This window comes from Pseudonaja textilis, chromosome 2 (genome assembly GCF_049901715.1).
Source record: "Pseudonaja textilis isolate UNSWEBS1 chromosome 2, rPseTex1.2, whole genome shotgun sequence".
In the NCBI taxonomy this organism is placed as follows: Eukaryota; Metazoa; Chordata; class Lepidosauria; order Squamata; family Elapidae; genus Pseudonaja; species Pseudonaja textilis.
The window spans coordinates 144,043,547-144,115,635 of NC_141991.1; the positions used below are offsets into that span (position 1 = coordinate 144,043,547).

General features: G+C 39.9%; 3 protein-coding genes across 11 annotated transcripts in view; all 3 read right to left on the reverse strand.

Moving 5' to 3' along the window:
• The window catches only part of WAS (WASP actin nucleation promoting factor), a 20,122-nt gene extending 19,152 nt beyond the window's left edge, over positions 1-970 (reverse strand). Inside the window, exon 1 of one of the 2 annotated variants that reach the window (XM_026711584.2) lies at positions 711-970. In XM_026711584.2, coding sequence (XP_026567369.2) covers positions 711-824 — 114 coding nt within the window. In that variant the 5' untranslated portion in view covers positions 825-970. The remainder of the gene's footprint in view (positions 1-710) is intronic. The other variant, XM_087925636.1, reaches the window with a different exon arrangement.
• A 5,465-nt stretch (positions 971-6,435) lies between these two features.
• Positions 6,436-45,212, reverse strand: SLC38A5 (solute carrier family 38 member 5). 7 transcript variants are annotated; one of them, XM_087925638.1, is made up of 18 exons: positions 45,089-45,212; positions 39,023-39,115; positions 34,549-34,714; positions 29,307-29,495; positions 25,472-25,556; positions 24,148-24,263; positions 23,773-23,846; positions 23,088-23,180; positions 22,714-22,795; positions 19,832-19,914; positions 18,683-18,741; positions 18,092-18,208; positions 17,212-17,291; positions 15,547-15,647; positions 13,475-13,599; positions 12,364-12,508; positions 11,489-11,592; positions 6,436-11,054 (listed from the first exon to the last, which is right to left on the reverse strand). In XM_087925638.1, the coding sequence occupies exons 4-18, from the start codon at positions 29,396-29,398 to the stop codon at positions 10,950-10,952; spliced, it is 1,461 nt and encodes a 486-aa protein (XP_087781764.1). In that variant the 5' UTR covers positions 29,399-29,495; positions 34,549-34,714; positions 39,023-39,115; positions 45,089-45,212; the 3' UTR covers positions 6,436-10,949. The 7 variants fall into 7 exon arrangements, with proteins under 7 accessions (XP_087781764.1, XP_087781766.1, XP_026567087.1 ...); XM_087925640.1 differs by lacking the exon at positions 45,089-45,212 and adding an exon at positions 44,288-44,389; XM_026711302.2 differs by lacking the exon at positions 39,023-39,115.
• Positions 45,213-58,893: 13,681 nt separating this feature from the next.
• TBC1D25 (TBC1 domain family member 25) overlaps positions 58,894-72,089 on the reverse strand; it is a 15,638-nt gene continuing 2,442 nt past the window's right edge. For both annotated transcript variants that reach the window (XM_087925644.1, XM_026711301.2), the window contains exons 2-6: positions 71,700-71,809; positions 69,329-69,483; positions 68,463-68,587; positions 67,520-67,708; positions 58,894-67,285 (exon numbers count right to left, since the gene is read on the reverse strand). In XM_087925644.1, coding sequence (XP_087781770.1) covers positions 65,918-67,285; positions 67,520-67,708; positions 68,463-68,587; positions 69,329-69,431 — 1,785 coding nt within the window. In that variant the 5' untranslated portion in view covers positions 69,432-69,483; positions 71,700-71,809 and the 3' untranslated portion in view covers positions 58,894-65,917. The remainder of the gene's footprint in view (positions 67,286-67,519; positions 67,709-68,462; positions 68,588-69,328; positions 69,484-71,699; positions 71,810-72,089) is intronic.

Here is a 72,089-nt window from a genome sequence, read left to right on the forward strand (position 1 = left end):
CAGTGTGTCAGTTAACTGGCCAGAGCTTTTTGCTAGGCCTTTTGAGGAAGTGGTTTTCTCTCCCCACTTCCTGCCTTGAGGCAGCATGTGGCTCTTCGCAAAGCAAGCTGTTGTTTTCGGCATTTAAAAAAAAAAAACCTCCACTTGCTTCTGCATGGACGTTCGGGGAGATTTAAAAAACAAAGAGAAAATTTCCCAAAGGTTCCACAATCTGTATTAAAAGTGTTGTCAGCTAATTTGACTGAGGCAATTGTTATTTCTACTGATTGAAAGACCATAATGTAAATATTCAGACTGATTAACACACTGAAATATGTAATGAGCAGGAATTGACTTTTAGGAGACGTGCTTACTGGAATTCTGTAAATGCCACGATGGCTGTAAGGCAAATCTATCTATACACTAAGCCAACCCAATCCAATCTATATCAACTCCAAATCTGTAATGATCCTGCTAATGCTGCTAATTTTCTAGCACATTCTTATTTATCCATTGAGCAACTTTATAGGAGGAAGATAATGCTGAAAATCAGACACGGTTTCACCTATAGGCTCTTTAACGTCCAAGTGATTTTTCATCCTACTCCATCAATGAAATTCTAGCATATAATCACCCCGTTTCCCAGATATAAGCTCCTCCCTCTACCCCATTCACAGAATATTCTACATTCTGCCATGATCTTTCCTCCCTTGAATAATAACAGGAATTACCGTGCATTTCCTGCCCAAAAGTTCGAATACTTGGTGGTTTTCAAGATCCTCAAGGAGGCAGGAAGGCACATTTTCCTGCGGCGCTCGGCCTTCAGGCTTGGTTCTTCCACTCATCTCAGCCCTTGTCAGGTTGTGAAGTGAACTTCCGTGTTGTAAAGGCTTCTTTGAACAGGAAGCTAACAAACCACCAGAATCACCCAGAGATAGATGGCTTCTCTATCTTTTTTCGAAGACCCGGCAACCCCGGAGGCTGAGAGAAACTGATGTACAAAGAGAAGCCAGAGCAGATTAGGTGGGTGCAGGATTTGGAAAATGCCCATATCTCTAAGAAACAAAAGTATTTGGTCCACAAAAATGCCCGTACTATCCTTAAAAAGCACAGATTGCTCAGACACTAATTCTATAGTTTTTCAAAGTATTTATGTCCCATAAATATAAATGCTGTGATTTTTATTTAGGGGCAAACATACCTAATACTCCTTCCTATTTTCCTCATAACAACAATAATCCTGTGAGATAGGTTGGGCTGCATGAGACTGACTAGCCCAAAGTCACCCAGATAGCTTTCATGCCTAAGGCAAGACTAGAACTCAGTCTCCTAGTTTTTAGCTGGTGCCTTCACTACTAGACCAATGTGACTGAATAGTAATCTAAGCAAAAGAATTATGAAATCATATTCAGTTCCTCATACTTTGGGGGATAGGAAATGGGTGAGGTCATAAAACTGTCCAGAAAAGTATACACATATATTTTGTGAAATACATCCCTATGATTTCTCAATATTTATTTGAATTTAAGAGAAGATTGCTCTCAGGGGCAAAACTGCTGGATCTTTGCACTTCTCAATGTCTAATAATAATAGGGGAGATGTGGTTGAGGGAGAGAAAATGCATGGAAAAGAAGAGTGCATGCATGATTGACTAAATGGATATGGATTGCAAAGTATATGAAAGAAGAAACTTCATTTATTTATTAATCGTCTTTATTTATTAACCGGCACATCTTCATATAATGGAATACTAGCAGTTGAGAAATAAGAATGCTTCTCCATTCTCTGTAGAACCTTCAGAACCAAGACTTTAACCTTTAAGCTTCTTTCTCATTGTTTCTAGCCAAGTGGATATGCTTCGAAACCATTTTTTTAAACAATGCTTTTTGGAACTCATCTGCACATAAAGATGATGCTAGAATTTGGTGCTATGTATCATGCAATCTCATCACCATCATCAATCAACAATAAACACAGTGTCTCAAAGGTTCTTTTTCAAAAAAGAAAATTAAATGAACTATGATTTTCATTGAGGAAGAGGTTTCGCTTCTCATCCAAGAAGTTTATTCAATTCTGACTGGATGGTGGCGGAGGGAGGAATAGAAGGATTATATCAGGGGTGGGATTCTACCAGTTTGCACCTATTCGTTAGAACCGGTTGCTAACATTCTAAGCAGTTCGGAGAACCGATTGTTAGAAGAAATTACTGGCCTAATCCTGTAAGGAAGGCAGGAAGGAAACATTGTGGTGTTGCTTACAGAAACTGCCTCTCCATTAACCCTTATTACATTCTTGGCAGGAGTAGACTTCCTGTCTCTGGAACTTCTCTGGAGTTTTTTTCCCCTCTTTTGCTGGTACTTTGCTTGTGCGGAGTGACCATTCAAAGTTACAAGGGCACTGAAAAAAGTGACTTATGACCATTTTTCACACTTATGACTGTTGCAGCATCCCCACAGTCATGAAAGCCGGGCGAGGAGATGTGTGCCTCAATGTGAGTGATATTGAGTTGGCCACACCCAGCCAATAAAATGACCACCAAGCGATGTCCACCCAGTCACATGACCACCAAGCCACGGCCACCACCTAAGCCACGCCCACAGAACCGGTTGCTTAAAAAAATTGAACCCCACCCCTGGGTTATATATTCCTTTTTAGTCATCTTGTCATTAGCACTCTCTCTGAGAGCAGTTGAGGCCACGGGGGTTTACCTGTGTCCTCAGGGCCACCTGAATCAGAGTGCAAATTGTTGTGGGATCTTCTTGGAACTGTCAAAAGGGCTGTATTGTAAAAAGGAGATAGTTGGTATCGTATTCCTCCCCCTCCATTGAGAGAGGGCTGTTCAGTTGAATAGATACAAGACAAGAACCACCTGTTGCCGCCATTAAAATCTTACCTACATCCTCAAGGTGTACAGTCTTCTACACTATGATCAAATTTGAGGAAGAAGCAAATTAGCTTTTTCCTCACTGATTCAGCTCTCTATCTGGGTAGCTTGGTGGGGGCATGAAATAACTCAAGATAGTCATGCCACAACTATCTTTACTATTTTTGGTCAATTTCTGATTTCAAGATAAAATTAGCTCTTATAATGTTTAACTTTTGTTTATATTTTTTCCAACTGAATGTCACTTTTAAGAAAATAGTATGTCTTTTTTCATTTTATTTGAACATCTTATGTGATGTTTACATTTTGTACATTCTCAATATATTCCTTCTTTTTAATTCTTTTCTTACGGTAGGAATTTTCTTTTAAAAATATAAATTATAAATAACTTTACATTATATTACCAGTTCTACTGCCTGTGTACAGACTGAGGATTGCTCCCTTTTGACCATTCAACAAAATTTTACTGAAAAAAGAAATCATCTAGTGCCCAAATGAAATTTCCCTGCTTCTATGAAAGTGACAATTGGCTACTGTGCTGTCCCACTCACTCACATACACCGTAATGGTGGATTAGTGGGTTTATTAATATTTCCCAGCAGTTCCCTTCACCAAAATCCAAAACTATCCCAATTAAGACCAGCCAAAAGCAGACCAATGCTAGTCCACAGAGCAATGGCCAATGAGTCTACAAGGCACTTGAAGGTTTCCCAAACAGGATAAATCCACCAGGCAAAGTTAAATCCACAACCCAAGAGGGTTCATGAGGCAAGAAAAGTTCAGAGTTCACAAGGCACAATCCAAGGTCAAGGCAGTGTCATATCCAAAGCAAGGTAGGAATCACCACGACCAGGAAACATACAGCTTGGAAATGAATACATAGCAATTGTTGATGCACTCCCGGCCTCCTGCAGTGACATCATTCTTACCTCAAAATGTCCAGGGTTAATGAAGGGACAGGAATAAACACTTTTCTTAAAAAAAAAAAACTTTATTGAATTTTTATTACATTAAAAACATAAAAAAAATATCACTCAATAACAGGTGTTTGTGGTGCTTATCATATAACAATCATTTGTGCAATATTTACAGGTATTAATTTGTGCATAATTATATTCTTATTCTATCTATATTAGGAATAAACACTTTTCAATGATCCAGGCTTTCCTGACCACTCTTTACCGGATACTCAAGTAGTTAGCAGCCAGCATCAGTTTTCCCAATCTTTCTCATCGCGTCATATCTAAAGAAGTCAGAAATTCCCAACTTCTTTTTATTGGACGTACTCGTATTTTTGGTACTTTACCTGATGGAGTTTTATATCTGCTGCTAAAGCTAAAAAACTCTAAAGGTTTTTTAAGATATAGAAATAGGTTTTTAATTCTGTTTCCAGTGATGTGAGGCCTGCGGCAACTAATCGTTATCACAGAAGAGAGGCGTAAACTTTTTAAATAAATAACTGAAGAGGGACTGGATGAAGAATAGAATAACAGGAAGACTTCCAGACAGAACATGAGAACCAGTTGTAGAGCCCCCAAAATCTTATCGAAGTCTTCAGGGTGAGTGGTCTTTTACGGTATGATCAAATTGGGGGAAGACATAAACTGGCCCGGACTGGGTTCAGAGAGAAGCTGAGGAAGAAGGGAGAGAGCTGGTGGTAATCATTCAGGTGTCCTACAGAGTCAGACTTCAGGATGGGCACATTCGAGTGGAAACCTTGAATAATGGAAAAAGTACCGTAAATGCCTGAAGATCTACTACTCTCTCCCAGTTTCCAGACCACAGTCCTGGTTTTCCATACAGGATTCCTTCCTGGTATATTGAAATTCTAAATGCAAATAACACTGGATAAGTATATTATTAGGGCTGATCAGGAGATGAATGACTAATGGCCTTCCTTCTTTCTATGTGTGCCTCATAGACGAAGTAGAACAGTTGTGCATTCAGTTGACTGAGGGGCAGCCATTTCCACTTGGACTCAGCCAGCCTTTGTCCAAGGAATGTTTTCCAGCCATAATTACATAATGATAACAGGAAAAGGCCTTCTGTCAACAAGTCACCTGAAGATCTCTCCCCCAGATGGCACTGAAAAGAAAGTGTGTCAGTCCAGGATCCCCACCTTTACCAAAAGGCCCAGTGGGACAACAGGGCGCAATGGTCAATGTAGTTATGTCTTGGGTTCAGATTCAGCAATGTGCTCTAAAGCATCTAAAGGAAAAGGTAAAAGGAAAACCACCTTCACTGAAAACCTCCAGCCCAAAAATGCAAAACAAGCTTGGTCAGAGAATCATGGATGCAAGCCACCTCGTCTGCAAAAGGATCTTAGAATCTGGGATAAGGGAGGAGGGGAGTGAGGAAGAGAGGAATCAACTCTTTCCATGGGATGAGCCTGGGAATCATCGTAAGGGATACCACTCTCCTTAAGATTCTCACACTGAAGTTTCAACCGTGTTTTCTTGCAGACTCCGTGATTCTAAGTATGGTGTATCATCACCATCATCTAATGCAGTATTCCCCAACCTTTCTAGCACTAGGGATAGGTTTGGAAGAAAAATTGTCTTTCGCAGACCAGAGTGCGGGTGGGGGAATGGTTTTGCACATGATGTAGATGAAGCTTCTCTCACTCACCGGCCACTTGTGCAGCCCAGTTCCCATTTGTGTAGCCTTGGAAGTTGGAGACACCTGAGCAGCAAGAAAAAGAGGCAGGCGTGAAAAGAAGTGTATGCGGGGACATAATTGTCCACAGACCTAATAGAATTGATTCCAGACTTTCTCAGGAATTGGATGTTTTGTGTATTGTAGGGAGTATGAAGAAATCCTTCAGGAGAGCTGGGTGGAACCTGTCTGAGGGCTTCACAACATTAGGATTGAAATTTTAGTTTAAAAATTGTATGCCAATGTAGCAAATCTCCAAGATAATCAAGTAAGGACATTAGGTAAAGTAGGACAGAAATACGGTTACAAAGATAGAACTAAAATAATTCCTGGGAAAAGTATTTCATCTTGGACTTTTTTTTTTCTGTTCTCTAAAATAACAATTCCAGTGACACATAATACCGAGTGGTGTCACAGTTAATAAAAGGAGACTTTCCAGATTAAACTATTAATGGCACCAAAGATGGCTTTGTTGTTAATCACAACAAACCAAATGAGACCTGTGCTGAACTTGGCAGTGATGTGGAATATGTCAAGAACACAAAATCCAGAAGATACAACTGAATTTGAGTCTCTCCTTTTTAAAACATTTCTATAGTTATTGCTCATTTAGTGACTCATTTAACAATCATTCACAACTATGATGATGAAAAATCCTCACGTTTACGACACTTCCAAGTTTGTGAAGCAAAGGAAAGCTATAGTAAGATCACAAGCACAACTATGATTTCTCAAGCAACCATTTTGCTTAAGAACTGAATTGCTGAGTCCCATTAGGGTTGCTAAACAAGGATTACTTATAGCAGGTATCTCAATAGAAAGGATTATGTTTTCTCATAAATGAGCAAAACCATCATGTCCAAGTCGGGTAAGGAAGTTTATTTTAAATAATTAAAAAAAAAACTGAATACACAGTACAAGGTCAACAGTTCTTTATTGAATACCAAAATTATACAAATACTGTGTCCTTGCATCAAGTTCACATTTTGAATGTGTTCCCTCCTCCCTTAAATCTGGATCCCATTATTATTCCAAGCAGAAAGCCAGCCCCATTTAATGAAAATATAAAGAAGTAAAAAAGCTGAGGCCATCCAGATCCTAGTGGAGTAGAAGTGTTGCAGTGAGATACATATTCCATTTGGATAAGAAATGGTGTGGATTTACACAGGTCAGCGGAGAGCCAAACTCTCCCAGAAAGTATCAGGTTTCCAAACCAGGAGCTCAATTGTGAATGCTGCTATTCAGATATTCCACCTTGCATTCCCACTGCTTTGAATTACTGGGGTAGGAAGAAAAGGCTGCAGTTGCTAAGCCACCATTCCCCCACTAGCAAACGCCTACTAGAATTATCCAACCATTATTGTTCCCTAACAGGCCTTCCATCACTGTAGTTTGGTGTTGCTATAAGCATGCTTCAAGTCATTAGTGAGGACATGACCTCAGTTTCTCATCAGATGCTTACAAGCATGCATATAGTGCAAGCAGCTGGCTGCAAAAAAGTTTGAAATTCCAATAGCTCAATAGCTGCACTGAAGAGGGAGTGTCAGCAACTATTCTTTTCTCGTGAATTTCTCTTTTACATGCTATTAGGACCTGTTTTGCATCTGACCACCTTATAGTCAGCTTGTGAATTCAAAGTTAGTAAGCCAAGAAGAGCAAAAAGCCCAGGCATTTACCCATTAAATGGGAGCAGCATAACAATCAGTGGCATTGGTTTTGAGGAAGCATAGGTGGATCATGTTGTGTGAAGTTGTTCCTCCTCCAAATCTAATAAATTATGAGCAGCAATAGGACGATCAGGTTCAGCAAAGGACATCCCTCTTTATGCAAAACTTTGAGTGTTGCATTCTATGTTGTACAAGCCACTATCTACTTCAGAATTCTTCTACCTTCCTTTGCCCTGTGTTCAGAAACAGATTTTGACATTGTGCTTATTCTAAAGATGAAGTCTATTCCACAACTGGGAAGGACTAATGAAATACCAGTCCAAGTAATGAATCTGTTTAGCATTTCAAAGTTCAATGTATATTACCAGATATGTAGCAGAAAATAAATGTACCAAATATGGGGCTTACTTTGTAATACCCCATGAAAATTCAGTAGAATATTCTGGTCATTATCATAAGATTTGCATATATTAGAAAGTATGACCTAACAAAGTATGACAATTTCCTCCAGAATCTCACCTTCTCAATAGAAAGAAAATATTGAATCCCTAACAGTTTTTTTAAAAGTAGAGATAAATAAAAAGAAGCAGCAAATAAAAGCTTTAAAAAAATCTGAAGAATAAATGTAGATAATGCAGAACTGATTACATAAACTAGAGATAGGGTAGTCAGAGGAACCCTTCCATTCTCTTTCATTTTCAAAATCACACTGAGGTATTTATGGTATAATAGAGTCAAGATTAAGGGTCTTGTGCAGATGGCAGATCAAATTTGTTTTCTGCTTCAGAGGCTATGACCCAAGCCAAAGGTTCAGATTACAAGATAATTTCTATAAAAAGAGAAGCATTCCTGAGAGTTCTGACAATGGAACAAACTCTCTTAAATCTAACAGGCTTTCTTTCATTACATAGTTTTTATCAGATATGTCATGTAAGTGCATTTAAAAAGATAACCTTTAAGTGTGAGCAAGCAATTAGAAATCAGGCATTGCTACAAGGTATTAACACTTGATGAGATGTACACCTAAAATAAAGAATAATTTCTGATATTTCTGTATAAGGAAAAGCTAAATGAAAAGGGAACAAAACACAGAAAGATACCAAATAACTAGAGATGAAAAAAAAGATGAATAATGAAACAGAGATTGTCTTTGTCAGGCTGGGCTTACAACCTTCCTACCAAAAGATTTAGTTTCCACTCGTTCATTGTTAAGGGACATGCAAAATCGCAATGAAATCCATAATGCAGGGGACGTTTGTTTAATCTTTGGAATTACAGGACTAACGATTCACATGAAAGTATCAACTTTCAACTTGAAAGCTTTTTAAAACTTTCAAAAGTTTTGACTATGATACCTTTTAATGTGACTAATTCAATGACACAAAAAGATGAATTACACATTAGCGTCTCAAAATACAAAAATAAAGTGGCATATTCTGCTGGAATAGCAGTATTTTGTTTTGTTAAACTATCTTTACATGTAAGTGCTATTTTGGTGGGAAGGAGGGAGAGAGAGAATATTTTTAAAAATTCTGAAAAGTGCAATGTAAAAGATTCATGTCAGTTACTATGAAGATATGAGTAGAAATACAGACACATATTACTTGTTAAATTCCTTAATAGTTTCATTGCACATAACAAAACTACACCTGTTCAGGCAGATGAAAGATGATCCATGATTAGCAAAACTAACCCACCAATGTTCTCTCACTTCCACTTCAGTATCTCTAAACTGAAAAAAGCTGTAATTACAAGGGAAAAATACTGGAGATTTAAGACATCATGTTGGGGAAAAATAAATCTGGTGTGTCAGTTCCAAAGGGGAAAAATATCTAAGAATGCCTTGCTGGCTTGTATATCGCTTTAATTGGTCACTGAATTAATTTTGTCAGTTAACTCATTTTCACATATACAGTGAGCCCTAAACTAACTAGGTGGGTTTATGCAACATAGTAAAACCACAAAAAACTAGTCATGTACAGCATTTTATGCAAATTCAGCCATCAGATTTATAATTGGCCTGGTTAAGTATGTTGTGCAAATACAGGTAGTGCTCAGCTTACAACAGTTCACTTAGTGAACATTTGAAGTTAAAACAGCACTGAACAAAGAGCCTTATGACCATTTTTCACACTTAAGAAAGCTGCGGCTACCCCATGATCACATGATCTACATTTGGATACTTGACAACTGACTTACATTTATCATTGTTGCAGTGTGCCAGGGTCATGTGATCATCTTTTGCAATGTTCTGTACAAGCACTCAATGTGGAAACCAGATTCACTTAACCATTGTGCTAGTAATTTAACAACTGCAGTGATTCACTGAACAAATGTGGCAAGAAAGGTCATAAAATGGGGCAAAACTAACTTAGCAACATAAATTTGGGGCTCAGTTGTGGTTGTAAATTGAGGACTACCTGTACAGCCTCCTCTCTGTTAGTATATTTTTTTCCTAGTGTCATTTCAACAATTTTCAATCAAGGCTCTTATCATTTTGCTTTCTCAGCACCATTTGAAGTTAACCGAGCCAGTAAGAGCAGATTCACATTCAGATGCTTCAGAAATGGAATCCTAAACTCGGATGCAGCACTTAGAAATTTAATCCCTGGGGTCTAGGGAGATGCACCAATGGGAAACCACCAGATGGTGTTGTAGTGTATGTAGAATTAACTTTTCTGGATAGCCTCAGGGGGAAAAAAAAACGTAGCATCATTCAGAGACAGGAGACAGCAAACAACATTCTTCCACAATTTGAGGCTGTTGCATTCCCCTCCCACTAGCAAGCGGCCCTTAAGTCTCCTGCTGTACCGACATGAGCCATTCTGCTCTGCCTCCTTAGGTGGGAGATTTCCAGGATTCCAGGGTCCTTAGTTCTCCTTCCTCCCTTGATTCCCAGACCTCATCTATGTCAGAAAAACCTGGAATCATGGCATGGATCAAATAGGCATTAGGATGGCTATGTTATTGATATTCTTTGGTCTGGTAGCCAGGTTGAAATTAAATAAGAGCAAATAAATTAGATTGTCCGTTGCTTTGATCGCACCATCCAGGCATGGCATTTCCTTCGCTGTCAGTTGGTTTCATTGCTGCGGTCTTAAGTGACATCAGGCAGGAGACTGAATGGCATCAGACACTATGCCTCCATAGCAACCATCCCCCACCCTCTTTCATTTTGGATAACAAGGATAAGGAGTCACAACTGTTGAGACATCAAGGCACCATTTGGTACAGTGACAAATTAGGACAAACCAGCCTGAAATTCCTTCCATTAACAGTGGAGGTGAAGGAGGAAGAGGAGAATGGTGGTGGTGGGGGGAGCCAAAGTAAGCCTTGTTGAGAAGCAACACGATAATCCTGGGCAAAGAAGACCCAAACCAAACCCCACGTGGTTTTGCTAAGACATGCAATTGTTGGGGATGGCACAATGTCGCCAGGGAGAACCAAAAAAGTGAAGGCCAGAAAAATAATGCTGCTACCATAGGAGCCAGCAAATGAAGGGAGCTTATTCAGAGGCTCTGATTTAGAGGCCTAGATCTTAGAAGGACTGTAGCGAAGGCCCGGAGATGTTCTAAATTATTCTGCATTGTCATAGCACCAAGGGGGTGGGGGCTTCCAACACTTCTCCAAAGTGATGGACAGGTAATTATGGTGTCTCCAGGATGCGTGAGGATAAAACAGCAAAAGGCATCGCTGTTTCTCTGGCACTGAATGGTCTCCCTAGTTAGAACCACCTGGTCTCTTGGGGTCAGGAGTGGGCTTCGCTAGTGATTCACTCCAGAGCTCTTCCCTGTGGTTACCCAGTCAACGATGATAAAAGTGAGGCTCATCACCATGAAAATGAAACCAAGGGCAGCAAAACAGGCAGCCTGTGAAGGGAGAAAGAGATTCATGAACCACAATTCCTCATAACAATCTTCTCTTTTTTTTCACAGAATTTTCAGGAGGGAACAAGAGGACCGCCCCCCAGCCCTCAGCAACCCAAACAAAATCTCTAAGAAAACATGCCTTAACCTATCTGTCCAGCAATTTCCCAATCACCTTGGGTTCAACAGCCTTAGCTTCCAAAACGCTTCTCCACAAACATTGTTTCACAGTAATTCTGGGTGCAAAAATACCACCTCATCTTGTTGCAGTGATTATAAAGATTGAGAAAAATCAAAGGAGCCTGGACAGAAAGCCACATTCCCTAATAAGCTCCAACCCTTTTGCACTGAGCCTTTAAGGAAGCCTTTGCCCAATTCTCTAGAAGAACTCCCATGTTGCACAGCCCCCTGCCCAACTGCTTGCCAATAGCCAATACCTGGATTTTGGGTCTTGATCGTAGTGGTTCTTTTTCATTGGGGATAATTCGGATGTAGAAAATGCTAGGAAGGATGAAGATGAGACTGGGGGCTGATGTGGCTCCTGAGGAAAAATGTACCCAGATGTTATGAATAACCACCCAGCATTTACACCGCGACAGCTTCCCTCCCAGCCCTAATACCAGATTGGCTCAGATACACCCAATACATATCTTTCCCTAGTTTTATGGGATTTGGCAAATTTTCCCCTTTCCCTCCTTCTCCAGGAGAATTTGGGATTATTGTTTTGGGAGACTGCAGGTAGCTCCTTGGGGCAAGGAAGACAACCAAGAAACAATGGTCCACAATGGAGAGGAGAAAGCAAAGATCATTCTTCTTCACTACCCAATTCACCCTTGGAACTTTCATAAAATAAAAATAGAAATCATAAATTAAAATGGAATCGAACTGTAAATCAAATAAATTGAATCAGAAATGGAAAGATCTGATGCACGGATCTATTTCTTGGCTGGAAATAAAATAAAGGCCTAGTTAGAACTACAAAAGGCTCAATCATTGTTTTATATGTACACAGTTTAAAGGCATGTTGTCTTTTCTGTCAGTTTGAACCAAAAGTTCAGAGTTTCCTCCCTGCTGATCTCTTATAAAAGCGAGATAGTTTGTTGGTAGCAGTTCTGCGCCACCTTGTGGTCTGAATGAATTCTTATTTTACTTCTCTATCTATTGATAGATACTTTTTCCTATTGAACTGATTGCAGTTACTGGGTCCCTAGAACAACAGAAGAACAGATTTGGAAGGGACCTTGGAGATCATCTAGTCCAACCGCCCACCAAATTTAAATCTCACCTAGGTAGAAAAGTGTCCCATACTTACCAATGACTCCAAAAATATCCTTGATGTTTGGCACAAAAATGACAAGGAGGTTGACAATGAAAAGCAGGCAGAAGGCAATGACGACGTGACGGATCCAACTGAAATCTTTCTTGGGGAATAGCAACTGCTGGATGGCTCTGCGGATCTAGGAATACAGGGTGGCTTTAGCAAAGAGGTTTATGTAGAGAGATACCTGCTTTACGTAAGGGCATATAAATAATTGTCTAGTTAGAGATTGAAGCATACTATTCAGTTCACACAACATCCTTTATTCGTGATTAATTGAATCATAGTTTACTCAATTACAGGTAATCCTCATTTAGTGACTACAGTTGGGATTGGAAAATCAGTCATTAAACGAAGTGGTTTCTAATTGAAACTGACTATGCTTAGGATCTTACTTCAGCAAAGTTATTTTTTCATTCGGTGGTAATTACAAACAGTTGTTGTACGAGGGAGTCACTAAGCAAGGACTATCAATATTAATTTTCTGTGCTTGACTACAAATCAGATAACTTGAGTTCACAGGCTAGGCTAAAATGTGGTTTCTTAGTTGGTGGTGCAGTTTGTTATCTGAAAACATTCCTGCTTAACCGCTTTTCTAAACTTATGGCACTTCAGAGGAAGCATAGTTAAGTTGGTGAAGTTTCATTACTTCTTCTCCATTCACATTTCTTATTGCAGATAACAAATTAGCCTATTTTGCAATCATTATGGAAATATTTTACATGAAGTTGCTTGTATCATTCTAAGAAACTGCAATGGTTGTTTGCTTTTTACTATTCGTCTTTCTGCCTTTTGGCGACTTATGTCTCAGAGTAAGAGGAAAGGCCGTTAATTACAATAAGAGTACAATGCAGAAATAGGATGAAAATGGAGCAGGAGAAAACATGGCAAGAATATTTATAGTATTGTGCCCCACAAATTTAGGCATAATACACCTTAATATAAAGGTACATGCCAAGTTCTTTCCATGGACCCATTCCCATTATGAGTGGCTTAAATTTGCCAACTCCAAACTTGACCCAGAAAAGAGAGCAATCACACAGGCCTAGGATTAAGGAGGGGTGATGGTAAATTATTAAGCTACAATGGGAGAGAAAGATCTTACCGGGAACAGAACCACTGGCACAGTGAGGGTCACCGCTAGGAGTACAGCCAATCGCACACAAAGGATAAGCTTGTCTAGAGGGTCAACTCTGATGTAGGTATGCAACATCTCTGCTTCAACATTTCCTGGCAAAAAAACAGAAGGAAGGCACTTAGATATCAGAAAGGTGGAGGCTGTAGAACAGAAGTGGAAACCTTGTGGCCTCAAAGCTACAAATGTTCCCTTAATTTCTTTTGGAGGGGTGTCTACGGAATCCCCTTTGGATCAGGCTACTGAAAGTTCCTTCTCCCATTCTTTTGAGGTGAGGAACAGAACAAAATTTTCATGTCAACTCTGAAGTATGTAGTCACAGCACAACAAATAAGCAGAGAAAGAAATTCTCCAAATTCAGTCTTGCTGACATATGAAATGCAACCCCGTTCTCTTTGTGGCCATCTGCCCCAGCCTCCATATTACTTATGACCATTAAAAGGCAGCTCTCTTTTTTAAGATTTTGAAAAAAAGAAAAGGGAACAAAACTCCCAGTCTTTAACTGTCTTGTAATTTTTATATATAACCCTGGTATTTAAGAGAATATTTTCAGACACTAGACCTTCCAGATGAGGCTCTGGAATTATGGAATCTTTACAAGAATTGCAAACACAACTTCCACCATAGCTCTTGCACTGTAGCTCTTCTCTGATCTTTTATTTCTTCACTAAGATCATGTAGTTGTTACCCTTTGCAAATCAATGCAAGCTTGGCCTGTTTCAGGGATTTCACTGTATTAAAGAGATATTGATAAAATGTATAAATGGTTTAGAATTTCAATTGCCTTAATATATGGTAGCTGTATATGGACTTCCCCCTACTTGTTCTTCATTTATGCTTAAAAACATGTTTAAAATCCAAATGTCCTGTTTTAAATTGATGTTCTTTGTTGTATTAATTCCCCAGAGACGAAGTGTTTTAAATGTAAATTTTCTTGGTACAAGCTTTAAAAAACACAACTACTGCTCTTGTTACACAAGGTTCAGAAGTGTGTATTTTTAGTTGGAGAACACTTCACTGAATGCTCAAGAACATCTCACTGCAAAGTCTGTGAGATGTGGATGCGAATGATTTGCAGTATCTTTCTTGTCTTCCTTTAAAAGGACTATATATTTTTCATTGGTAAAATAACAAATGGTTCAAATAGAAACATCCTCTGTGTGTCCTCCAGCCTGTGTGCTGCCTTTAGTCCAAAGATGGAACTGCATGGGAAACAATCAGAACAAGAAATGTCTTAGAAACAGGCTAGAAGCAGGTCATGTTGCCACTGGATCTGACAGCTATGATGTATACACATTCTTAAGAGGGTATTTTTATCCTATTGCTTGCATGTGTTTTTTTCAAAAACCCATGGCATATACACTCCTCTTATTTTAGCTTTTGCACAGAAAAAGAAGATGCCAATTGAGGTGGCCATAACATACAAAACTATTTTGCTTATCCAATATAAAAAGAAGCATTCACATCTCTACAGGGGTGTGACTTCTGAAAATAGACTTCTGAAATGTTCCTCTTCTTTCCAAGTATGTTCCTATTGGGGAAGAGTAGTCCATTAAGGATAGCTGTTCTAAAATACCCGGCTCAACCAATCCAAATGGGAATTCATTTCTTCTCTCAAATGTGATGAGAATGAGCACTGTGAAGCCAGCTGAGAAATATCTCCCATCCCTGGAGAAGGGAGAAGATCCATTTACAATATTTTTGCTTCTTAAAGAAAGGTGAAGCACAAAGGTAGCAGATATTTTTTCCTTCCATGATTTCCATGGAAATTTTAAGAAATCCCCTGTTTTATTATAGGTTTTAATCAGAAGAGATATTAATTATATATTATTGATTTATGCTTATGCTTTGCCTCTATTATTTCTAGACTGTCTTCTGAATATATAAAAGGAAGGACTACAATCAAAAACATGTAACGATTAAGCATCATACCTCTTGTAGCCATGGAGGTCAACCAAAGAGGGAAATTCTTCCTTTCCTGTGTATAAAAGAGAATTAAGTGGCACCCCCAATAGTACTTCCTGAGAGGAACTGTCCCTTACCATAAAAGGTGAGGTAACCAAAGATAGCTGTCAGCAGATACATGGAAAACATGGCCAGGATGGAGACATTGGCTACATTCTGCATTCGACGCTTTGAAGGCCTAAGCAAGACACAAATTTCAGACCTCATTAAAACTTAATTAGGACTCCAATTCCTTAACAGAATGGGATAAGTGAGTTGGTAGACCAAATCAGAAGTTTGGGCTTTTAATCTTTGCTGCTGAAACCTACCAAGTCCTCAAGTGTCTTCCCATGAGGGCCTCCTTCCAAAGAGAGGCCTTGCAGGAACCTAAAAGGCCACGCTACATGTTTCTACTCCATTCCAAAACCTGCATTCTACCTGGTACTATACTGAAATTCAGAAATCTAGATTATTGTTCCAGAATCAAAGATGGTTTACCAGACTGCAAACCATAGGCTTTATTTTCTGCAGGGAACAATGCCTCTTCAGCTTCTTCTAAGCAAGTCCTTCATCTTCTCCCCAACTGTGATGTTTGGCCATCCAAACTGCCTGCTAGAATTGCCCTTCACATCAGTGTTTCAGTGAACACACAACACACAATCTACAAGTCAATTAACAATCCTTCTGCTTGTTCTTGGAATTCAGCCAGGGAGGAAAGGAAGGTCCTAACGACAGCGTTCAATAGCTGTATCTCATCTAGACTTTGCCATGCTTTCTTTTCTGATAGCATTTAAGACTTCACTGTTTGGAAATCCTCCAATAGTTATTGCAGGTTATGTACATTTACCCTGAAAGAGCAGGGGGGAATGGCCTCCATTTTATTACCCTTTCTTTTGCCAGTGCATACTTTGCTGGCCTGTTTCTGATCTGCATTTCACAACCTTGAGCTTGGTCCATCTGGCCATAACTCTGCATTTTTCAGGTCCTGCTGCATCTCTCAGCAACAAACTACATGTGAGGAATGAAGCTGCAGCTTACCTGACAAAGACCACAGTAGTTTTAATTTTATTTTATTTTTTAGTGTAAGAGACTAATTTTGGTAAATGTTATACAAAAACCCCACATTCTGAACAGTTTTGTTTCATTTCGTCAAATGCTAGTGTCCGAGCACAATCAGTCAGGGATCAGGGCTATCTTTCTCAGAGATTCATGACTCTCCCCACAAAGTCATGACTACCCATAAAATGACTGAAACAGAGGTGTGGGACTTTCTGTGATGATGTCAAACTCTGGGTGCGAAAGCATTAGCCCTTAATAACCTCCCAAGCATAAAAAGATGGATTTTGCTCTCCTATGTTTCTTCCATTCTATCTTCCTGTTCTCCCACCATAATTGAAAGGGTCCCAAAGAAAAGTATTTCATTTGAGCTTTTTTCCACATCTGTATTATCCCCACATCTGCTGTATGAATAATTCCCATAATCCCTAACAGAACTGATTAGGGATAACAGACCGTAGATCACAAACCTGGAAGGTATAACACTGGAAAACTAGGAATAGTGTTGAATGCTGCTAACCATGTCTGTTTCTTCTGCATACAGCACTGCCCTTCCCAGTTTTCATTGGGAACAAGACTAAGTGAATCTATTTTTAGCACTTTTTTCTCCACAAAGTTAAATTATTTTGCATGTTGTCCTTCTACTATTCCATATATTCTTTTAGAAAATTCAGAACCTTTCCATTGATGCTGTCAACTTTTCTCACCTGCGCAGCTCGGTGTAAATAGGAAGCACTTCTGGATGGCAAACAAAGGCAAATGCCAAGATGGGGATTGCGTATGCAGTCTAGAAAGAAAAGGAAAAACAGTTCAGTTTTTGTTCTAAGCAGAAGGTCTAAAACTCAGAATTTTTAGATTGCTCTTCCTCGTTCATATATTACAGTTGTTGTGAGTAAATACAGAGAACAGCAGTAGGACTATTTTACTGGAAATCTCATTACTAAAATTAAAAAGCAGGGTGTTTTGTATAAATGTATATTGTAATTTTCACTGAATTATAAATACATTACAGTATATATATTTTACAGGAAAAATGGGAACAAAAAAATTCCAACTTATCAATTGCTTTTCCTACCCCTATCAACTTCACAGTTACTTCCTAATTTGTTATATAAGTACACAACCTGAGATCTCAAAGCTACATGTAATCCTGAAAAATCTGGGTATAGCCTAAAGAGCTTCTCCAAAAGTTACCAAAGAATTTTATACTTGTAGAATATTGTTCCCCTTCTCAAAGAAAATCTGTAATTCTAGGTACAATTACTAGGAATAATCTGGGGATCCTATTGCCCCCCCACCCAAATCCCAGTGACCTTAGTGCTAGATATACTTCAATAAAAGAAAGGGGGGGGGGGGGGAGAAGCAATGTGCTATAAAGATCAAGATGCCCATAAAGACTGAGCTTCAAGTAGGCTTTCAGGCACAAAACGTACTATGTGATTAGAACACAGTAGCAGACAAAAGTCCATTAATTCACTTGCACCAGCAGATTCTGCAGGCCTCATATAGCCAAAACTGCATCTCCCTGCTCCATCAATACTCTTTAACGTGTTCGATTTCACTAGTTTCAGATACTTTCATACTAACCTGAGAATTGAGAGGAAAGGTTTCAGCACTACAGGTATCATGGCTGGATTCCATGGTGCTATTGACCACCACAGTATCATTGAAGGGACAAGGGATCTGGAATTTCTTGTAAATTACCTTTGTGGAAGGAATGGGAAAAGGAGGGTGAGCATCAGGAAGGAGTGGATGAGACAAAGCACCAAAAAAAGCAGCAATTGTACACCTTTTCCAAACCGTGCCTTTTCCAAAGCACCAGAAGGCAAGGCAAGAAACAGTGGATGGAAACTAATCAAGGAGAGAAGCAAGCTGGAATTTTAGGAGAAACTTCACGACAGCGAGGATAATTAAACAGCGGGACACCTTGCCTTCAGAAGTTGTAGGGGCTTCATCACTGGAAGTTTTAAAGAAAAGACTGGGCTGTGATTTGTCTGAAATGGTATAGACTAGTATCTCTTGTTTGAGCAGGGGGTTAGTCTATAAGACCTCCAAGGTCCTTTCCAGCTCTATTCTGACTGAAAACCTCTTAAAAGATTGGAACAATTATTTCCTATTTAAATCTGGCGCTTTTTCTTTCTGGGAGAAGCCAGAGTTTCTGGGAGTTATGTAACTCACCGAGGTGAGAAAGAAACACATGCAGGTGAGTGAGAGTCCACTGGTATAACCAAGATAACCTGTGAAAAGAAGGAAGAGAACAAAGGAATTGCATTGATCTTATATACAGGATTTTGATAAAAAGCCTCTCAAAAGATTTTACAACAAAGAAAGCTAAACATGGAAAAGAAAGCCACCATTAATTAGATATATCTGCTCTTAAAAAATAATACAACTTGGACAGCATCCTTAATTCTAAATTGATGCAATGGCCTTCTGAAATTCAACATCTATACTATATGAAAAATTTGGGAGAAACCGTGTAGAGTTCAGCCTTGGAGGATGTTTAACAATTACATGCAACAAATTCCAATTTAGAAAACAGAAATAACAAAGCAACAAAAAAATTGATATTTTTTAGTATATGTTTATCAATTTGACATATTGGTGTTCAACTTGGGCTTCGTTCAATTTACATTTATTTTTGACATAAAATGTATCATTGATTGGGTGTAGAATAGTTAATCTGATTTTTAGTATTACTTTTACGACAATAGGTGATCAACTAAATTAAAACTGGAACGATTCAATGCCATAGTATCGGATTACTACATTTAGTAGTGTAAATGAGAGATTGGATTAGAGGCTCTTCCCAGAGCTTTTTTAACCCTTATATTCTATGATTGTATTAATTTATTTAATCAAATGATGAAAATGCAAGCACACACAGGTGACAATCTTCTGTCAGCCCAGATGAATTGAATAAATTTAGATGTATCAGATTTGAGCTCACAGTTTAAATTCAATCAAAAATCAAATTTGGAAATTCAATGCAATTGAATTTAGCAATGCACATACTGGGGAGGGGGGAACCCTATGGAATATCGCTTTTCTGCTAATATTCTTCTGTGCCCCAAATAATTCTCTTCAACAGTAGGTTGCAAGATCTGCGTCAATAGAAGATCCTCGTAGGAAGCAATTCCGATTCCCTACAGTTGGGGGTAGCACTGATGTATATCCCTCAACTTATAAGGCTGAAATGACATAATCTTGCCTTGAACTTAAGGTAGAAAACCAGCAGTGACGCAAAAAAGTACATACACATGATCAGACAATATTTATCCAAGCACGCACAAGCAGAACACAGGACAAACACTTTCTGTCACTTACCTAAATGTTTCATCAGAGCCAAGGGCAGGATGACACTAATGCTGACGACAACTATTAAAATTTGCTCATTCATGTACCATTCGCTGAAAATAAAGCACCAAAGTTGGATGAATCCATGAACATTAGTTTACCTCACTCTCTTTTTCTCTCTCATACACAGAGAGTGAACAGTAGCAAAAAAATAAAAGAAGAGCTCCTGTGTGTTTATAGACAGACAGACAGACTGACTGACTGACTCTTGACAGGTGCCATCCTTTTTTTTTATCCTTTTACCTTTTAAAAAATCTTTTTTCATATGGACTGAAAAGCATGGAATACAGTTTTGCATCTGGATACTTGACATTTTCCTTCCCAAATTTAAATCTGTATTTATTTTAATTAGCAAATATAACTAGCCAAATGCTACCTACCCTGTTTTTAAAAAACTCAAAAAAGAACTCTACATATGTTACCTGTTACAGGTAAGACGTAGGTATCAGCCCCACTAAGCCATTATTACCAATGATGACACTTGACTGTCGTCCAGAAGAATCAAGGATAGAGGATTAACTGATAAGAGAGTATTTTTTCTTTTCTCTCATCCAGTTACGTCCAATTCTCAGACTGCTTGGGCAAGTCCCTGTAGTTTTCTTGGCAAGGTTATTCAGAAGTGTTTGCTACTGTCTCCTTCCTAAGGCTGAGAGAAAGTGACCAGTCTAAGGCCACTCAGCTAGTTTTGTGCCTAAGGCAGGACTAGAATTCAGTCTCCGGACTTCTAGCCTGTTGCTCTAACCACTACACCAAATTGACTCTACAAGAGTATATAAAAGACAACAAAAGGCCATTTTTCCCAGCTTAAATAATCACCAAGTACATGAACTTCAAATCCCCAAAATTCTCCAGCCAATGCAGCTGTTGCTAAGAATTTTTACAGCTGAGATCCATGCATTTGCAGGTTAGGAAATGCTTGAGAGGAACTGCTGGGGTAGAAGTAACACTTATTTACTGATGACCACAATTTGTATCTGTTTACAATTAGTCCTCATGGGATTGACCAGAAATCCAGAAGCTATTCAGAAGCATGACAATATGTAAGCAAGTGAGCAGTGAATGACCAAAGTGACTTGAAACTTCTCTTGCACTACGCCATTTCTCTTCTTGTTTTGTTACTTGCAGAGTTGTTGCAGCGGCACCCAACCAAGTATTTTATTACAAGGAAACAAACTCTTCTCTGTTCCTGTAGGTAGGCAGATTCTTCCTCAAACTTTCTTCCATTCTAACCACCCTCTCTTTACTCCAGGGGTCCTCCAGGGCTTGTAATAAATAAATACTCTGCTATTTATAACAAAACTTTTAATGACAAACATTTATGAGATCAGTTAAAGTACTGTAGATTAACATGCAAAGAACTGGAGTGCAATGGTATTGACATAACCTAATTTAAGTTTGAAGGCTACCCTTCAGATCTTTTTCTCTTCCATCTTTACCCCAGTCCATATGAAAAACAGGGATTTTTTTTAAAGACATACAGGTAAAGTTGAAATACGGCTTCACTTCCAAATTTATCTGATTTAAAGCTGGAAAAAAAATGAAGTAGCATCACACATAGCTGTATTTTGACAAGTATAAATCTACTTTAGAAATTCTGTCCACTTTACTGTCTGTGGTAATATGGCAATATTCCAGTTCAACAACTTTTTTTAGTTTAAAATAGTACACACAAAAATGTCATCACTTGTAACGTAGGAATTCTTTTAAACATCTTCCCAACTTTACACAATACATGAACACATATTGTTTAGTAACCTTTTTAAAATAACAAAAAATGCTACTTCTTTGGTCCTTTGACACATAAATGACCTTAGATACAAACTTTTTAAATGGATATTCCCACAATGTAAATCTCCTTTAAATACAATTGCCCCCTTTTCTTCCCAACTTTCAACAACATATTTCTTTCAAGCATGGTTGTCAACTTGTAGGGGAGAAAGACAAATGTTAGTGGATTTTAATACTAACATATGGCCCAGGATGACATCCAATAGCATTTCATCAGAACTTGTGGTAAAATTCTTTTCCACCCCTAAATGGAAACTCAGGGGACAGTTTATGATCCACAAGGGAATAATCTCTGTATCTCCTTTCCCCATCCCATTTCTGAGAGTGGGGGTTTAAGTCTGCAAGCTACAGAGCATTGTGGCTTGGTCCCAAATTCTCTTGATCAGGGGAGGAATGTGAATAAGGCACCAAGCCCCAGAAGATCCATTTATAGAAGGAAAAAATAGCCCAAAAGACCAGCTGCTTCCTTCCATAATACAACTCAGAAACCCCTTAGAACAGCTCTGGAAAAAAAATGGGCTGCGTCAGAGTGAAAAAGGAGGGAAAGAGCCGTGATCCTCATATATATTCCACCTCTAATTTCATTTTAAGTCACAATGGCCATAAGGAAATATCATTAAGAGTTCAAGACAAGTCCTGAAATAATCGTGGATCTGGAGGTCACAAAACTCACTTAACTAGTTCAGATAGTAGAACCATTCATCCAATATGCTAAGCTTGATTAGAATTAATCTTGTTCAGTTTTCCGGTGCCTTGATATATTATGTGAATCCAACCTATTTAGAGAGTTTATGTTCAGTGCATGTTGCAAACACAATAAATGGATCAACTCATTGAACAGGCTAAGCATGTTTGGTGAATAATTAAAACTGTGCTGGACACTGTCAAAATCCAGAAAGTTTTCAACTGGAAATAACCCTAGACTTAGCATGAAGAATGCCCAAGGATAGCAGCAATGCCTAATTAACCACGTAACCTTGAAAAATACCAAAACAATAGAAACTACCTGTAGGTTTCTTTGTCATTCTTGCTGAAGAGCAAGAAGAGCAAGGAGTTTTGCTTACCCATTGTTTGCTGTCAGCCCTAAGAAGGTTTGGATCACAAGTGGCAGTTCAGATTTAACAATGAACAAGTAACTGGACATAGCTGTGAAAAGAGAAAGCTGTCAGGATCTCCTAAATTTCTTTTTTTGGGGAACAGTGAAAACAGTAAGATGGCATGTGATTGCCCACTCTTATCCTCAGGATGAACACTGGATATTGGTCACAAATCGTCATCGACATCAGTTTATAGAAGTCAAGATCACAATGCCCCAGTCCTTTGCTCAGCCTTCTTCCTTGAACTTCATACACACCCCCAACTATCAGAAGCAAATGTATGCAAATATACACCACTTTGTTTCCCCTTTCTGATACAACAGGGAAGTGGGAAACCTTACCTCCTATGTTGTGTATTGAGATTATGACAGCAGCCACCACTTTGCCCCCATGGCCAAAGGCCTTCAATCCCAGCTGTTCATATGCTCTAATTCCTAAATAGGAGAAAGAGAGAAAGGGTTCAGATAGGTTGGTTTATAATTCTAGGGTGATACCACTACCAGTCTATTCATCTTAACCACTGTTCAAAATTATGCTCCTTTCATGCTAGCAGTCAACACGCTCATCAATCCAGTTCCAGTAGGAATTGACACATTCCTCAATGTATTGAGAGTTTTAAAAAAAGCATGCAGCTCCTTGGTAATAATGATGACCTAAGGACAAGTTGTGTTCTTCAGCCACAATCTGACTGTGCAACAAAAAGAGCCATCTTTGAATGCCAGTCCAGCTTCCTGCATGGCCCACTGATCAATTTCAAAACCAAGTTTCAAGGCATCTACAGCCTGCACTAATTCTTGTTAGGTCACAGTCCTTGGAGGACAAGACTTTTAATGATCCAAATTGAGAGAAGGCATAGATTCTAAGAATAGCAAAAACTTCTGAACACCTCTCTGAAATCCCTTAATAAAAGGCACCCCTGTATTGTATTAGTTCTGTTTCTACCCCCAATGAGCAGTATGGCTATGGCCAGGGTCTTACCCTGTGGCGCATAACAAATACTATGGAATCTCCTGAACTGTGACTCACCAACAACTCCCGCACACTTCAGCAGCAGATGAATGGAATAGGAGGAGAGCAAAGCAATGCAGATCAAAAGGATCCTGGAAGAAGGACAACAATGAATGTCAACCCAATGCTTCTTTCACAGAAATGGACCAACTCTGGAATGCCTCTTCTATGGAGACAAAGAGAACTCTTTCCAATCCTCATCTGGACTGAATTCTAGCCCAACCATACTTGAATTCACCAACTCTATCCAATCCCTGCTTGGGAATTAGTTCTTACAATCCATCCAGCAGCAGACCCACAGGTGGAAACTGCGGCTGAATTTCTACTTGCTTCCTCCCCCTTGGATTGTGGATTTTTTTCCCCTGGGTACCAAGCTGTGGGAGTTACACTCACACAAAGAGGGTGATTCCCGTATTCCTCATGGCATAGGCCAGGCCCAGGATGCCACTCCCCATGATGGCGTTGCTCAGATTAAAGACTGACATCCCAAACGAAGTCTTTCCCTCAAACTGCAACCAAGATTTAAGAAAAGAAACAAAAACCGAATTTCAGAAATTGGGTGGAAAATAGCCTTTGGGCCATAGGGAAAACAAAGCACTAATCCTAACAGAAGTACCGGTATAATACATAAGGCTGAAGGGGAAAAATGATACCAATCATTAAATATCCAAGGGTAATCCAGGAAAGAAAGTTGAAGTGGTAGAACACCTGGCCTGCATGAGTGTCCCTATAAAGTTACCAATTATTATACAATGACCAACATATTGCACTGTACCAGTCTGATTCTTACAGTTTTATACATTATGCCATATATTTTTGAATGTCTGCATTTGACTCAGGTCTGTGGGAACATACCAGAATGAAGACACAACAAAAGATGGTTCTCAAAAGAAGAGATGATTCAGTGTGAACAGAAGGAAGCAATGACAGTCAAATGAAAAAGAACCAGGAGATAAGAGAAGTCTATAAAGGTAGGGCTGGTTAAGCCTTGATGGAAATTATAAATATAGGTGGCCATGATATAAATAGATAATAAAACATAATGAGGTAATACTTCTAAAATACCTACATGATAATATAATATGCATGCTAACAAGAAACATCACACATCATGAAGAAGCCTGAGATATTCTGGGAGCCAGATCTTATATCTCAATGCAACAGTTGTGCAATGACATTCACCCCCACCTCCCCATGAAAAAAAAAAAAGACACTTGTACAAGGAAAATTCTTCAATCCTGCTTCATTAGGTCATGCTGTATTGGTAGACATTTGCAAACTGCATTAAGAAATAGCTGAGACATTTGAATTTTGCTTTCAATGGTAAGTAGAGGAATGGGAATAAACAGGAACTGGTTGCTTTCATGAGGGAAGTACTGTCATGCCATCCTACTGCAAGCTCGTCCCTTTTGTACAGAATGTGCATGCAACATCATGTTGCACATATAAGAGATGGGCCCTTGGTGCTTGCTGGACTGATCAGTGCTAACACTAGCACAGTGTTTGACTAGCACTGATGATGTTACCTAGTTTGGGTAATGAAATGTCTACAAGAAAACAACCAAGCTCAGAGAGCACCAAGGACCGCTCATGTCAACCCTGAATTACAATTATTCTCCTTTATTAGTACATGTAAAAGAGTTAATCCCTCTGTCACAATTCTGCACTCCCTGTGGACACAGCTGAGTTGGAGATATTTGATGACATCATCACCTACATCAGTGAATTGGCTAAATTTCTTGCTGGCAGCATTAGGCAAGAAGCCATCTTGTTCCGCTGAAATACGTTCCTCTTCCTCATACCTGAAATGGAAGAAGTAGAAAAGGTCAGTGGAGTCCTATACCAGAACTGCATCTGTTTAGCATCACAAATCAATGGCTCAAGCCAAATATTATACAGGTTATGCTGTGTTCTAATTAAAGTGTCAAGTCAAGATGGAAAAGAAAGGAAATGAAAAGAGAGGAAACAAAGTAGATAAAACCATCATGTGTTATTGTACTTAGCATACGTATTGAACTATTAATGTGATTTACATATTGTCTGGTTGGTCTAATAAATAAATGTGTTAGTTTAAAATTATATATATATATTTGGCAATCTTGACTCTCTTGCCAAATTCTGATGTAACTATACGATGAAGCCAGTGTGTTAATATTAATTAATTAAATTATTACTAAGCCTTTGCTTCAAATATTTGGAGATAATTACTATGTTGGGTTGTAACAACTATCCTGAATTGGGAACAGCTAGACCAGCCTTCCCCAGTCTGGTGCCCTACAGATCTGTTGGACTAATTCGCAAAATCCCTAACAGCCAATGACGTGAGACAGAAAGCACAGTAATCCCAAACCTTTTAGTGATAAGTCTTTCTTACTATTGCTTAATGGCTAGACGGGTGTGTCTGTGTGTGACTGTGAAGGGAGAAGAAACTAACATTATCAATCATTGATTTAAATTATGCCAGACTGGGCAGTCAAAGTTTGAAGCCTAAACTGAACTGCCATTCATACAAGGATATGTCTACCCAAGCCCTCTATAGCCTCCGATATCTCCTAGCATGGTCAGCGGCTGCTGTGGGAATGGACTTGCAGCAAATCCATTTTTCCCAAAATGGTTTCATGTACTGACGGGATATAGATTATGAGCTATGCAAAGAAGCCTCCAGTATGTTCTGTATCAACCAAGACTGTGTCATCCCAGCAGTGAGCTCTGCTTCTCAAAGAAGTCTCAATAGATGAGATAAAAGGTCTATGCAATTCTACAATTAACTTCCACAGGATAGACTTGCTTCCTCTCAAACGGAGGCTCTGCTTAGCCATCATAGCTAGTTTATGAATCTACTCTAAACAGATGTCAGATTATCACCAAGTCTCACAGCAGCATACATTTCCAACAAAAGAGAATATACAGTACGCAGCTCGGGATTGAACTGTGGCGTCCTTGGTGCTCTCTGAGCTTGGTCGCTTGCTTGCAGATAATTCATTACCCAACTAAGTAACATCATCAGTGCTAGTCAGTTGATGTAAAGTAGCTTGCTCTGTCAGCGTTGGTAGGAGTGTAGTCTTCTTCATAGTCCCTTGATTAGGGTATCAATTTCTGCTTGATTGTATCTGGTGTTAATACTTGCATATCTGGGTGTTGGATGCTGGAGAGGATGTGTTCTGGTCTTTTTTTTCCCCTGGTTCTGTGTTCTGATTTTTTGGGGGTTTGTTTTTTAATGACATTTCCATATATCAAACCTGAGATCAGGGTCTGTATGACTACTTACACTTACCATTTAGTTGTCCAGGGGCAAATTTAGAGCATGAAAAATATTTTTTCAAATGTATACCTGCCATTAATTTCTGGACTTAATAAACAACTGAAATGTTGGTACCCTTGTTACTGAAGGTACTGTTGATTATGCAAAATGGTGCTCCCTGAAGCCAGTGCAAAGAAAGAACACGTGAGAGCACCTGATGAAGCTAATGACCTCTAGTAGTATTATCTCTATGGTACATCTTACCGTCTGGGTGGGAACTGGGTGGTTCTAGGTAGTTTAATTGAAAATAAAAAAATAGTCCTGAATTGGAAGCTTGAGAGAACATAGAACTAAGAAATGTGTGTGTTTGTTTGCTGCTGGCAGAGTAGTTTCTAAAATTTTGGAGAAGAGACTGGTGATCTGTGTATTAATTTTGCCACTAGAAATAGTTGCTTCTCAATCTGCATCTTTCTATATTACCTCCAGGGCTTTTTATTACAGAAATATTTTTCCCTATGTGGGGGAACTACTTTGATGTCTCTTTGCCTAACCTGAATTCCTGCTTTTCTGGCTTCAATTCTGCCTGCTCAGTTAATTTCCATCTTTCTCATACGCTGCCCAATTCTGCATGCCCAACCTTCTCTTCTTTATAACTTCCAAACTTAGAATGTATTTCTCTCTTTTTTTTCTGCTCCATTTCTATATCGACCGTACTTGTATTTGTTTTGAAGGCTGCATAAAAGCATATGTACAATTACTATGCAAATTTCTCCTAAAATTTACAATTTACACAAATTTTCCTAATATATAGATATAAATTCCACAAGTATTGGGTTTATTAATTATAATTAATATTTTATGTTGTTTCTTGTTGTTGCCCTTTCATGTGTGAACTGCTCATCTTTCCCTGCAATAATCTTTGTCTTTTGTGCTGTATTTCTAAGCCATGACTCTCTTCTGCAATGTGCAGACGCTGCAGGAATATAAATGTGTTGTGGCTCCGGGCTTGGATTCAGCTCCTGTGATTGATATGAGTTCAAGTGAGGAGGTCATCGCAGAAAAATATGAGCCGGCCTGGCTTAGTGATTGGACTGATAACCAGGATGAGGAGATGGACGTGACAAAGGACGACAGACCTGATGTATTAGAATTGTCAGGACCTTTGACCTCCTCTGGTTCCTTATCTGATCAACAGCCGGGAATGGCTGACAGGGAAGTTTTGAGAGTCTTCTAGTGGAGATGAGAACTTGGAAAATTTGTGGTTAAATGTAAAAAATAGAAGACGGTTGAGAAGGCAAAATCAGCTGGAGCGAATGAGAAGAGCAAGTCAGTAAATTAGCACGTTGCCTCAATGAGTATAAAAGGACACAGCTGGGCTGGTACATTTTGCCAGGAACAAAATGACTATTTGAGTGAGGACGTTACAGCAAGAAGCTCTGAGACTGGAGATTTATTGCCAGGACTGGTTTGCCAGACAGAGTAAAGATTTATGCTGTGGTTTCTGCCAGCCGTTATCTTGTAAGACTTCTTTCCATTTGATTTAATTGTGAAACGGCTGCTTTCTGTTTTGTTCGTTTGAATTTTGAAGGGGAGTCATAACATAAATGCATGCTTCGGTTCACAAAACTTGCAAAGTTGTACATTCGGTTCATTTTCACTAAACAACCACTCATTCAGCAACTAGTTATGAAGGCACGGACTGAGGTCCTCATTATTGCGGGCTGTTGCAGTGTCCCCACAGTCATGTGATGGCAGTTTGGGCTTTTGGCAGCCAGCTCATAATTATGTCACAGCATCCCATGGTTAATTGTGAGCTTCACCGCTGGCTTCTGAAAAGCAAAGTCAAAGGGGAAGCCAACCAGAGGTCATAAATGGTGATCATCTGTCTGTGGGAGACCGCAACCATGCTGGATTCACAGTAACTGGGACTGCCACAGCTGCCACTGTAAGTTGCCACAGAGACGAGATGCTGTATTTTATGACCCCATCACTTAGCAATGGAATTGGCAGGCCCAATCACCATGGCAAGCGAGGACTCCCTGTATGTATATTTATTGCATTAATACCTCACCTTTTCACTGGGAGCTCAATGCGGTGTATATATATAGAGAGAGAGTCTCCCCCTTATTTTATCCCCCAGAGTATGAGGTAGGCAGGGCTGAGAGAATAAGATGGGTCTGAAGTCAGAGGGTCAGTTTTACAGTCAGGTGGGAACTTGGTCTCCTGGTCCCAATCCCTAACATATTAAACTGTTACGCCACAGAGGGTGTATTCCCAACAGATTTCTCTGTCATTCCTACCAAAGACTCACCCATCCTCCAGGACAGCTGCTTTGTCACTGTCAGGTATTGTACCGTTGAATCTTTCAGTGCCAACCTCGCTTCCCATTTTTTGCAGTTCCATCTTCGCAATCAGTGGGGTGTTTGCTCACGGATGTGGGCAACGATTTCAGTAAACCGCCAGCAGCAGCAAGAGCAATACACTTGGTTCGGCAGGATACCTGAGGACATGGAGAAGACTTCAGCAAGCAGCACTCAATAATACTGGGGGGGCGGAGGGGGTAAGGGGCTGGGATTAGGTAGTCCTGAGAATCCAAACATTCTACTCCCAGCTACAGGAAGGGTGTGGATGGCGGGGGGAGGGGAAGGGAGGCACCGCCAGAATAGTTTTGCCACTCTAATGAAAAGCACACCAAGAAACATGCAGCGGTTCCAACCCCATGCCTGGGGGGGAGTCTGTCCTGACAGAGGGTAGGCGAGGAAGGATGTCAGCCTGTTCCTTCTCCCACCCACACCTTTAAGCATTAAGTTGGCAGGCTGCTTCCCTAAGTGTTTTCACACATCTGCATGCTACTCCCAAGAAACATGGCACGTACTCCCCTCACGTACTGGGTGGTGTACCAACTGCTCTATCAGCTTTCCTCCCCTAACAATAACCATTATACACTAAGGTAAGAAAAAAAAAAGCACTAAAACCCACAGCGGGAAAGCACACAAGCCATTTCTCCTCTTTCTCAAAGAGTCCGGCTTGAGAGAAGATGTATTTTGTTGTAGTTTTGTCTGAGGACTGTGGGGGAGGAAGGAAGGGAAATCACTGCGGGGGGACGCAGTAACATGTGTAATGAATACAACAGTTGCATTCACACCACGGATTTACTGAAGTGTCGTTGACCCAGCCATATCCAGGGAAGAAAATTCACTCCTAAATGCAAAGATAAAATGATCCCCAAATTTGCAGAGCTGCCTTCTTATTCAGAAACGTTAGAGCATTTCATCCACTCTTCCACCTTTCTCAACCTGGTGCAGATCTGAATAAGCAGGCACCATACAAGAAGACATTCTCCACCATAAACCTAATTAACATAAAAGGCTGCATTGTTCCTACCACCCCATCCAGCAATATACTTCTTAGGTCTCTTAGTTACATTACAAGCTGAAGTCAACAAAGATTTTACCCACTTCTCAAAATTTTAAAAACCAACCAACCCGTAGTGTATGTCTCCCAGGCAAATTGGACAGAAGCCTCAGATTGCTAACCCACTTAAACTGAGAATAGCAACAGGCCTCTCCGCAGTGAAATATTTTTGGGAAGGGCAGTTAGGCTTCCTGAGGGAATGGGAATGGGGAAGGTGAAATTACTCAATCCTTGATCAAGAATGTAATGTTAAATGCACGCTTACATTTTCATACTGCTACCCAAACCAGAGGTGTCAGGTAAATGAGAACTTTAACTTTCATCCCACTCCACAGTAACCTAATGAATCCCTCCCAACTTCTAGCTGTCTGGAAGAGAGCTCCCACCAATGCTAATGGAAATAAAGAAAGAAGGAAAGGTTCAGAAAGAAAATACAGAGACACACCTGTCTCTGGGACCCAAGAACCCAAGGGTTAAATGTGCCACCTGGGAAAAGCTGAGAGAAGGCTGGGTGGGGCAAAAATGCAAATGGAGATGTCTGACTGGTGCCTTGATCATTAACTGCATCCTTCCCTCGGAGATATATTCCCACAGAAAACATAGAACAAGAGCTTTCTATTCTGATGGGATGAGCCAATGGGCCTCACCACCGCTGGGAGTAATAACTGTGACTGTATTTCTCAGTTCTTCTTTCAAGCTGTGGGAAGTACAAAAAACCAGCAACTGTTGAGAACCCGTGACCTCTAAATATTGTGAAACTTACTGCCATTCCAGCCAACTTATCCAATGCTGCAAAACTGGGAAGGTTGCTGTCCTTACTATGGCATGAAAGGGGGCGAATGCAAAAGCTGCATGCAGTTTACGGTCCAGTGGTATGTTCTTTCCAAAACAAAGGGTGGCTGATTTGAGGCTCAATGAACTATGTGAAATTAGCCCCCTTGATTAGTTTGTTGTTCAGTATGTTGGGTTAATCATTTATTAACCCAGGCGATGGGTTAACCATGGTTAAGTAACCAAGGGTAATTGTCCTGCATACACAGCTGACTTGGTGTCCTAGCTTTCGCCTGGTGTTTCCATTTGGTCATGTCACTTGTGATTTCAGGTCAGGGGTTCCTAAACTTTTTGCCATCACCCCTCCTTTTAGTGTAATCTTAAAGTACACACCTAACCATCCAAACACAAAAAAACAGAACACAAAGGAACAATGAAAACAATACAAAGAAACTATAGGAATGTTGGATTTATTGTAACAATGTAGCTGAAAGGTTCTTTACCTCTCCCCTAGATTCTGCCTGCACCTCCCAAGGGAGGTATACCTCACAGTTTGGGAAATCCTATGCCAGAAACACACCTAAGATGGAACACAGGAGTTGGAGCCTGGGCAAAAGGAAAAATTGGCCTGATGTGGTTGACTACAAAAATGCATGCAACCCACAAAAAACTGTTCCCAGGACACTCCTAAAGTAAAAGGGGTGGGAAGGAAATAATAATAATAAGATGCCTGGAAAGAAAAATTAAGAATTTAATATTAGCTATAGCTGGGCTTTATGCTATTTCCTTTCTGAAATATGAAATAAAACTAATCGTCCATCTTTCAGCCACAGAAATGGGACACCGGTGGGCTTCTTTCATCCTTCCTATTGGTGAACAAACCATGAGCATAACCATGACTGGTAGTGCTACTTGAATATGTTTACTTAAGTTCAATTGTGTTCAGAGTGGCTTCTTCTTAAGAGAATTATGTGTAAGATTAAAAATTATGTCATTAAGTTTGATGGTATTTTGTATGAGGCTTGCCTTGACCTAAAGTTTTGAAGCATTTTACCCAGTTTTTAAACACTATGATTGTTATTAATTGTAGTTAGTAATGATAACAGCAGATTTACATAATGCCCAGAGCCTTAATGTGGTTTTGTTCTTGATCAAGAGTTGTCTAAACCCTGCTTGCAACACTAGTATGGTTTGCAAACCTGTGGCTTAGTATGAGTGAATGCAGCCAACCATGTCTTCTTTAATAACTCACAATTAAGCAAACTGTGAGTTCAGATCTTACCGCAAGGGAAATATGTCAGTCCTTTTCTAACTACTAATGAATTGGATTGAAATTAAGTACATCTAGCCCATCCACAAATCTATATTCGTTGTGCACACAACTGGGGCCTCTTGATCAACAGCCAAACATGACTAGAATGTCATTTCACCACAGCACAACACTGCCACCCCTACAATCTTCATCCCATTTCGAGGTCTGAAATATCATCCTGATTTGCAAACATTATAAAGCGATAAAGACTTATCTTTAGGCCACGGAAAAATCTTTTAGCCTCTGATTGCAATCTCTCAAGGAAACCCATGCAAAAGATGACTGTCGGCTATGATCGGAAATCAACCAAAAATAGCAGCATCCAATAACTTCTAACTGAAGGTCCAGAAATATTATTTCCTTTTGTTTCATTGGCACACACATGCATACAGACAAACAGAAACACACAGAACATGTCCATTTTCTTATCTTCCCAATTTTTTGCCTTGTGTTTGGTTCAGAACCTAAATCATTTACGAGTGTCCAACAGATTGTATGATGCAGTAGAGAGCATGGATCTAAAAAATGTGCTATAAAAAAACGTGGTAGCTATGTTTGAGAGAGGTGACAGAAGTAAATAATTGCACTGATAAATTAGAATAAATAGATGTATACTGATAGAATGTTCACAAAACATGGGAAATGGATAGAGAAATGTTAAGATGTACAGTATAAGTAGAAGGCAGCCCGATCTATATGAGAAATTAATATTGAAGAGGCAAAATTTGCTTTATTTTCTGTATAAAGAACCATGCTCCTGCTATTTTGCCATATGAAAGTGAGAGTTGGGTGTTTCAGGAGAAATACAGAAGTTAATTGAATGCAATGGCAATGGGGAATTTGTGTGATAACAAGGCAAAATGAAAAATAATTGGATTATGAAGTACTTAAATTCAGTACAAAAGTACCCAACATGAACAATAATAAGGTGCAGTAGCATAATCATATAGCTGAATGATTTATATCATCTGAAGAGTAACCAAAATATGTCATATACAGTAGAGAAAGTAAATGAGGAACAAATTGCAAAACATATATAGGAAGAGTTAACAGGCAAAAATGAAAAGTTCAGGAAAATCATGGGTCTTTCTCAATGATCTCAGCCGAAATCCTTAAGAAGACATATGTAGGCATACATATAGAATTATCCAACAGAACAGGTAAAATAAATGTATGGCATGTCTCAAATGACCTGTCCACACCAAACTGAAATAGTTTTTAATAATGAAAAAAAAAAAACCAAGTTAGAAATGTTCTGAACAATGTCCTGAACAAACAAGATTCCTGCCAGTGTGGAAATTTAGTTACAATTCTACTTTTAACTAATAATAGGAGAGCAACGATTGGGCATAGATAGGAACCACCTCCCTCAAAGCAGCCTTGGGTACAATCATGACTTTTGAAAAATTAAACAACTGGTATCAAATTTCTGAAATGTCCTCTCAAAGACGACATTTCTAACCACGGAGTTCATTTCAGGTAATTTACCTCAAAATCACTTTTATTTATTTATGTGTTGCACATTATGCATAAATACAGCAAAACTGGAATGAGATACATGGAAAAGATAATTATGTTATCTCTGAATAGTACAATACAGAAGTAAAACAACTAACAATTTTTTAAGATCTTGCAACTAGGTTATCTGAAGACAGACTGGCCTATCCAGACAAGTAAAATGAAGGAGAGTTTCTATCAGGCTGTTAATGGCTACAACAATTATATTCTTTCAGAGTCAGCTGGGAATATGACCCAGAGACTTCTTGTCCACGTCCAGCATTTTAATCATCACTTAGTTTTCATCACTGAAAAACTGAGAAGTAACACTTGCTGCAAAATATACACTGATAGTTTGAATTGCAGAATCTGAAGAGATTCTACAATTCAAACTATCAATGTACATTTTGCAGCAAGTGCTACTTCTCAGTTTTTCAGTCAAATATTTCTGCATATGTTCAGAATTAAAAAAGAAGATTAAGAAACAACTATTGCTAAATGTCAGTATGATGACACTAAGTCTGCAGAAGGGAGATGGGTGTGCAAAGTAACCACAAACCTTTTTAGCAGATTAATGTCCAGACCACTAATCTTTAGAATGAGTTTTTTCTCACAGCAATCTGACTTCGCTACTCCAAGGATCCTGTTACAACAAGTATGTTGTTTCTTTCACTGTTGCAGCAGATTGGATCACCAAGTTTGTACTATCGTAAGCCGGCTTCTTCCTATAATACAAAATACAAAACAATCACAACAGGAGGATTCAACAGAGATTTGAGCAAGTGAAAAGCATTTCTGGTTCTGAAGTTCTACTGACAAAAAGAGATTGATTTATTTGTGTATTATGTAACCTCCCACTCCCCTGGCAACAACAATCAATCAATCAATCAATCAAATAAGTCATTTGATGGGCTCCATTCTATTCTGAGGTCCCCAGACCTGTTGTCAAAACCAGGTCTTTCAGGGTCTTGTGAAAGAGTCGGAGTGGAGGGCCAATTGTGGAGGGAGTTACCACAGAGAAGGCCCCTCTAGATCTCTAGAGGAGACTCATAGCATTCCCTGTCTCCCTGCTCTGGTGGGTCATGTAGATGTGACCAGAAAAAGTCAGTCGGTCAAATTACCTGGCCCAGCACCTTGAATTGGACCCTATATACACAAAGACAGGGGAAATGCTTGAAAATATGCTCACAATAACTAATGCAACCAGAGAAACACTATGGAAGAGGTGAGAAGCTGAAGGAGGCAGGAAGAATGTACATAGCAGTACATTCTTTGCTCAACAATTTGAGTGAGACCCAGCAAATTGTTTTAGAATAAACCCAAATAAGTTAATATGTGAACATTAGGTGAACGTTTCAAGAAATGCAGCAAAGTAATACAGAAGAAGAATCACATCTGGCTACAGGCTATTTTCCTACATTTAGTCTACTGTCTTATCTGCCTTGATAAGAGTTATATCTTAAACACAACTGAAGGGCACGAGGTTTGTGTTAATTACAACTAAGGAAATATCCCATGTTCGCTCCTGGACTTTGTTTTACAGAAGGTGGATTGTCATTGCAGTTCAGTCTTTTCTCTTTTGCCCAAGAGCCAATTTTATGAAATCAACTGAAGTGTGTATCTCTTATTAAAGAGAAACTGTTTTTCTGAATTATTCCGCCTTTCTATTTTATAACTGTAGTTAGCAGTAAACATGTGTAAAAGGAGAGTCAGGGGCAGAAAACAGAAGACGTCAAATATTGTTGAATTACAGTTTCTAGCTTGTACAGCTGACATGGGTTACACATAGGTTGCTACGAGTTGCTGTGAGCGCATCAAAATTTGAAAGCCATAGGTTCTCCAGGTTTTATGTTTTAAAATGGTGAGGTGGTATTGCCATGTAAAGTCATAAAGTATAAGAGATTTAAGTTTGTGTTCCATCATTCCTTTAAGGAGCTCCAGGTGTGTTTGTGGGGTGAGTTCATCTTTTCATATCATCTTCCTTTATTTATACCAAAACTATGAAATAGACTGTGCTGAGAAAAATGATTGAGACTAATTCACCTGGTGGATTTCAAGGTCATGCAGGCATCCCCCTCACCATTCAAATCCAAACATTAATTACCATACAATATTAGCAATGGCATCATCATACTTCTATAAATTCACACCCTATTATTATAAAAATCTGTTTATTTCACAATAATTATTTTGCTCTGTATATGGACCCAAGCTAAACAGGACCAGGAAAGTGTGAGAATTTTTAATCTACGTACTTTAGGGTAATAAGACATTTGAGTCCTGAGTAAGATAAAATCCAATATTGTAGAAAATCATGGTAGTTTCCAAATGTAGATTCCAATTTCTATTACCTCCTCCAAATATCAGATCTTATATGACTTTCTATATGTCTGGGGATTGCACAAGAGTACATCAAATCTAGCTGTTAAGTCAAGTGATAAAAAAAAAATCCCTGAAATCTGGAAAGGAATCAGACACTTTCCAATAACAAATGCTAAAATATAAAGAATCGTCTGCATGGATGCAAACTGGTAGTTCAAGCTACCGATATGTGGACCGATTAACAATACAACAGTTGCATTCTTATTCTGAAGTAAATCCCTTTGCATCCATTGGTTCTAGAAAATTATACACATCACTAAAATTGCATTGTGTAAGCCCAGTGCTAACTTCAAAGGAAGCCAGGAAATGATTGTCTTGCAAATGCTTACTAAACCATAACAAAACAAAAATACACTCTTTCATTGTCAAAAATAAATCAAAGGGTATGTTTGCATTTTGTCTCAACCAGTTCCACAAAAACCTCTTAAGCTAAGCGATACAAACAAATAAGGGAAGCCCTCTGATTAGTTTTCTCAGCTCTACTTTCCTTTCCAGGGCATAAAATGGTCTACTTCCAAACCAGCTGCTTAAATAATTGCTGCATTTACTAACCAATTTCATGAATGTTTGCTTAATGAAAAACTTCATAGAAATATGGGTGTATTTCTGTAGATGCTAAAGTAGTATAAGCCTGTCAACAAGTGAAGTTTTAATTTACCCAGGGAAGATACAGTCATCCTATTCAGCTCCATTACCCAAAATATGTTAATAATTTAAAAATGAACCTTACCAATATTTACTTGGAACTAAATCTCATAGAGTTTCAACAAGGCTTACTCCCAGGAAAATATGCCACCCCCAAATTTGAGTCTGATTAATCTACCAAAGAAAACATCTAACCTAAATATTGAAATTGATAATGAAATGCCAAAGTCAGGAGACTATGAACTTTAAACCAACAAGAGCTGATTGCCACTGGCTTCTGGTATCTCATGCATTTAGGATCTCCACCTACGAGGGATACTAAGGTCTTTCTGACCCTTAGTGATGCAATTGAGGCCTGCCACCCCTCCCTCTTTCCAAATCTTTCTTCCAAATAATTTTATTATGTGTTACAAATAGAATAAAAACTAATAGAGACTACAAACAATATAAAAAAGAAAAACAGAATGAAAAAAGAAAAGAAAAAAGGAAGGAAAGAAGTAGCTTCCCCCTTCATCCCAGCAAACATAAACAATTTTACTAGCGTATCACCATTTCTTAATACAACATATACTCTCTTTCCCCCATAACTCACCTCTAAACTAAAAACAAAATCCAAAAGCTTTGTTATTGTTCCTTATCAAAAATGTTAAATAAGAGATATCAGATATAATCATCAATGTTAACCTTGAATTAATAGGCCAACCATATATTCCTCCCCTGTGCTTTTGAACAATTTTTATTTTTAACCCTTCAAATAAAGTCCCTGAACTTGATTTCTGTTCATCTTTTCATTGTCCCAAGAAACTTTCAGAACTTTAAAATATCTCTTTTATATATCCAGAATTAAGGTATGTCTCTTTTTTCGGTCACTTCTCAAACTTCTTTTGTCCCTCCCTCGTTCCAAATCAACGTACACTGGGTACAAGGATCAGGGAATTCTTATCAGATTGCCTGTTTCCAACAGAGGTTTCCAAGAAGTCCAACAGCTTCTCTATAGGGATGCTGCCTGTAAGCGTGAAGAAAATGGGGACCAAAGAAGCTAGATAAGCTATCCCCTAGGTAGGATTAGAACCCGTCATCTGGTGGCTTTCACCAACTAGCAAACAGTATGCAGGTAGTCCTCGACATGCAGCGGTTTGTTTAGTGACCATTCAAAGTTACGTCACTGAAAAAAGTGACTTATTACTGTATAATTTTTCATACTTACGGCCTTTGCAGCATCCCAATGGTCACCTGATCCAAATCCAGACAACTGGCAACTGACTCATATTTATCACGGTTGTAATGTCACAGGTTCATATAAATCACCTTTTCCAACTTCTTTTTTTAATTACTGTATAACATCCAAAATTTCCAGTTTCAATTGAACAGTGTGTTGTCTGGGTACAGATCATTTTAGGAAATAATAATCAAAGTGTTTATCCATCTCTTCCACCTTCTTCTCCATTTGTTCTGATTTCTCTTCTATTTTCTGCATCTGTCTTTCATTTTTTGTTATTATTTGTTGGATATTCTCCATTTTATTGTCCATCTTTTCCATTCTTTCCTTCATGTTTTCAAAAAAAATTTTTTTCTTGTGGCTTCTGATAAGCAGAGTCAATGGGGAAGACAGGCTCACTTAACAACCGTGCTGCTAACTTAACCGGTAGTAGTGATTCACTTAACAACTGTGGCAAGGAAGGGTTAGGGGGCAAAAATCACTTAACGAATGTTTCACTTTAGCAACAGAAATTTTGGGCTCAATTGTGGTTGTAAGTCGAGGACTACCTGTACAACCTTGAAATCCATCCTCCTAGATCGGAAAGACTTCGGTGGAAGACCCACTTGGTATCTATAGTTGCGAGTGGCCTTTCCCTAGTGTGACTAGCACTAAAGGCCAAACTAAATTGGCAGCCAGAAAACGATTTAAAAGATCCACAGCCATCATCCCCAAAGCAAGTGTCTCCTCTTGAAAAGATTTCCCCACTCCAATGCATAGATACTTTGAAATAAGCTGCACGTGCTACCTTTATATCAGGTGACAACAGTGGGAGGAGCAATAGGCAGCCGCACGGACATGTTCAGCGCACATCCACTCTAAACAAAAAGCACACGCCATCCTGGCAGGATTGGCAGGAAAAAAAACAAAGATTGAAAACCAGCATTTTGCCCCAGATTTGCTGTTTAAAGGATCTGCCCAAGGCAAGAGTCTTATTTCTTGACCCATCCACCCCACCCCCATTCTTTCCTCCAGAATCCAGATGCTGACAAATATTAGCATCAGCCAAGCCATGCCCAAAGACAACTGCAGCTATTCTTGTCGATCTTGCTTCGGGGTGGAAAAAGTGCTGAAATTGCTTCCAGCTGTATCCATATGCAGCCTGCTTCATTCTTCCATTTTCCCCCACGCAACTGTAGGCGCATGAGGACAACCAGACAAATATGCGCCTTTTTCTCACTTAAAACTGCAAATTCCGAGCGTGGAAACTCCCTTTCTGAGGTTACAGGATAAAAATGTTCTTGTGAGCTGTGTTTCGCTTCCTGGATTAGCTGGAAAGCCTACCTCTCTCCATTTGCAAGAGAAGAACTGAGCATTATTGTCTAGACACAAAATGGAATGGTTGCTGCGTACTCCAGGCCAATGGGGAAAAAAAACTGCAAAGGCCAGAACATGACAGGGCTTGATATATGAATGAAATCAACCTACTGGCCAGGGCTTGGGAGAGTAACTGAGCCCTACGCAATTTCTGTTTGGTCCCAGGTTGATCTCAGTTTGTTGAAAGGAGCAGGAATGCAACTTGACCTTGAAAGACCCTGGCAACAATCCTGATGAGGCTCAGCTGCTTAGCCCTCCCAGGATATCTTCAGCACTGAAACCAAGCCCAAAATAAAACTAGGAAAAATGCTTCCAAGTCTATATAACAGGGCTGTTTACACATCATTGGATGATTCAAATTTTCCATTATTTTAAGCATATGGGTTTCAAAGACCTAACCCCCTCAGCTACGTTAGCATTGGTCCTCCAAAACTGGTTCAGACAAACAGAACTTCCAGTGGTTATTTTACACATCCAAATGTATCATCACAGGCAAAAAGCTACAACCAAGATGAGTTCACACATTTTGCGAAGTAGTCTGGTCTATACATTCCTTTTAATATAAATTCAAAGCTATGAACAAAGGTTTACAAATGCAAAGGTTCACACATTGCACTAAATCAAAGCCAAGTTAACCAACGTATGATTTAGCGTAAGGGTCTTCAAACTTGACAGCTTTAAGACTGGTGGACTTCAACTCCCAGAATTCCTGAGCTAACATGACACGAGGAGGAATTCTGGCAGTTTTTAAGTCCACAAGTCTTAAAGCTGTCAAGTTTGAAGACCTCTGATTTAGCACAACGATGTACGAATGCAGCTAGGACTGTTTCCAGAATAATCTGCTGACTACTCAGGGTAGAGAAACACATTCTCACATTGTGAATCAGTCAGAGGTGGGTGGGCTGCTCACGGGTCAGGGTTCTCACGGGTTTGGGCGAACCCTATGCTCTGGCGATTGGTTCCAGTGGCCCCCAACCTTTTTTGTGCCACGGCCCGGTACCGGCATCACAAAATGATCCGCGGCCAGTACCAGCATCAGCACGCATGACAAGGCAAGGCGAGCCGAGCGACCAGCCAGCCAGCCGTCCCCCACTTCTCCCTGCCACCTTCAACTCCTCCTTTGTACCTTTGTCGATGGGCTTCGCTTCGGGACGGCTTCGGGACGGTCGCTCGGCTCGCCTTGCCTTGGGTGCTGAAAGAATCCTCGCGCCTTAGTTTCATTTGAAGCCCCCCACCCCTTTGATGAAACTAAGGTGCGAGGATTCCTTCAGGACCCAAACGCTGCTTTCCAACCAGAAAAGCTCACCTGGAAGCACTTTCTTGTCAAACAAGATGGCGGCGCCCAGCAAACTGGCGGCCCGGTAGGAAATGTTCCACGGACCGGTACCGGTCTGCGGCCCAGTGGTTGGGGACCCCTGGGTTAGGCCCACCCACCTGCCCCTGCTTTAGTCCGTTCCTTTATTTCTGCAGTTTTGAAGCTCAGCCGAGGCGCCCCTCAGCTGTTTTACTCACCGGCATTGCCATGGAAAGTCAGTTTTATAGCTGTACCACCGTGTTTTTGTAATGTGCTGCGCGTGCACCAAGTGCATGTGCAAAGCACACACTCACCAAACCCGTTGTGAAACTGGTAGAAGCCCACCACTGGAATCAGTATTAATTCCAAGGAAAATTTGAACCTTGACAATACTCCATTTGGATCCAGCAAAGGAGCTAAAGCTCGTCCACATTTAAAAATAAATGTATTTTTTGAACAGAGACTCAAACAGGAAGAGGAGAGAAAGAACAGGCGCACTACAGCCTTCTATACAGGTACAGTCTTTGACTTATGACTATTATGCAGCCTGTCCATTACCATTGTTTGTGGCAACCATTAAGTGAGCACTGCAGTTTTTAAGCAAAACAGTGATTCACTATGGGTATGGTTTTGCAGAGACCTGGAAATGCTGATTTTCAGCAAAACTGTCATTAAAATGCGATCACGTGAATGCAGGATGCTGCAGATTGGAAAGATTACACTGGAAAGAGTCCTAGCTGCATTCATACATTGTTGCACTAAATCATATGGTGGTTAACTTGGCTTTGAATTAGTACAATGTGTAAATATATTGCACTTGTAATCCTTTGTTTATAGGTTGAGTTTATATTAAAATGAATAAATAAAATAATAATAAAATAATAATAAAATAAAATGACCAACTGCAACCGGGTTACTGAGTGCCTGAAGTCCACTTATGTGACCTAACCACTAGAACTTGGATCTAGGTTATAAGTAGCCCCCAGGTAGGTCTGCTATAACTTCAAACAGTTGCTAATCAACCGGTCGTAAGTCAAGGACTACCTGTAGTAGGACTTAAGTGGCAGATATCAACATGTAGTAGAGGTGGAATGGGGAATTTTTATCTTTTCAAAAACATGCCTCGTTACATGTTAAGACTTTTTAACAGCATAATGTGTATGTGTGTGTATGAAAACAACAGATTCCTAAGTTTGTGCAAGCTTTAAAAGTTGATTTTTTTTAAAAAAAGTGATCCAGCCTTTGCCCAACTCAGTTATGTATTTAGAGATCTGAACATTTTTCAGACTTCTAAATAAGTGTTGCTTATTTATTTAGTACATGTCGAAACCATCCTATCATAAGACTGGGGGAAAGACTTGGAAAAAGAGTATGTGGATTTCTTACAGCAGCAAGAAGCAGCAATTTTTTTTTTATTTTAGGCTCACTTAAAATCTTACTTTAATGAAACCACTTTAACGAAGAGCAGAAAAGTATTGCACTTTGCAGGAGTTCCAAACACGATCACTGTTGCCTAATAAAGTAGGCAAAAGTATAAAAGAAGTGCCACATATAAATGTGGGAAATACATCTAAATGATAGGGTAGTCTATTTGCAAAGAATATTGAAAAGACTCTTGTACTTGCCCTATTATTATTTGTGAATGCTAAAGAAGGCAATCAAAGACAGGCAGATATGCTACTTTCCGTTAATTCAGATCCATTGTGGTGTACGGGTCCGGCCCAAATTTTGTGGGGAGAGAAAAAATAAACTTCACACCTTCCCCTTTTCAATCTCTTTCCTATTTTGGTAACCAATACATCAATTTTAAGTGTTTAAATAATAATTAAACTGCACATGGTGCAATCAAACACAGAGAAGATATTTTTGGATCCTACAACAAAGAAAATCTATCTATAAAGCCTCACTAAATATAGATTAATTACGATCCATTAATACATTTTAAACCAGCCTAAAATGCCCACAATGCAGGAAACAGAGTAACCACTCTGAACCATGCCAAATGTATAGAATGAAAAAGAATTTAGAAAAAGGCATTGAATTACTTCAGTGGAATCACAGCTGTCCATTAGGGGATGGGGGACTGACATCACATATACCATGATTTCACTGTGCAAATGACACAACTGATGCAAATTACATAATTCACATGGAATGTTATTAGGAAATATATGTTGCAATCTTGCACATATTCCCTTATATTCCATGCACAAAGGCACTGTACTCTCTGCTAACCCATCTTTCATGTATGTGGGCATTGAAATTTCCAAAATTCCTTTGGCTTCATTGGCTGAGAATTGGAGCAAAAGTCCAAAAAGTGCAGAAAGGCACCTGGTGGAGGAAGCTGCCCTAAACTGTCCAGAATAATACTCCTTCCCTAGATCAATTCTCAAATCAAAATCCAGAATTTAAAATCCACCCTTTAAGGTAGCCTGAGATATTTGGTGCCTCTAGCAGACAGTAAAAGTAGTCAATTGAAATTACTTTTTTTTTTTTGCCTTTTAAAGGAGCCAAGTTTGTCTAGAGGGAAATTTTATTTTATTTTTTCAATTATCCTCCCATTATCTGTGATATGCAGACAATTTTACACAATAATGTTAAAATTATAGGTAGTCCTCGACTTACAACCATGTTACAACAGCACTGAAAAATGGGAATTCTGGTCAGTCCTGGTGCTTATGACTGTAGCAGCATCCCAGCTCCCTCCCATCATTTAACTGAAATTCAGACACTTGGCAACTGATATGTATTTGCCATGGTTGCACTGTACTGGGGTCATATGATCACCATTTGTGATCTTCCCAGCTAGCTTCCAGCAAGCAAAATCAATGAGGGAAGCTGTATTTGCTTAAAACTGCAGCAATTCCCTTAGCAATCGTGGCAAAAAAGGTAATAAAAAATCAGGCGTGATTCATTTAACAATTTGCTTAGCAACCAAAATTTGGGTCCCAATTATGGTCCTAAGTCAATGGCTACCTGTAGGGCAGCACTAAAGGGATTCAAATACACTGTTTAGAGTTAACACTAATTTCTAATTGTATGGACCACCTTGATGATTTAAAAAGCTAAATATTAATACATTGAATTTAGGTCATCTTATGTACTAGATATTCACTTACTGTATTCCAAATCCCTGCCATGCTAAGAAGTTGCTCTTTTACTTCTCCAACAAGACCTCTCTGATCCCCAGAGAAGACGCCCTCCAATTTTATAACCCATGTTCAAGTTTGACAGACTCGATTCTCTTTGAACTTGGTACCATTTTAAGTAGAACCTGCCACCCCAAAAACACACCACATGAGTCTAAGCAGGTGTCCAAAATTCAATTTTCGCTAAAACTCCTGCCTAGTTATATTTGTCTACTCTAAAATCCAATAAATATTTGCGCTTTATTTAACCCACCTTTTATTTCAAAGACCTGGTTGTAGACAGGTTGTTCTCGGCTTCAGGATTGATTTGGCCTGTGTTGCTTGGAACGTCTGTCTGTGTGTGTGTATGTGAGTGCGCGCGTGCTTGCATACAGTATATGTCTATATATTTCGAGGGAGCCCACGTGGCAACAACGAACCACCCAAAATAAAACACCCAGCCTTTCCAGCCAACGGCTTGCCGAGCGGCTGAGGGACGGACAACCCTGGTTTCTTGGGCGAAAACCCCGGTTCCCCCCTCCACCGTCCTGAGCTCTAGCCTAAAGCCGCCCCTCCGCGCCCTCTCTTCCCCGCAGAGGCCCCCTCAAAGGGTCTCGCTTGTACGTTATTGGCTTCTCCGGCCAAGCCCACCAACGAGCGACCGCGGGACCCAGAGCCGCCCAGAAGCACCCTTTCACCGCCACCACCCCCAGTCCCGTCACCCACCCACCCACAACCGCTCGCCCTTTGGTGACCCCCGAGCTTTTGGCCCACGTTTCCTTTGAGGTCCCTTTGAAGTCTCTGCGGCCGGCGAAGGGGCCCCTCCGCGGAGGTGCGGGGGAGTGGGAAGAGTTGTCGAGAGCAAGCAAAGGGACCCTCCTTTCTTGCTTGCTTCTCCCCTCCGCCCAACCCTGAGCCACACGACCTCCTCCACCCCTCCACCCCCCCCCCCCGTGTTTCAAGACGGCGGCCGCTCCGACGGGCGTCTGATGCAACAGCTCGAGCGGGTTGCAAGGAGGAGGCAAGCGCGCGCGCCTCTCCCCTCGCGCCGTCCTCTTCCGAACAACACACTCACCTTCTAGCTTTTCTTTGAGGGAAGAACCGGAGCCTTAACAGAGGATTCGCCTGAGAAGAGAGGGAGAGAAAGAGAGGAGAAGAGAAGAGAAGTGGCGCGAGGCTGAGGTGTTGGAGCGAGAGGGGGTGGCTCTCCCCGCGCGCGCAAACATATACACAGAGAAGCGCTGTAGACGCGGGCCGGGACGGACGGGCGGGCGAGCGCTTGCCAGCCCCACAGCCAATCACACCCCGAGGAAGTAGACTTCAGAAGAATGCGGCCCGGGACGTGGAGGGGGTGGGGGTGGGGTGGGAGGCCGAGGCCCACGTGGAACAAGAGCAGGTGAAGCGCGGGCTCTCTTTTTGTTCCTCGCAGTCCGTCGGAAGCTTCGGTGGTCTTGCCGAGCCTTCGGGCGCCCAGGAAAATTCCAATAGTCTGAAAAAGCCCTGGGAGAGATTCCGTGGTAGGATTTCATCGTGTAATGCACATGCTAATATGTACCGTGCCTTTTTGGCCGCTGTAGTTGTGCCCGCTTAACACACGAACGGGCAGGTTTTTCAATTGTATTTTGCAAGTGGTCCTCAAACTTACCACAAGTTCGTTTAGTGACCCTTGAAAGTTACAACGGCTCTGAAAATGCGACTTAGGGCCATTTTTTCCCCTCTTACCACCGTTGCAGCATCCCTACGGTCACATGATCAAAAGTCAGGGGCTTGGCAACTGGTTCATATTTATGGTTGCAGTGTCCTGGATGTGGTCATCTTTCGTGACCTTCTGACAAGTGAAGTCAGTGGGGAATCCAGATTCACTTAATAAATGTTACTAACTTAACAACTGCAGTGATTTGCTTAACGGCTTTGGCGCAAGAAAAGTCATAAAATGGGGCAAACTCACTTAAATGTTTCACTTAGCAACATAAATTTTGGGCTCAATTGTGGTCATAACTCGAGGACTACCAGTATTTCTTTGTATTTGGTTCTATTCACCAGTGATTCACACGTGCATGTGTTGCCGCTTGATGTTAATACCTGCTGTGTCAATGAGACACTATAGATAGGCTACTATGGTAGCCTGTAAACACTGGCTTATGCCACCACTATACTTTTCTGCGGATGCAGGGATTTGCAGTCAGCAGTCCAAAATGCAGCAAATAAGTTGCAATCAAAAGCGATGTGCATAATATGAACCATATGATACTGCACTTAATTATGTAAGCCAGCTCTTGGCAAATAATTTTAAAACAAATGAAAAATTCGTATGTAGCATATGAGATGGCTCATTTATACATGGACATCAAGTGATCTGTATTGTTTTTTCTGTGTGGATAAAAACAAAAATTCATAGACACATGTGAAGATCATGCACAATTTTGCCATGTACCATGTACTGTACAGAACATTTTTCAAATTTATTGATGGCTGTTGGGTTTTTTGCATATAATAAAACAAATATGAATGTCCATCAATGATTGTAGGGCACTGATCTTTAAAAAACAGAGAAGATACTATTGGCCCACAGAATTAAAACTCCCAGGAGATGACAAACACAAGATACAGATGTGTGTGTGTGTGTATTCAAATAAATTACATGGAAAGTCAATACTTTTTATATAGTCTAAGCTACAGAACTGATAGCAACAATAAGAGATTTTATCCACTTCATTGTATTCCCCACCCAAGCATTTCCATTCGTACCCTTCCACTCCAACCAGCATAACCCCCAAGTTTGCTAATGCCTCCTCCTATGTAGTTAGCAGAAATAAAAGAAATGATTGTAGCACAAAATCACAAGATGGCCCTCTGAAAAACCTGATTGCTTTGATTCCTGCCAAATTACAAATAGGACTGGAATGCCTTCCTTTAATTTAATGAAGACCAAGCTTGTGGCTGAGGCTTACTGGGCCCACTTCCAACTGCCTGCAAAGCGTTTATTGGAAACCAGTTAATTTCTCAGAACATTCCATATATCAAATAACTTTTTAAAAAGGAGTTGGAGCAAGAAGGCATGGGGGATTCACAGCAGAGGTTAATGATCAGCACAATTTCTAAAACTGTTTCTCAACTTCTGTAATTTTAAGATGGGTGAACTTCAGTTCCCACAATTAGCCAGCCAGCATGCCTATACATCTTAAAGTTGTTGAGGTGGAGAAACACTGGTCTAAAAATGTGCATTAACAATGATGTGGAAGAAGAATCTCATATTGTTTATCATGTTAATATTGTTTTCATGGCAAATCAGATTGATTATTCTCTTCCCAGATAGGCTACTTAACAGTAATACCTTGATCATTTATTGGTTCACATGATGAATACCAAAAATGATTAATTTTCCCCTTAAGGAATAATGTAGTGAGTCATAAGCTAGCAGACACCGACAAGTTCTAGCTTGTGTGTTGAGTACCAAACAAAACGACAAGTACTGGGACAACACAAAATGCTTTGAGTACCAAATCTGATGAATTTCAAAGTAACTGAGTACCAAGATACCATTGTACTTCCACTCCCAATATCCTACAAATTACCCTGTAGGAAACCCTGCAATTTACACTGCTTCCTAAGCCAGATCTACCATCTGGCAGAAGGAGGAAATTAAGACCGCAGACAAGGAGTGGTGGAAGTGAGGAGAAGCAGCAGGAGCTGTTCCTCCTGGACTCCCCAACTATGTCCTTCTATTGGGGGACCACATTCTTCCCCACCTTTCCTAGACTTCCTCCTAACCTCTGGTTATGTATTCCCTAGGACATGGCTCCATGACTCATGCTGGTCCAATTCCATCCATTTCTGCAGATGGCCTTGGAAGCAGCAGCCTCTTGTCCTTTATCACAGATAGCCGATCCTGTTAGGACTAGAATTGCACAAGGATTGTCAGAAGTTCTTCTCAAGGCAGACCATTTGGTACCACTGGTTTCTTTCCCTGTTTATACTGTATGCAAAACATGTATTCAAATTCACTATCTCTGTGGCTGTAGCCAAGTCTTAGAAGAAGCTTGCTCTTAAATTTCCATTTTCACCCAGGTACAGGCCCTTAAACAGGCTTGTGCTGACTGGTAATAATTAGGCTGCCTGACAAATGAGGTATAAACAATTGGTTAATGCAACTTGGGATTCCAAAGGATGAAGGATTAATACCAAAGGTACTTGAGGTGACCTCAGAAAGTTCTGGTCAGCTCTTTTCATCCAATGCCACTTCCTCTCCAAGCCATACGGTCTTACACCCAACAGATCTGATGCCATGGAAAAGTTGTCAATTGCAGTCTCTGGTTATGTGATAGTCAACCCTATCATGTCTTTGCAACACTTAATGCTCAGGGAAGGATGTGCATGATAAAGTTGGGCATTTCATGCAGTGATAGCTAGAAGTATATGAATGCTGTATTTCAAAATCTGTCACCAAAAACATCTGAATTTTGCAGAGGAGCGCATTATGCAATCATTGCTCCTATTGATTAACTACTTTGTATAATTTATCCAGCTTTTGACCTCATGGAAAGAACATTGTGTAATGCAAGGTAATGAAGCCTTGCCCCTCAGTAGCTGTATTGACCACATCACTACTCCACCTCCTTTTTTTTTAAACTGACCTCTGAATAAACTGGCCTGAATGACTTGCTTTCACGAAATTCTTTGCATCACTTGTAGGAGAATCTTGTTTAAAGATTTTAATTAAAGATCTTGTTAAAATATTTTAATTATCATGGGATTTATATGTCGGTTTAGTCAAAAGATGGAAAAACTTTCTTCAGTAGAGGTACTGTGGGGTAGCATCATTTCAATTTTAGTTACTCCCACCTCTCTCCTGCATTTTTTTATGACAGATAATCCTCAATTTGCAACTGTAATTGACCCTGTAATTATGGTCATAAAGCATGGTATTTGTTAAATGAGTCACCATGTGACCACACTCAATTTTACAACCTTTTTTGTGGCAGTCTTTAAATGAATGTAGAGGTTGTTTAGAGAATGTGATGGTCGTTAAGCAAACTAATTTTTTCCAATGTTTTTTGTCAGAAATTGGCAAAAATCACCAAAAACTGTGGTCATGTGAACAGCCACAAATGCAAGCCAATTGCCATTCAAAATGTGAACACATGACCATAGGCAGTAAGTGTTTTTTGGCTGCTGGAAAATTGGGTTGTAAATAGCTCTGGGAAAGTCCATCTTAACTTATAATAGTCACTAAGGGATTGGTGGTTAAGCAAGGACTACCAGTATCTATCATGTCTGCTAACAGCTACCTGGGAAAGGTGGCTTACAGAAGGGCACATTGCCTGTGTCAAGAATGTTCCTACTTGTTCTCAGAGCAGCCTGACATACTCAGAAGAACCACAAACCACCTTGAATTGTATTATCAGGGGCTGGCAAAACTTGTTCCCAGTTTCACGTGACCAGACTTGGTTCCAGTGGAAAAAAATGGCAAGAGGACCCTACTGAGATACCAGTGTACCTGCAAGGGGTCTTTCCCAGTTCCAGCACTGCTGGCCCCATGTTGGTATTTCAAATAATCGAGGAGAAAAAAGGCCCAGGCTTAAGAGTGTTTATTCTCACATTTCCCACTGTTCTGATAACATAACTCCTGAAGGCTGCCCAACCAATCTACAGTTTTTCAATGGTTTAGACCAAGGGTTCCCAAACTTGGCAAGTTTAAGACTTGTGGACTTCAACTCCCAGAATTCTTCAGCTAACATGACTGGAGGAGGAATTCTGGGAGTTGAAATCCACAAGTCTTAAAGCTGTCAAGTTTGAAGACCCCTGGTTTAGATGAACATTTGGACATGTAGAGACCTGAACACATTTTCAGATTTATTTCTTTGCATGTAAGTCTCTCCCCATTTCACTCCCTTTCAATTTCTCCCTTTGGTTCTGTTGATTATAACGTATTTTGTTTGATGTTATACACCATATTTAATTTGGCACTCTTTGGGCCTTTTATGTGATATGGTAAATGCGGTCCTGCTCTTTTCCTTCTTTCATTCAAGTAAAACTTCTACAATTATTGTTAACTTGATTTCTTGTTTTTGTGATGCTTATTAGATTTGGCAGTAAGCTGGTAAAACTGTTAACTTGGTTACTAGTTTCCCTTCAAAGGACAACCTCTTTGTTGCAGAAATAACTTCCTAAGATTGATAAAACAGGAGCAGCTCATAAAAGCAAGCCTATGCCCTCCCAGAAGCCATTGAACTACAACTCCCAGCAGTCCTAGGAGTTATAGCTTGGCAAATTTGGGGGAAGGCCTCAAGTTACATCATAAATACACAGGAGCAACATCCACAAATAATACTATATTGGTTTCTCTGGTCTATAATACTCTCGAATGCAAAAATGATTATGAGTATATTGAACCTTGATATTGCCTGGAAATTATTATCCCCTAATCCTAGGGGTGCTGAGGGTGAGCTGTGATGATGCAAAGCATTTTCTGGGACACTCTGTTTATGAAGCTCTTTTCCTAGACTGAACCCTCGTTCTGTTTCCCTAGGCTCAAAACTCCTCTTTTGCCCCACCTGGCAGGCAGTTAAAATTTGGCAAACCAAGGCTCCGTTCTTGTTGCAGCTGCTGCCTACAGGGCCTTTCCCATGAAACAGAGTATGGAGATAACAAAATCAGCCAACCACAGGCATCTTACCCCGCAGGAGCTTCACTCCTACTTCCTCTCTTGATGCTGCCACATATACAATCATTTCCTCACTCCAAGTTCCAGCTCTTGCCATCCACAGGAGATCTGGTCTCTCATTGTTCTGCTGAGGGCCTGACGGGACACAGGACCTTATGGCTCTGCATGCATCAATGGCCTAATGCTGCTTTGTCTTTCTACACTGCCCTTACAGGAAATCCTGGTCTTGGAAGACATTTCCTTGAGGAGCTTCCTTGAACAGACTCAGTGCCCTAGGCCAAAGCGTGGTGTGTGCAAGGCCATGGTCAAAATGGCATTAGACTTATTTACCAGAGGTTCCCCTCTGGCATATGGAAAGAGAGAAGAATTTTAGACTACCTCTGAGCATTGGCAGAGTATAATTCATCCACTCGGGTAATGCAGATCACCCTTACATCCTGCTCCAAAGCTTTCAGGCCAAAAGATCCAGTACTTTTTCTTTGGCAAATGAACCACAAATTACATTCAAGATGATAATATGAAAGAGGAAAACTGGCCAAGCACAACAAACAAGATCTTGAGGTCTTCCCCAGGGTTGGGATTCAATTTTTTTTAACAACCGGTTCTGTGGGCGTGGCTTAGGTGGTGGGCATGGCTTGGTGATGGTGACTGGGTAGGCATGGATTGGTGGTCATGTTATTGGCTGGATGTGGCCAACTCAATATCTCTCACATCGAGGCACGCATCTCCTCGCCTGGCCTCTCATGACTGGAGATGCTGCAACAGTCATAAGTGTGAAAAATGGTCATAAGTCACTTTTTTCAGTGCCATTGTAACTTTGAATGGTCACTCCACACAAGCAAAGTACCAGCAAAGGAGGGGGAAAAAAACTCCAGATAAGTTCCTGAGACAGGAAGTCTATTCCTGCCAAGGATGTAAAAAGGGTTAACGGAGAGGCAGTTTCTGTAAGCAACACCAGAATGTTTCCTTCCTGCCTTCCTTATAGGATTAGGCCAGTAATTTCTTCTAACAACCGGTTCTCTGAACTGCTTAGAATGTTAACAACCGGTTCTAGCAAATAGGTGCGAACTGGTAGAATCCCACCCCTAGTCTCCCCCACCCCCACCTCCCAAATCAGCCTGATACCAGCCACAGGTGAACTGGAAAAGTGAGGCAGTTTGCCGTACTTAACACATGTGAGAAGACCATCAGCCCCCTGAAAGACTAACATTGACTTTAATTAGCCCAAGCTGGTTGGCCCAGCTCTCCTCACTTGCTCTCTTGGAATGATTAAACTTCCAGTTTTCTATGAATTGGAAAACTTCCAGAGAAAGCCTTTTAGAGCCAGAAGAGACACAGCAGCAGGATTTCTGACAGATCCTTTCTCAAGCTGTTAATTGAGGGCAGGTTCAGATCCACAAGGTTGGAGAATACAGTTCCTTATCGGCAAACTAAGACTCACTTCTTGAGCCACACAAATCCCCTGCACACGTTACACCAAGACATTGTGCATAAGTGCACCAATGTGCCTACCATCCCTGTCGTATTGTTTCTTTTTTATTCGTATCCATTTGATGTATTCATAACCATGCTTATACTTATACCTGTTATCTAATACTTGCTTGACAAATAAAATAAATGAATGGTTTGTTTCATCCAGATTTCTTGAATAAATCGCCATTGCTTTGGTACACAGAACATATGAAACCAACATTCTGCCCTTAATAGATAGGTGCGAATCCAGCAAAATGTAGTAAAGTGTAGAGGGTATATTCAAGAACAGCCTGCCAACTGTTAGAATAACAAATCTGGGAATTCCAGGAGCAACAGACCCATCCCAACACATCTGAAAATTGACATGTTGAGGAAAACTGATGTGCTTTGAGCTATTCTTCCTGGGATGGATACAATATGAAAGAACAGGCAATTGGGGGCGAATCAATGCAGCTGCTGTTGCCTGGAAGGCAGAAAAGATAGGAGGCCTCAAATAAGCAGCTCGCTTCCAAAGTGGAAAATGCTAAAGTTGACGGTTGTCTCAAGAGTCCAGCCCATTTCCTTTTTTGGGAGATACCAGATGCTTGAGGACAAGGCCTGTGGCTGTTCATTGACGTGAGCAAAGAACTGCATATGGCACAGGGTTTGAGGCCCCCTCTTTTCTCTGGGATGACAATCATACAATCTTTTCTATACCCCACTCTTTAGAGAGAAATTAATAGTTTGGGAATGCTTGTCCAATCCTTTCACTAGACAAATGCTATTTAAGGTGAATCAGAGTTGGAGAAAAATCATTAGTTTTTTTTTTCCCTCAAAGAAAACAGTCTTTTTCTTTAGAGGAACTCTGAAGTTCTCTTAAAAAACATAACAGACTCTGAAGGCTCCTAGTCTGAAAAAGTATCTCCCTCTGGGGAACAAACAAGGGTTTGTTTGTTAGAGGATTAGATTTTGTAAGTTAATTCAGGGATCTTCATGCTCTGGAGAATTAAAGGAGAAATCTGAGGTCCCAGTTGTGAAAGATAAATGGGGTGTCTCTAGACCTTGTTTTAATTTTATTTTAACCAGCTCATCCAGATATCTTGAATATTAAAATGAAGAGCAACTACATTTTTATGGGTAGGAATCAGTAAGCTGCTTAGAGTCATCTCGGTTGAAACAGCACAGACATATTTTGCAAGCATTTGCAAACGAACCTGGCTATTTAGCTTGAAAACTTATATATGTTTATGCTTACTTGAGACAACATCCCATTGAACTTAATAGGGTTTCCTTTTCTTGACCTTAAATTGGCCTTTACTGAGAGGCAGGCAGGCAGGGAAAAGGAGAGGCTGTTCTTGTACTAAAATGGATTCCACTAACTTGTGATTGTACCAAGTCTTCATCCCCAGAGATTACCAAAGCTGAGATCAAAGAGGGAGCTGTAAGTAGCATTCAGGTGTCCTGTCTCATGTATGTCATGAGGTTATTCTAGCTATGAAAAGAGCCATCATGCCAATTTGAATTAAACTTACTTCCTGACCCATCCACAGTCATGTAGTTCCACTTAGAATGGTGGCTCAATGCCATTCAGCCAAGGGAAGATATCATTAGCTGAAGCAATAAGGATCCTTGGATTTAGGGGCAAGGCCCTCTTTGGACAGCTGGTTATCTTGCAAGACACAAGGCATACAGATCTCTTGCCCCAGCTTCAGAGCTTCTTGCATGCCCTGTGTTGCCTGAGACAGCCAAGCTCTTTGGGACAATGCTAAAAGGGCAGGTTTGTAGAATAAAAACACGACTGGCTTTGCGTCAGGTGCTTATATTGAGCAGGACTGACAAATCTTTATTAACATTCAGGCCCAAGTGAACCTTCACCTGGCAATCCTAACAACTCAACAATATTCACACAAAATACAGCTGTAATGCAATGTTGTGTGTAAGTCACCCAAAGAAAGATTAGGTGGTATAGAAATGCAAGAAATAAATGCATGAATCTCCACATTTGTAACTAGTTTCCTTGAAATGTCAATACACAATATCAGGAAAAGTTAATTGGTTGCTCTTCGGCCTATTCTACTCTTCAGAGATTTGCTCTTTCCTTGGGGATGCCTATTGGCTTCCCATATACTGCTTGTTGGGGGGATATAAGCAGATATGCAATTCACTTGCTTGTTGCCCTCTAAACCAAATAAAACCAATTCCTGCCTTTGCACTTTCTGCTGTTTGGATATAGAGGGAGTGTGCGATGATATCAAATCAGAAAATGTTTGAATTAGACACAGGCGGGATCCTACTCTATCTCAAACAGTTAAGTTTTTCCTCACTCTTCCTGGAATTATTCTTTTTCATACACAGCACTCAAAAAGTCAAGGATAGGGGAGATTAATTCTGCTCCTTCTTTGCAGCTTTTCTGTCCAGTGACACTTGGGATACTTTTAGTTCTTGCAGCTGGGTCAGTTTTGTCTGCTTGAAACTTGACAAGCAACAGCATGAAAACTAGAAATAAAAGGTAGAAAGGAGAACACTCATCCCGATAGCTCAAGGGATAAACAAGAAAGAAAGAAAAAACATGCAATAACCATTTGATTTATTGATGGAAAATTCAGTTCTGTAGCTTCATGTGTTTAACTGTCCTTTGAATTCTTTACTTGTTTGCTTTAAGTATTACAACATTAAGGTCAGAAATAGAAGAGTTCTATGCCCTCTATATTTGGCAATAGTGCAATTGGGATTCACCCCCTTTTGATGGTTGATTTCTAAAAAAGAGGGCACCAGCATTTCTGTTTAGAAATTTCATCTTCTTCAATTAAAAGCCTTAATCTGTAGTGTGCAGTACTCTGCTCCAAGTTACTGTATTTAGAAGTGACTTTGCACATATTCTGTTTTCAATGTTGTATGAGTAATATTCAATCATTAAGTTGAACCCTGGTTCAGATTCTGACTTTCTCCTTACAGTCAACATAAACAAGATTACAGAGTCAAGCTAAAAGTCAGAAATTCAATTTTTTGGTACAATACTTAAGACAACATTGCCTTAATATAAAAAGAGAAAGGAAGGTGCAATTCCAGAGTATTGTATGTAGCCTGCCTATATTTGCAATCTTAGATTATTCTTTTCTTCTGAGAGTGATTGCTCCATCTTGTGTTGAGCCAGGAAACAACAAATAATCACAGAATGAAGTGCTCTAAAATATCCCTGTTCATTTGATGGCCATTGGAGTTGTAATGGCAATACAACTTTTGCATTTGTTTATAATTTGTTCTTTCAGAAACTAAACGAAAAAAATCAAACTGGAGGTAAATTACTAAACCCTGCCAGGATCAGAACTATGTGCTCTTTCTGTTTGAATAATGAACCCTAGAGGTGACATCTAGAGAACAACTTTGGTGTAATGGATGAAGTGCTGGACTAGAAATTGATGGACTCTGAATTTTAATCCTGCCTTAGATAAAAAGATGAAAGCCAGTGGAGAGACTTTGGGCAGTTACTCTCTCTTAGCCCAAACAAGGTTGTTATTGTGGGGGAAAAGAGAAGTGAAGCCATTATTTATGCTCAGTTGAATCATGCAAAATAAAGGAGGGATGTAAATCAATAAATGTCAAAATTGTATTTGGACTAATCATATAGTACCCTTTAAGGCTACCTTCTCTGATCTTCTAACTCCAGTTTTGGATTGCCGCACCCGGAATTCCCAAATAATATGTCATCTGGAAAACACTAACTGAAGGAGATTGTATTTTCTTCTGTACATTTGCTAAGTAACTGTCGTACTCTCAGTTCTGAATCTTGTTTTGTCCTACCTCATTCTGTGACCTTTTCTCTTTTTTTCTTTATGTTAAGCACCAAATATATTGTCACCAAAAACTAACAAGGCTCTCCTTCTATAATGTCTGTAACAAGAACGCCAAATTCAGCCATTTGGGGTTTATTGGAAAATTACTTCATCATTATAGGAAGATATTTGATAATACAAAGATACATATACAAATATAAGATATTTGTATACATATACAAATATAAGATATTTGTATATGGAGTTTCTGATGCTATTCGAAGTGGCCCCTTAATATTTGCTCCTAAAGATCCGTAATAAATTGTAGTATTAACTAGTTTGTATATATAAACTGTACATTGTAGTAATAACTGCAATTACACTTTTCCCTTTGAATACCTGACAAAATCACTTCAAAAATCTGTACTAGAAAATTACAGGTATTGGATTTCCTTAGCTTTAAATTTATTTAGAGGCTTGGTATTCTCCTCCATAAGGGGGGGGGGGAATAACATTATTCCATCTTCAGTCTGCAGAACACCGATCCAGAAAGTGTTTTATCATTGCAATATATTTTGCATATATTTGATTATCATGTGACTACAGATTTATATCCTCCTTTAAAATGAAGTATTCCAGGCCATCACTGGACTTGGAAGCATTCTGCATTTAGCAGATTTTTTTCCTGATAATTGCTGCAACTCCATTTTGTTAACACACACATTCATATGCTGTGACAAAAACAGTCACACAGCATAAGATGCGAAAGAGAAACTGTTAATTCTGCATTATTTGTTATTGGGATACAAATTGATAGTTCCTGTATCATTTAAGGATTTTTCTACTCAAAATTTGCTGTTCCACAAGAATAAAACTTGTCGGATCAGAGTAGCCTTTATGAAATCGTTGAGACAGAATCCACCGGTGCATTTACATTAACAAAAATAGTTTCCATGCATGATGTAGAAGAGGTGAATCTCTCTGCCCAGGGAACCTTTGAAAACAGACCATTAATATTTATAGAAGGAAAAATACAGTTTTTGAAGATAAGAGCTCCATAAGTCTGAATTTCACTCTTTCTCAATGTATTTTGACAAAAGTTGAAAAATGTCAAGCAGAATGTAAAACACTGTTATTTTCCAATATTGCAATCTCAAAACAGGTCTTTTTTTTAGTGTTCTGAGTTCAGTTTAAAAAAAATTATTTTAGTAACTTTGTCCAGAAACCAAAACAACACCTATATGTGACAAAACAAATTGCATTACTTGCAATGGCTGCAAGGAAGATAGGAAAGCAGATGCTGACAGTGTGGTTAATGAGGGGGAATGAACTGAACTGAAATATAAAACCTGACTTTTAGTGCCATATTATTATTAGGTGGTTTTTAACTTTTTGTTTTAGCTTGTAATCAGGTTGCTTTCTTCCAAACTTTTTCTAGACTTAGCCATTACTAAGCAAACATCCGAGATAAGCCTATCCTGCCAGCTTAGCAGGTAAACACTGCTGTTTAAAAAAACCAATTTGTTCATGCAGATAAGGTAAATGGATTGTGTTGTGATATTGTACACAAATAGCCAACTCTGGCTGATCCTCCCTAAACCTACATATAATCAAATCTAGTTAGTGCTTATTTGCAAGACCATCAAGAAACCCAAGGATAGTTAGACTGGGAAGTTACACGTTTCAACAGGAAGCAATAGCTAAATCACTTGACATCGTTGCTAAGAAAACTGCTTTTTTAATAGTCAAAAGTTGAATTTTGAGTCTTTACCTTAACAACCTGCACATGTAGTGTAGTATTGTAATTTATATACAAGCATTGCTAACATGTTCAGGTAATGAAAAAACGTATTTGTATTTGACATATTTTATGAACTGGACATGGCTAGTCTAGTAAAGAGAAGGACCAGGGGAGACATGACAGAGGTCTTCCAATATTTGAGGGGCTGCCACAGAGAGGAGGGGGTCAAGCTATTTTCCAAGGCACCTGAAGGCCAGACAAGGAATAATGGATGGAAACTGAACAAGGAGAGATTTAACCTGGAAATAAGGAGAAACTTTCTGACAGTGAGAACAATCAACCAATGGAACAGCTTGCCCTCAGAAGTTGTGGGAGCTTCATCACTTGAGATTTTCAAGAAGAGATTAGACTGTCATTTGTCAGAAATGGTGTAGGGTCTCCTGCTTGGGCAGGGGGTTGGACTAGATGACCTAGGTCACTTCCAACTCTATTAATCTTTTAAATGTATAATAAATGTCTATGTGTGCATTTATATAGTGTATACTTTGTGCATTTACACATGCCCTTTGAGGGATTTTTTTTAAGCTTTAGAAGATGCTATCTACAAACTTTCTTCAGTCCTGGTGAATTTCCAGAGATCATTTTAAAATGCCCAATCTGAACAACTGATATTGCTTTGGGACTGCTGGTAAACCAGATCTGATATTTTTCTTCTGTGCTATGTGGAGTTTAATTTTTCACAACTGAACTCTCAGCCTGTGAAACTGTTTCTTTTGTCCTTGTGAGCTCCAGCATGTTTTGCTTCCCTACTGTGACAATGCTCTATACAGCCCTCGGCTTGTGACCACAAGTGAGCCCAAAATTTCTGTTGCTAAGTAATTGTTAAGTGAGTTTTGCCTCATGTTATGACCTTTCTTGACACAGTTGTATTGCTGCAATTGTTAAGTTAGTAACATGATTGTTAAGTGAATCTGGCTTTCCCCGTTGACTTTGCTTGTCAGAAGGTTTTAAAAAGTGATCACATGAGCCCATTGCCAGTTGAATTGCCAAGAGCCCAAACTTTGATTACACAGTCATGGGAATGCTGCAACAGTTCTGTGAAAACTGGTCATGTCATTTTTTTCAGCACAATTGTAACTTCAAACGGTCACTAAATGAATGGCTGTAAGTCAAGGACTACCTGTATGTTATTTCCATGGTTCTACAGTGCCATCAAGATAGATTCATTAACACCAAAATTAAAAAACAGGTTGAAGCGTAAACTCATTTTTAATTTTTTGAGAACCAAAAAAATAGTAAAGATAAAACTGTAGTGATACAGCATTCCTAACAATGTTCAATCATTGTTCCAGTTCCACTCTTTAACAGTTTTTTAATGTGGTTTTTTTTTAAATCATCCACTGACATTTTTTTCCTGCAAGTTGTATGTCTGGTATCAGTCAGCTTGATCACCATCCCATCTACCCTTCTTGGGCTGATATTGTTAAATTTCTTCCAAGTTGGTTTGCCATAATTTTCTCCTTGCAAATGTTTTAATGCTAGCCTAAAATATTGTGGGCAACATTTTAAAGGTTTTGGGAACCATTTTCTTTCTCCTTATCTATCCTGTACACCAGTGGTGGGATTCAATTTTTTTCTACTACTGGTTCTATGGGCATGGCTTGGTGGGCATGGCAGGGGAAGGGTACTGTGAAATCTGCATTCCCAGTCCACTCCAGGGGCAGGATACTATAAAATCCCCATTCTCTCCCCACCCCACTAACCTGCTTTCCAGCTCCGTTCCCCTGTGCAGGGCAAAAAAAGAAGACCCAGCCGATCAGCTGGGACTCAATGGGAAGCAGAGAATAGATGGGGGTGGGGCCAGTCAGAGGTGGTATTTGCCGGTTCTCTGAACTACTCAGAATTTCTGCTACCGTTTCTCCAGAACAGGTCAGAACCTGCTGAATACCACCTCTGCTGTACATTTTCTATAGTGCTTTAAGGCAGAGTATATCATACTGCAGGATCACATTTGTCTTAAGTTTCTTAAAGCTCCTTATGACAAACCTTCATCTACCTCAACCCATCTCTTTGATTGGCAAAATCAATGAACTGGGATTAGCATAGGATTCTATTTTTAAGACCCATTAAAATATTAAGTGTTTGTTTTGGCCATGTTTTGCTCTTGTTAGCTGCTAGTCCTCTTTTGTCTTGAAGCCACTATATTAATGCAAGATAAGGATTCTGTGTCTCTCCTCCAGTTCTCAGCAACTTAATCAAGCCACTAAGCTGACATTAGAATCTGATAACACAGGAAATGTAAATTGCCTTAGCAAAGAACAAAGCTGGGCTGGTCCACTCCTTTAATTCACAAACCAAGGCAACAAGCAACAGGTATTTTTATTAAGACTTTCAAACCTTTATCATATTTGTTTTAAGCAAGAGAAACAAAAGTGTCTTGAGGCCAGAAGGAAAAATGGCCATCTGAATTTAACGATAATACATTAAGAGGAGATAAAATTGAAAAATAGTTTACAAGTATATGAGCAAAAAAAAAAAGTTTATATGAGAAGGGTACTGTCAAGCATGCAACAGTATAAATGCCTTGTCCTGAGGAGAGGTGGAGTGAGGGCTGAAACAGAAAATTAACTCTAAATATCATAAAGCCTTTCTCTGGACACTTCCTTTTTGGTTCCTTCTTCAGGCCTGCTGGTGATGACCAATCCCTGATCCACTGAATCTTACAAACTATCCAGTGGAATGAACCTAAGTGATTAGGTTATCAAGAATATAGGTTAAAGGTTTCCATTTTCTTAGTCCATCAAAACAACTTTAAACATCACTAAAAATCCAGAACCATATGTGCCAAAATACCTTGATGCCTGAGGCAGGAACTCCACGTACCACCTTTCTATTCATTTATAGAAGATATTGGGAATGTTCTTGTGCAAATCTCAAACAAATGAACTGAAGAGAAGGATTCCTTTTGTATTACCATTCATTTCACAGGTGCCTGCTAAGGGAAACTCTCCAAAACTTTAGATACAATGGGTCTCAATGGCACTGTCACAGACACCTCTATCTAAGCTGGCCGGTTTATATACCTTTGGCTACACACTTTATTCAGCCCCCTTCTATCTTTTTACTGGAAACTTAACTTTCAAAAGGGTATTCTTCATCTCTGAACACGCTCACCATCTTATTAAGACTCGGTGTAACACTAGAAAGATACTAGACCAAATATGTGAGCGCCAGGATTCTGGCACCACCGGTTCCTATCTCATACAACCTTCCTTTAAAGCCTTGGTACTCTTCACAAGTCCCTGTTACAAATGTAAAGCATCACAACAAAAAGGAAAAAAAAAGCTTATATAAATAAATACAATACAATGGCAAGATAAAAATATATAGATATAAATATAACACAGAATAACAAACTTTAATAAATTAGAAGTCTTCTCTCAGACATGGGAACAGAAACGGAGGAAGGAAATCTAACAGAATTTGGCCACCAGCTTTCAAGTACCATAGGAGGCTCCAAAGATGGAATCATGCAAAATAGAGTTTATGTTATAGCATCTGTACTCAGAGATTGGCTGATAAATGATATCAGCTGTAACATAGTTCTCAAAATTGTCCAGGGGGGAGAATTTGGACCCCTATAATAAACCCCAAGCAGGACTCCCCTCTTGGTGTTCATCTAGAAGCAGAAATAAGGCATGCAGGTAGCTTCCGTATTATCACCACTATTTCTGCTATTAAAGAATCGTGACAAACTCCTTATGCAAATCTCACCAAACCAACAAAGAGCACAAAAGAATTTCTGTTCATTTCACTCAAACTGCCAAGCTGTTTCATTGAATTTTAATAACTAGATCAGATCCATCTGGATGTGGTAGCTGCCTGTTGGTCAGATTCTCTGCCTGAGTAACAAATAGGAGAATCTGAATTAAAACGTTGTTGGTGGTGATAACAGTAGAGAGGGATGAAAACCCAGAGCAGCAGGCAAGGGATTATAAGGCAAGGAAAGTTCAGGAACATCTCAACAATACAGAGAGGGTCTGTTAAGGTATTTTCTTCTCCAACTGATATAACCAATTATTTTGGCAATATAATATTAGTCAGTTCCATTATTTGCTTCAGAGAACTAGTTTAGCACATTAATGAAAGAAAGCAGCAGTGCAAAATAAGCAAGTAGAATTATAGAGAGATTTGGAGAAGCAATACATTTTAATCATAAACTTTGGATGGTCACTGAAGTCAAGCAATTAATTAAAAGGAGCTGAAAATTATACAATTACAGCATCACTGCCAGTTGCATGGAGGTTTGCTTGTTCTGTTCCTAATCTTTTATGGACATGAAGTATTTGCATGCTTTTGAAATATAGCAAAGATTCATTTAATCAAAAACAGTATACTGAATTCTCATTTCAAAGACTCTCATTTAAAGACTTTGGATGCAAGAGACTAAATTTCAGTTGGATATCTCTCTGAAGTAAGAAACATGTCTGTTGCATCTGAAGTAGGAACTTAAATTCAGATTAGTTTTACTTATTTTACAGTGTTTGCCTCATAAAGACATGAATCACAATTTAATATGTAATTTGTGATTTGATATCTGAGATGAAATGAACACCTCTACCTCCCAATCAGTCCAAATTTAAGGTTCAAAACAAGTGTACATATACACCCTATTATTACCAATGTTTGAGTCTTACCTCTGTATTCAAACTTGGTGGCAGGTTCAAATTTAATCCTAAAGTAAGTTTTCTGAGCATAGGAAAAGGCACAGGTCAGGCCCATCCTGTCCTCATAAGGAGGGGAGAAAACACTATCCAGACTGTATATCACTTGTCCGGAAGTAAAACAAATAACCAAGAGAACCTGGCTGAGACACAGAGACTCCAATAGCACCATGGAGGAAGCAAATCACCAAGGGGGGTCTGTGATCCACCCTCCACAAGTCAGAATAAAATAGGTTGCCTGCAATTTACTTACTGTTGAAAATCAAACACTTAAAACCAGTGCAACCGATGTGGCTCCAATAGTAACTATTTTGCACTGACAGCCCTGTTAGAAATTTCAGCAGATTAGAAAGGGATAAGCTAAAAAGAAAAGGCGTTCCCATCTTTAAAAAATGCCACAGCTTAAACCCAGCAATATTAGCCCTTTACCTACAAATCAAGAATCAAAAGGGGGGAAGTTGGCTTGGGCCAAACCAATGCTTCGGAATTGGTGTTGATTAAAATATATGCCCAAGCCAAATTAAAACAGAAAATTAATCTCACACATTGGAAGTCTATGCAATAGCTGTTGCTGCTCCACGTCATCTTACTGCCTCAGATCTTTTGAGGAAGTCCATGAGTTTTGTCTACCTAAAAATATTTTATTCAATGTTCTACCCAATTCAGTATCACCAGCAACATATGAAATGCTCACTGTTAAGAGAAGCAGTAAGACCTCTCACTAGGACTTTGAAATATGCAGATAAATATGGCTGGAGACTTCATATCTGGTATCAAGTCAGCCTAGACCATCTAAGGACTAGCATAATGTTATCATATCACTTGGCTGCTCTTATATTCTCAGATGTCATGTGAGAAGGTTAACATATGGCTTCAAATTCCAAGCTCAACTAATTATAGTTTATTACATGCATGCTTTCATGTAAGCTCACGGTAACACAAAGAGCAAATCATGATGGAAATAGCAATTGATTCTTAGGCAGAAGCCTTTTCTAGAAGAAAAAAAAAATCACGGAGAAGCATAGTTATAAATTAGATAGGAAGCTAGCTTAGCATGGAGCACAGAAAGAATTGGCTTTGATATTTTGGTATTTCCACAGCCTGCCTGGTTGCCCTCCAACATCACTAGCTACTGTTACACGAGTTGGAATACCATCAGCATGAATCAGAATGCAGGGCAATTTACATTACGAGTTTTGAACTAGCAGTCTGAGTGGATCTGAGGTTTCAAGATCACTAAAACCAATGCGAAGGAGACGTTTGGTTGAAAAAAAGACACAGAACCCTACCTTTAGAAAAACAGGATATAGTAAATGTGTGCAAGGTGATGGTCCCAGATTGCACTATTACACACATGGGAAAGTGTTGAAAAATAATTAGAAATGCCAATTATAATCCATAATATCTGGTTCACTTATGACCTCCAAATGTTGTGTTCACAATTCATATTGCTCACTCAGGAAACAGCTGAGTAAATTAAGAATATTAAGAATATGCTGATTTCTATATTGCAGGAGGATGCACCTCACTAATATCAAAGCTCTTAAGGCACCATTTACAGCCATGAGTTAGTCGTAACACATTTTAACTATCAGTATGGGGAACCCAAATGCCCTTTTCTTGGCCTCTCCAAAAGGCTTAGAGTTTAAATATTTTGATTAAATATCATCATCCCTGCAATTATTCCAACTTCATAAATGCTATCCATCCAAACAGGCAAAGGATACAGGGGTTGAAGTCTTCCAGATGTTACAAAATCTCATTCACTCTAGCTAAGAAGGCTAATGAAAAGGGATTGTGAATGTGATAAGTTGCCGGTCCCTACTTTGCAGACCTATTTCACTGTTGCTTCACAGTTTACCTTAAATTAAGTTCCAGCTCCTTCTAGTGGCCATTTAATTAAAATGGATTAGAAAAACCCTGCATGCCAGCTTTACCCAATAAACAAAGGCTGAGGCTAAGGGAAAAAAGCCAGTAGCCATGTGCTTGTATATCCAATATTACTAAGGGAAGACATTTCCTCCTCCCTGTGTCTCAAAATAAAATATTAACAGATGCAGAAGATGCCTAACTTATAAGAACTTAAAAGAAATATGGATTCAAACTGCCTGATGAGGTTACAGGTAGAAAACTGACTTCAAGGAACACACCTGGCTGATACCAAGAATTTTGCCTTTCTGCTCAATGGATCAAAGCAGAATGGGAAAAATTCTTCTAGGCAGATGACTTTGGACCTAGACAGAAAAAGATGCAACCAACATAGCTCAGATTTGACATCATTCAACACTGTCTTCAAACTTCAATCTCTTTATCATCTCTCTCATCTAGTTTAACCGTAGACAACAGGCAAGAGCAAGAATCTATTTTTACCGTAACCCTAAAATAGCCATTGGGGAGAGTTAAAGATTCAAAAGTTCTCTGGCAGGAAATCAAGTTGCGCACAGTATTATGTGTTCCTCCTTGGTGTCAGGTTAACAAATAGTAGTAGTAATGACTTCTGTTTAGCTCCAAGATACAGAATTTCCTGCTACATATTTTAGAGCTATTATGTCAACCTGCCACCTTGAGCAAGGTTCTGGGTTTAAATAGGGCCAGCTAAATCACCTACAAATGGACCTCACCTATTCAGACATGATGATTATATGCGCAGAGAGTCAGTCTTGGATGTTATGTTATTGGGAAGACAACTAATCAAAAGGCACGTGCAAGTACAGTATAAAGTACTGCACACCTCAAATTTACTCTGTTAAGGGCACTTTGGCATCAGGTCTCCACTTACTCTCTCTGCCCAACCTCTCGTTAAACTGTTGACTATCCTTCAGAAAATTGCCAGTTTGGTTTTGAACACATCCAGTGTGTTTTGTTTTTACATGCATATGGATACTAGGGATATTTTTAACAATCAAAAGCTACAAGTGGAACAGAAGCCCCAGAAAAATAAAGTGCTTTAAAAAAAAAAAAAAGCAAACTTTGGCCCAAAAACACTGAAATAAGCATATGAGGCTTTTTTTTTTAAGCTGAAGCATCTCTGTAGAACTTCTAATGAGCTTAAACTGCTGGAAAATAAAAATATACCATGATGGAACATTAAAAATGTTTTTGGCAAAGCTATGTAGATGATAAGATCCTGATTCCAGAAGGATCAGAAATCAATCTGGGTCTCTTAGCAACCAACATCTTAAGAAATGAAGTGGGCAGGAGACAGAGGGAGAAATATTTGGGGGGTATTGATTAGGGAGGGGAAATAGGAAGAACCTGGCTGCTCCAGGGTAAACTTTGCTTTGAAAAAGACTATTGAGCACTTGGAAGGGACGGGGGCACCAAAATGGATAGGATATTTGCCCAAAGAGTTCATTAAAAACAGATACATTAGATACAGAAGGTGTATTGAGTGTGGCAATCCAATCTAGTTGCTCCAGACCATCTTCCAAGAGGATTGCTGAACGATTGAGCCTAAATTGGATTACTTCACTGACCACTCTTCCACATCGATGCTTGCACCATAATGACCGCAGGGAACCCGTCCCTACACATCAAGACGAAGGGGGAATCATGAAACCGCGGGAGATTCGGCTGCTGCCTCATCTCCCTCTTCAGAATCCCAGACTTCTGACTGTAAGTAGTTAGCAAACAGGGCCTTGGCACGGTGAAGGATCTTATTAAGGTTGTGCCGGCGAACCAAGCGATCAAAATGCATGGCTAACTCATTGTAGTCCATGTTGTTTTTGATTATATGGTCTCGATGCTCCAAAAGAATGGCAAGGCATAAGAAGAGTACAAAGGGATTGCCTTTGCCAAATTCTTGCGGAGGAGGGAGGCTGGCTAGGGCAGGAGGAGGAGTAGAAGAAGTGGGTCCATGGGAGGGAGAAGTAGGTGTATTCACTACAGAGTCCCCCTTCTCTTCCTCAGATTGACTTTCCTCATTGCCATTAGTTGAGGAGGAGGCAGAATCTCGAGAGGGTGGTGTCAGGGCCCGAAGCGATGGAGCAGAGAAGGATTTAGCCATGTTAGTTGTCTGAATCAAGGGATCCTGCTCACTGGTGCAATCTTCCTTCTCAACCTCTAAGTGCTGAGATCTGAGTGACGCTTCATCCTCCAAATTGTCTTCATTATGAGTAATGTAATACTTGAATTCCCCAAAACTAGACTGCTTTACTAATACCTTCTCTTCAGCAACTGCCCCCTGGCATGGCCGATCCCCAGCTGCCTCAAAACTACAGGCTGGGCGTAGCATGTGTCTCCTTCGGATAGACTGGCTGCTGTCTCCGGGTCTGGCTGGAGGGCCCACTAATTCGACTTCCTTCTCTGGAGGATCAGGAGGAAAGGAACTCCATGTGATCTCCAGCATGCGCAAGGCATCCTCAAATGCAAACTCCCGTTTCAGCTCCAACAGCAGCCAACGATAGCAAAAGAAGAGGTCATCAGCACCCCGAGAGAGGAGGTAGGAGTAGAAATCCAGATCTGAATGGCGGAGGAGAAGCTTGAGATGGGTAAATTTAACTGACATGACTTCACCATCTACCTGGAAGTTACCTTCCAGGCGTTTCATGATGCCACAGAAACAGATGAAGGCATGTGCTTCACTGTCCATTACAGCCAGGATGGGGGAAGCAATGTCACTCATACCCTGACAGTAGGAAATCTGTGGGTGGGTCACAGCATAGGTGGTCAGAAGATCATGCAGGGCTGTCAGGTGAGGATTATCATCTGAACCAGCATAGTAGGGATGAGTGCGATCTGTTCGCAGGACATCCTTCAGCACATTACTACGGATGAAATCCAGGTCTTCAGGGTTGGTCCGTGCTTCCCATTCCCCCTTCAGTTGCTCATACTCACGTGTCTTCTGCTTCATGTAATCCATACGCTCCTGTCCAGTCAAGCCATCAGGATAGACATTTAGCAAATACCTCCAAACAACCTGCAGAGATAGGGCGGATTCAGTTTTAAAAGAAACTTCCTTCATCAATAGTGATGGATCAGCTACGGGAATAAATCTTTCCCCTATAACAAAAAGCTACTACCAGCACTTAGGAAGGCCAAGACTATTGCTTCAGAAAGAAAATAAAGGAATAGAAGGTTCTCCTCTTCCTCATTTAACTCTCGCATCCCTCTCTCAAGACGGAATGTTGGTTCCCAAAATGCTCCTTCTCACCTTGCGCAATGAAGGCTCAACTCCACCGTGGAAGATTCGGAGACGCAGTTCTGCTGGTCTTGTCAACTGTCCTTCATGATTCAAATACGTATGGAATTCTGAGTCGCTCAAAGGAGGTTTGAAAGGTTTGACATCTTCCCCATAGGACCAGCTAAGTGCCTGCTGGACTTTTGACAATGTCCGCCCCACCTGACAAAAAACAAAAAAGAAATCTGAGGTCAATAACAAACAGTCAATGACTTAAAAGCTGGAAGGGAAAAAAAAATCCAAACCACACATCACAAATAGTTCCATATCTTACCATGCAAGATTTTAGGTTAATTACTCCTACAAAATTAGAGGGCTGGGGAAGAGTAATTTGTGTCAGGCACAAAAACCAGAAGCCACACAATGAGCTGATCAGAGTAGTAAATTTGTTGTTCCCCTATTGACAGGAATCTTGCCAGACTAAAAGCACAAACTGCATAACTACTAGATAAATACTGCAACATATTAGAATAAAGCTAATTCTGATGGCTTCAGAATCAATTCTGAAAGACCCTCTGGAAAAGATAACTCCTTTACAATTCTCCAGAAGGCCACAACAGTGGGATCCATCCTCACTTTGGAGCATAAGCTGTTCCCTAGGACAAAGAGTGCTACAAAGAATGCTGTTGTCAGGCCCTCTCGCACTGCATCTCCTAGTAAATGGGGACTCTGGGCAGCCTTTCAGGACAGGTTGGTAGATTTTTACCAGAGAAAGACAATCTCTTAGATACCCAGACCCCAAGCCATTAAGGTCTTTGAAGAAAACAACCAGCATCTTGTGCATATAAACACTGTGGTTTTACAAGAGTATACTATAACAATATTAAAACTGACTCATAAGAATGCAGGGCACTGCATTTTGCATTAGATCTTGCAAATACCATCCAATGAAAATATAAACTGCCTGAAGGCCCACCTGGGAAATGATGGATTGGGTGAAGGGCAGGGCTGCAGCTGCCAGAGATCTCTTCTCCACTAGCAGCAAGTCGGTACTGATAACATCCTTAGGGCTGATAATATCCCAATCTTCTAGCAGGGGGCCTGAAAGAGTACAACACTGTAAGCACATTTCTCAAACCAGTTCTTCGATCCCTCTCTCCACTCTGCATTCGCACTTTCACAGGGACAAAGATGTCTGCCAAAAAGGATGCAAACAAGAGTGTATATATATCTCATTATAAGAAGAAGAGAATTTAAAACAAACTTAGTACGACTACTATGATTTACTAAAAATCATGCATTCACTTACTTTGGTTCTTTTGAGGAAAATAATGGAGGGGGAGGGCTTTTCAAGTTTATATTTCAGTCTAACTGCATTCTAAGTCAGCAGAGTTTTCTGAACTTGTCTTTGGTGATTAGATTACAAAATGTTCTAAGCCACATTAATTTTTGCATGCTTCAAGCTGGAAAGAGGTGCTGATAAAATACAAAAAGGGACCTGATAACAGATAGCTTTTGAGTGAGTCAAGCAATGGGTGGGATGTACCAAAATACAGACACACACACACACAGATTTACCTGCTGAACCCTATTGCTGTTTCCCCATCCCTGACTATGCCTAACAATGCTGTATTTGTCAATGCTGTGATTCATACCTTCTCTTCTACAACAGCTATCAGCCACCATCCCCTCAAGAACAATATAAATAGAGAAGGTAAAGATAAAGAACTCTGTTGATGGAACATGCCCCCTGCAGTAAAGTGTATAGAATGAGAACAAGATGTGAGGGAATAGAATCTTTATTATTTGCTCTCTAGTTAATGACAAGTAAAAATTACTCACTGTCTTCCAAGGGCTTGATGTCTATCTTTAGTTGTAAAAAAGGCTTAGAAGCTCCAGCAAAGGCCATCCCCAGATCCCAGTCTGACATCAATGACAAGTACATTTCTTGGTTTTGCTTATCTCGGCTTAAATAGCTGATGGTAAAATTCTTCTTCCTGATACAGGGAAAGGGTTTAGAGTTCTTTTCACTAAAGCTAAATATCTCTTTCACAGCATGGCACGTAGATATTTATGTAAAAATAAGATGAGAAATCACACATGCACTAAGCAACCTCCCATATGTGTACTGTGAAATAAGGTCTGGTGTTAAGTGGGGCTTTGGGGCAAGTTCCAGCCAAACTAAATCCTCATCAGACAATAATACAAGAGTAATCAACGTTGCAAAGGTTGTAGGAGATCATTCAAAAAAGGAGACAGGGCTGATCTTTCTTCCAGCCAATTAAATGGAGTTTTTCTGGAGATAAAATACTGGGGAAAGACGGCCTCTAAGACAGTGGTCCCCAACCTCTGTGGCTTGGTGGCCCGGCTGGAGTGGGGAAAGGACCCGGGCCATGTGAGCGATGGGGCGGCACACATGCATGCGCAGCTTCACTTACATGAGCGGCAGGGCAGTGCGCATGCGCCCCATTCAACTTTCACAAGCTGAGCTATGCACGTGTGCATGTGCGTCGGCTCGCCACTCGTGCAGGTTGAACCGTGCATGCGTGCCAGGCTGCCATTCGCCAGGCCCAGTTCCGAGTAGGCCATGGCTTGGTAATGGGCTGCAGCCTGGGGGTTAGGAACTCCTGCTCTAAGAGGCAAATGATCACCATCCCTTGATTAAAAGTAATCAAAACCTGAAAAATATTCACCACTCAGGAAGTTGACTTGGGAAGCTAGTGAGTGGTAAGGATGAAAATGAGTTAGGAGAGAATGCCTCTTGGGATCATCACCAACACCAACACCAATTTTAAAAACAAAGAGACTGCAATATTTGGTCAGTGCCTTGCTGAATTCCAGCTATGTCATTTGGGATCCTGTGAAGCCACGATTGCTGGAAGGGGTTCCATAAGCTTTTGAAGGCTACCCAACTGATATATTTTTTTAAAAAAGAGGAACAGCATTGTTTCTCTTCACTATACTTACAATCATATGAGAAGTTAGCAATAAATTCATGTCTAAAATAGGCATTTTTTCTTAAAATGAAACATACTGTCCCACTTTATTCAGGGATGCCAAAACATCCTCTCATTTTCTTAGAACACCCCCGTACAGCATTAGCAGTCTCCCTCTTGGTATGTGGCATTCTTTTTGAGCCTCATTGATAATGTAATATATGATGTCATAATGAGGGAAAGGATCTTTGTTCATAGTTCACAGTCTGAGTTCTCATTCTCCTTCCAATATCTCAAAACAAACAAAAATCCCTAGCTTGTAGCCCCATCAATGATGTGCTGCAAAATTTGCTTTCATTAATTGGAGCAATCACAATGGGAGCTGAAAGACAGGGCCATTTATTTTCATCCTCTCTCAGTGCACTTGCTTTCCAGAACTGACATGACATAAATGATAAGCATTGTATTTCAATGTTTCTATTCAATAGAAATGTTTAGTTTAGTTTACTTTATTGTCATTGCACCTCATACAATGAAATTAAATACCATATTCGGTGTACATTATGAAAATAAACACAAACACACATCCTTCACATTCTATACATTGAACTGAAAACCACCAACACTGCACTATACAGTAGAATTCAACAGAGCTACTGCCCTGGAATAGAAGCTGTTTTTCAGCCTATTTGTCCTTGTTTTTATTATCCTGTACCATCTGCCAGATGATAATAGTTCAAAAAAAGGGTGCCAGGATGAGATGGATCTTTCAGAATGTTTTGAACTTTCTTAAGGCAGCAAGAGCTATAAAGCTCTTCCAAAGAGGGGAGAAGGCAACCAATTATCTTCTGGGCAATGCTAACCCTCTGAAGTGCTGTCCTATCTGCCACTGTGCAATTGGCAAACCATACAGAGTTGCAGTAAGTTAAGATACTCTCTATGGTGCAGCGGTAGAAGGTCACCAGCAGTTTTTCATTCAGTTGTTGTTTTCTGAGAAGTCTTGGGTAGTATAATCTCTGCTCGGCCCTTTTGACCATGGCTGCAACGTGGGCACCCCAGGTCAGGTCCTCTTTTAGGGTAACACCCAGAAACTTAAAACTGGCCACTTGCTCCACTTGGTCTCCATTGATAAGCAAGGGCTGGATGTCTGATCTGTTCCAAATATGTCACAAATGACAGCCATTCGTGTGATGTAGGGTCTCCTGTTTGTGCAGGGAGTTGGACTAGAAGACCTCCAAGGTCCCTTCCAACTCTGGTTATTCTGTATTGTAACTCACCCATTGAGGTCAAACGCTCTGATGAGAATGTGCTGCAGTACATCCAGTGAAGTGATCTGTGGGTCCACAGCAAAAGTCCGGAACTCAGGTTGCAAGAAGCCTTCACATTTCTGCAGAAATTGCACATATATGTAAGATTTAAAACCCAGTGCCATTAACTGGATAGTCTGCATAATCTGTACCTATAATGTACATAGTCTCAGTATTTCCTGGGACAAAATAAAGAAATGTTATTACTGTTTCATTATACAATGAAGATTATGACCACATTTGATTCAATCCCATATTTGTCAGGCCATCTCTGTTGAAGTATATTGTTAATATTTCATTTCCTCTCTTTGCTTATAGGCATGCCTTCTGAAGAAAAAGAATCACTATGAGAAAGAGAAG

Excerpts from the sequence above, each read along its gene's own strand:
- SLC38A5 (XM_026711302.2), bottom strand. The coding sequence starts at position 29,398 with ATGGAACTGCAAAAAATGGGAAGCGAGGTTGGCACTGAAAGATTCAAC. Across the intron at positions 15,648-17,211 it reads ATTTACACCGAGCTGCGCAG|GCCTTCAAAGCGTCGAATGC; the intron begins GTGAGAAAAGTT and ends TGTCTTGCTTAG. Across the intron at positions 13,600-15,546 it reads TGGTTACCTCACCTTTTATG|GAAATGTTGAAGCAGAGATG; the intron begins GTAAGGGACAGT and ends TTTTTTTGCCAG.